Here is a 60,948-nt window from a genome sequence, read left to right on the forward strand (position 1 = left end):
CCTCCATGCCTCCTGCGCCTTTGCTACCTCTTTCTTTGCAGCCTTCTTGGCTGCCTTATAACTTTCATGCTCTGCTTTTTCTGCTCCCGTACCCTTCGCCTTCTGCCACTCCTTGAACTTCTTCCTCTTCTCATCAATCCTCTTTTCAACTTCATCATCCCACCACCATGTTTCCGAGTGCCTCGGTGGTCCTTTTGTCCATCCACATACCTCACCAACGGCTCCCAACAGACTATCTTTCATTGACATCCAACCACGTTCAAGCTCAACCACATCATCCTCCACCCTACTCAGCCTCTCTTTTAATGCCTCCCTTACTGTCACCTCTTTCAACCTCCACACCTTCATTCTCGGTTGGTACTTCCCCCGCCGAGCTCTCCTCACACCTTTCACCCTTATGTCACAGACAACCAAGTGGTGCTGTGAAACAGCCTCCTCCCCCGGGATCACCTTTGTGTCCCGGAGGTGCCCCCTATCTCGCCTAGGCACCATCAGGTAGTCAACGGTTGTCGTCGACACACCTGATGTGTATGTAACAAGTTTATTATCCCCTTTCTGGAACTGAGTATTACAAATCAACAAATCAGCTCCATCAGCAAACTCCAAAATCCTTTCACCTTCTCCATTTCTCACACCATATCCGTAACCCCCATGAACTCCCTCAAAACCATCCATACTCCTTCCCACATGTCCATTTAGGTAAAGGTGGGCGCGATTCGGAAAATTTTAAGGCCGCTTACCGCTTATCCGCTCTGCCAGCCCGTGTAGTCCGATTCACTTATCCGCTTCAGCGGCCGAAAATCTTAGTCCGCTTACCGGTTATCCGCTTATCCGCTTCGATTCGATTTTTTTTTAAAGCGCTTCGACGTTTTTAAAGCGATTTTTGACGTTTCTAAAGGGAATTTAATGCTTTTTAAGCCTAAATAGCCATTTCTAACTACTACAAAGACAAACAAAGCTTTTAAGATCAAAAATATACATTTTTATTTAAATAAAATTTATTCAAAATTTATTGAAATAAAGTTTTCCACTCGACTCTACTCTACTCTACAGTTAATTTAAATATAATTTTAATATATGCAAGTTACATTAAAGAAAAATCAATTTGCCCGTCCTTTCTTTGACAAGAGAGTCTACTAGTCAACAGACTAGCAGTCTGTTGACTAGTCCTCGTCTTCCTCCTCCACCTCGTGGGCCTGCCTCCTGGCGCCGGCCATGTCCTGGAAGGACTTGTGGCGGCCGCGTCTGCTGCCGCCGTCGAGGGCCGCCTTGAGGTCGTTGTGCTGGGAATCGTGGTACCTCTGGTAGTGCACCTTCAAGTTTGAACTTGATCCGGGCTGGGCTTTGAGTGTCTTTGAGCACTTGGTGCACGTGGCCTTGCTGTCCACGACCTTGAAGAAGGGGGCGATGTGCCTCCACTTCTGGCTGAGGCTGGAATTGTCTGTGTCCATTGTCACGTTGATCTCAGCCGACTCGATTGAGTCCAGCGACATCCTGCTCTCGCTGCGCGCGAGCTGAGGGGTCAGGGCGCAGATCTCCTGACTGTCCTCCACGTCCCCCATCATGTTGACCGCCGGGTTGTGGATGTCGCTGTGCTGGGACTGCTGGTTTGCGTCGCTCGTGTGCCTGTCCCTGGCACTGCCGCTGGGCTGGAGAGTCAGAAATCTCTCCATCTTGACGTTATTGCCGCTCTAGCGTCCAATAAAATATTCAGTTTTCACTTATTATTCACTTAAATAAATATTCACAATTCTAGAGTAACGGCTCAGGCTAACAGCTGATTTGGCGAATCACGATGCGCTTTAATTTTTCGGTCGTCCGCTTACGCTTATCCGCTTCAGTTTCCGGGGGTTGTTCCGATTCGCTTATCCGCTTCGAAAACGTTAGTCCGCTGCAGCGGATAAGCGGATAAGCGGACTTTCGAAGCGGACCGCCCACCTTTGCATTTAGGTCTCCTCCTACCACAACAACCTCCTCATCTTTCACGCTTTCCATCAGCTTCTCTATCGCACACCAGAACTTGTCCTTCTCTTCATTGCTCCGACCAACCTGCGGAGCATATCCCAAGATGACGTTCACCAAGAGCTTTCCAATCATCATTTTCACCATCATCAACCTATCACTCACTCTCGTCACACTCACCACACTGTCTACAAACTCCTCAGAAAACAGGACACCAACACCATTCACGCCCTCCGGGCACCCTTGCCACACAAACTTGTATTTCTGTCCCTGCCTACCCTTCACCATTCTCACACCACTTCCCTTCCATCTCGTCTCTTGCACACAACATATGTCCACTCTTCTTCTGATCAATACTTCCACCACTTCTCCTGATCTCGCTCTCATTGTCCCTACATTCCATGTCCCAAACCTCAGAAACAGATCTCCACTTCAGGCTGTACCCTGCCCATATGTAGTTGTAATTGTCATGGTTCTCTTTTTGAGGCAATGTTTTTATGGCCGGATGCCCTTCCTGATGCCAACCCTCTTAGTCGCCTCTTACGATACGCAGGGATACGGTGTACCTATTCTAACCAGGGTACACACCGTACACACCGGTCCAAGTCATTGTAATTCATGTAAAAGCACAAGGATGGCCGAGTCTCATGGGCCTATCTTAATCACAATCCATGCCCCCAGCCCTATCTGTGCCTGCTCTATCTCTAACCCCCCTCTTTAAATTGCCCCTTTGTCTGTCTCTTGGATTCCCCCTCAGTCGGTGCCAAATTCCTGATAAAATCTCTCTAACCCCCTCAGCAGGATCCCTTTGGAATAAAGGTGGATCTGTAGGAACCTCAGCGCAAGTTCGAGATACGTCTGCTGGTCCCACGACTTCCACCGACGGGCAAATCCAGCGGCCAGTGCTGATCCGAGGGGTGGATGGTGTGAAGTGGTATACACAAGATTCCTAACTACCCTATCCATTATCACATCAACAATTAAACTTCCCCAGGACTTACCAATGCGTTTCTTTAAACTATGTGGTTCTAACAACTGAATTCACCCATTGCTCCACACTTTGGCACTCACACTGGTTTGGGCCTCACCCTCCATTTTTCATCCATGCTTCCGACCATTTCCCGACTGGCAAGCGTGGCCCCATTTTCAGGTCCGCCCACCTGTGTTCACTCAAAAACGGCATCCCCAGAACGCCGAGGCAACCACCGAGCATACCTGCTCCATTTCTGAATTGCGTGGGGACCTCTCCCAGCTCCCTCCACCCATAAGCCTTCCCTAGCACCTGGCACACCATAAATTTGTTCCCTCTCTCTTGTACCCTCTCTTGGGTACCTGGGACCATAAATTTTGCATGCCCATCTGGGCTTATGGCCTACTCCTAGCCTGCGGGCGCACAGCACCCAGGGTGCCCTTCACACTATATTCACCTCTCCCCTGAGCTACACTTTAAGCCCATCAATTCACTTTGCACACCTGCAAAACAAACACTTTCCACACAGCGCATGAACCACAGAACAACATCCATTGTAAATTTGACTATGTCCCTCTAACTAACTTTTCAACTCGTCCCAGATTTCCTTGGGCAGGACTCACTCCACCCTCCGCCTCCCCCTTAATCACTCTTTTGCACCATTCACTCTTTTCTCCATTCACTCCTGGGCCGCAGTCCCACATTCACTCTGTTCATAACCATTCATTTCACGAATTCATTTCAGAATTCATTTCATTTCATTCATTCATTCATTTCAGAATACATTTCACGGATTTTTTCACCTTTGGCTGAAACCGAGACTTAAACCATTCTAGTTCTATGGAAAATGAAATCAGATATTCAATTAGAGTTGAGATTAAGCCTGAATGGACTTTACAGCCCTTAATTTACAGGCCTTAATTTACTTTACTTTACTTTACTTAATTTACTTTATTACAGGCCTTAATTTCATCTAAAATGCATTTTGTTCTATAAAGCGGTAACTTTCACCCAATTTTCTTCCCGTTTTTTCCAAACGAGTCTAAAACCATCTTAGCAACTTTGAAAATCGAATTAGAGTTTATATAAAACCGTGAGAGTCGGAAAGCGCGAGTCTAACAAAAAAGGCCTCAGAGCTATGCGGTTCAAACAAAATGGTGGAGATTTGTTTTTGAAGGCCCTCCCAGAACGGGTGTAGTTAGTCCCTCAACAGGGGAAGCCACACCCACAAACGGACAGACACACGAGTAGAGTAGTGTATTGTAGTGTCGCTAAGAAAGATGAAGAAGAACATGGAGAGGAAAATATCCTGGGGATGTATAGTTCTGATCACCACTCCTCGGTCCTCAGTGACTTTAAGTTGATGAGGATTTCTTCTACAGATCAAGTCCATGCTCTACAGATCTAAAGTGGTCTCCACTCATTCACATTTCCACTCATTCTAGAACCGTCTACCTGACTAATTCCCATGGACTCACTCTTGCTCACCCCATCAGCCCTTACACAATGCACCTTCCTTTCAACTCTTCGTCGCTAAGCTCGCTACGTCCCCACTACATGTCAGTCGTTTCTAACACTAGCACACTATTGCTCCCCTTAAGTTTGTGTTGCTTTGCCCCCATGGAGGCAACTATTTCTAGTGCCCCCATGTGGGCACAACCCCTAGTGCTCATGTGCTTTCACGTGGGGCAGTTTTCCTCATGCTTCCACGTGGTTTCCAAAACTTTCCTGCTCTGTCTTACCCAAATGAACCCACTGCTGTGCATCTGTGGGTGCTTGGCCTAGCCTCTGCCTCTAATGCCGGTGTGATCCATGAGGGTGTCTAGTCGCACCTGTAAGGTCATACATAGTCTGTCATCGTGTACGATCCGGGGAGAACCAAATTTTCATTCCCTGGAGAGTACCCACTCACTTGGCTCTGGTGGTCACTCGTACCTATGCTTATCTTCAAGCCCGCCAGATGGAGTTGGCGGCATGTGAAGGCATGGACCCATTCCATGGTTTCCTCCAAATGACATCCGCAATCCTCCCCGACGGTTTACCATGGTGCCTTGTCACTGGACCGCACAACAGATCGACGGGAGACCGTACATGAGTAGCAACGGGCTGCACGCTGTGGCTCCTTGCTAATTGGTCCGGTAGGCCATCAGCAAATACAGGCCATGTTCATCCCAGTAATCCTGAGGAGTGGTGGTAAATAAGGCCAATTGTTGGATCAAGGTCTTATTGAACATCCTTCCAGATTGTGGCCTAAAGGGCATCGTCCTGGATTTCGAAATTGACACCAGACTGCACACTTATTTTCGTAATTGTCTCGCAAAATGTCATCCCTGGTCTGTGTGCAGCTCTTCCGGAATCCAATGCCGACATACAAATCCTTCTACAAAAGCCTGTGCCACGACCCCGGCTTCCTGGTTGGAGAGCTCATAGCCCTCTGGCCATTTGGTAAAATAGACCATGACCACGAGGATGTACCTGTCACCTTGGCAGGTGTGGGGTAGCGGTCTTAGAATGAACATAGCCAACTGCTCAAGAGGGGCCCCACCTGGTGTAATTGAATTGGGGCCCTCTCTCCTCCGTGTTGGTCCCTTTTTAGCAGTGTAGGCATCGCATGCTCGACACCAGTCCTGTATATCGCACACCATATTAACATAATAAAACCTCCGTTCGAGCCGAGATGTTTTTTATTCTGCCCAAATGGCCACCGGGATGGGTTCCATGAACCTGATGTGAAATTTTGGTCTTAAATTGGGCTGGGTCTCACTTGTGACGACCTCTAGACCTTGGTGAAGTTTCAGGACGATCAGTTTAGGATTGTGACTTGTAGGCAAGTGACAGACAGACAGACAAACAGAATGAAAAATCACTCATAGAGCGACACTTGGCAAAAGAGAACAAAGTAGAATGGCACTCAGTAGAGCATGTTTTTGACTTCACAAATAATTGGTGGTTGAATTATGTGACCTGATATGCAAATCGTCTTCAAATTTTAAGTTAATCGGATGAAAATTGACAATTTTAGAAATTTGGCCTATGTTGACCTTTTTACCTATGTTGACATCAAAAATAGTTGGTGGTTGCCTTCAGTTCTCTGATATGAAAATCCTATTCAGATTTCAAGACAATCGGATGAAAATTGCGGATTTTAGAAATACGAGAAAAGTGGTTGACCTTAGGCCTTTGTTGACCTTTTGGCCTATGTTGACCTCAAAAATAGTTGGTGGTTGAATTCAGTTCTCTGATATAAAAATCCTATTCAGATTTCAAGTCAATCAGATGGAAATTGCGGATTTTAGAAATATGAGAAAAGTGGTTGAACTTATGCCTTTGATGAACTTTTGGCCTATGTTGATCTCAAAAATAGTTGGTGGTTGAATTCAGTTCTCTGATATAAAAATCCTATTCAGATTTCAAGTCAATCAGATGGAAATTGCGGATTTTAGAAATATGAGAAAAGTGGTTGACCTTAGGCCTTTGTTGACCTTTTGGCCTATGTTGACATCAAAAATAGCTAGTAGTTGAATTCAGTTCTCTGATATGAAAATCATATTCAGATTTCAAGTCAATCGGATGAAAAGTGAGGATTTTAGAAATTTGAGAATAGTGGTTGACCTTAGGCCTTTGTTGACCTTTTGGCCTATGTTGACCTCAAAAATAGTTGGTGGTTGAATTCAGTTCTCTGATATGAAAATCCTATTCAGATTTCAAGTCAATCGGGGGAAAATTGTGGATTTTAGAAATATGAGAAAAGTGGTTGACCTTAGGCCTTTGTTGACCTTTTGGCCTTTGTTGACCTCAAACATAGTTGGTGGTTGAATTCAGTTCTCTGATATGAAAATCCTATTCAGATTTCAAGTCAATCGGATGAAAATTGCGGATTTTATAAATATTAGAAAAGTGGTTGACCTTCGGCCTTTGTTGACCTTTTGGCCTATATTGACCTCAAAAATAGATGGTGGTTGAATTCAGTTCTCTGATATGAAAATCCTATTCAGATTTCAAGTCAATCGGATGAAAATTGAGGATTTTAGAAATTTGAGAATAGTGGTTGACCTTAGGCCTTTGTTGACCTTTTGGCCTATATTGACCTCAAAAATAGTTGGTGGTTGAATTCAGTTCTCTGATATGAAAATCCTATTCAGATTTCAAGTCAATCGGATGAAAATTGAGGATTTTAGAAATTTGAGAATTGTCGACCTTTGGCCTATGTTGAGATTGTGTTTTTTGCCAAGTAATAACAAATGCAACCGACCAATATACTTGAAAAATGTTCGAGTTTGCAAGTAACAAACAGACAGGGGTGGAAACATAACCTCCATTCACCTTCGGTGGTGGAGCTTATAATAAATCCTCATAGGGAACCCTACCAGAACTCCCCTCCCCCTCTCTCCTCTTCTTTCCCCGGCCCCACGTTGCGTCTGACCAGACATATTCAAAATGGCTGTTAGAATACATTTCACGGATTTTTTCACCTTTGGCTGAAACCGAGACTTAAACCATTCTAGTTCTATGGAAAATGAAATCAGATATTCAATTAGAGTTGAGATTAAGCCTGAATGGACTTTACAGCCCTTAATTTACAGGCCTTAATTTACTTTACTTTACTTTACTTAATTTACTTTATTACAGGCCTTAATTTCATCTAAAATGCATTTTGTTCTATAAAGCGGTAACTTTCACCCAATTTTCTTCCCGTTTTTTCCAAACGAGTCTAAAACCATCTTAGCAACTTTGAAAATCGAATTAGAGTTTATATAAAACCGTGAGAGTCGGAAAGCGCGAGTCTAACAAAAAAGGCCTCAGAGCTATGCGGTTCAAACAAAATGGTGGAGATTTGTTTTTGAAGGCCCTCCCAGAACGGGTGTAGTTAGTCCCTCAACAGGGGAAGCCACACCCACAAACGGACAGACACACGAGTAGAGTAGTGTATTGTAGTGTCGCTAAGAAAGATGAAGAAGAACATGGAGAGGAAAATATCCTGGGGATGTATAGTTCTGATCACCACTCCTCGGTCCTCAGTGACTTTAAGTTGATGAGGATTTCTTCTACAGATCAAGTCCATGCTCTACAGATCTAAAGTGGTCTACAGATCAAGTACACCCTCTACTTTGAGCTGTCTGGCCTTGGTTTGAATCCCAACCCAGCTATAAACTGTCAAGCCGTCATCCCGGTTTTTCGCATGCAGGGTGACTCATGGATGTGTGTGCCGCCCCTGGATGGACGTTGAGATGTCCCGTCTGTTTGGCATTAGTTGGTGGATGTCAAAGATCTTACGGTGTCTGTCACGAAAGAGTAGGCGAGCTATCACCGGCACCATGAACAAGTTCCTGAGCTAACTGTATTTGAATGTCAGGCCTGGCCAGCCGGTTCGTGAAGGACTTGGGCCCAGCCTCCTCCGGCCAACCCACAAGAACGTGGGAATAATTGTGCCCGTTAAAGAAGAAGAACTGATGGTTTGAATCTTACTATAATTCACCAAATGTCTGTCTGTCTGTCTGTCCATCTGTTTCCAGGTACCGCAAAAACGGCTGAACCGATCGCAACGAAATTTTGGGTGGGTAATCCTGGGACCCCTGGAGTAAAATAGGCTATATTATATATTTTTCCAATTTTTTTCCCAATTTCCCAATTTTTCCAATTTTCCAGTTTTTCCAAACACGATGGAATAATATTTAGCGATATGAACAGTGATGCGGCTTTTATTGAAATTCTACAAATAGTGTTTAGATTTTGATGATTTGCGTGTGATATGATTCAACGGATGTTTATATGAATCGTTTAAAATATAAAAAGTCTTCAATTTCTGATATTTTGCCTTTTCATTTGGGCCTCCAAATTGAAGCCCCGCCCGTAGGACGGGTACCGTTGCTAGATGATGTAACAAAGGCTTGATGAGGACAAATGGTCTCCTCCTGCATTAATCTTCTTTCTGTGTATCCTTATGAGTATGGCTTAGGGCTAGAGGAACGCACTACTCCCTCAAAGCTCAGTCCTCTCCCCTACACTCTTTAATCTGTTCATGCACGACATTCCACAACCACCTGCGAACATACAAATAGCCTCATATGCCGACGATATAACCATAACCTACCGTCATAGCAGCATCAACACCACCACAGCACAACTTCAACCCTTCCTCAGCACCCTACAAACCTGGCTCACCATCAACAGACTAAAAGTAGCCCCTTCAAAATCAACAGTCTCTCTTCTAACAAATTACACCAAGGAACATAGCACTGCACCACACATCACACTGAACCACATATACTTAGTGTAACTTTTAACACATCCATGTCATTCTCAGATCACATCATAAACACTAAGAAAACATGCACACCCAGGCTGAACACACTTGGGGCACTCACGGGCACCGACCTCTGACACCACAAATAAACAACATCACTAACATACAAACAGTACACGCGATCACAACTAAACAACATCACTAACATACAAACAGTACATTCGATCACAACTAAACAACATCACTAACATACAAACAGTACACGCGATCACAACTAAACAACATCACTAACATACAAACAGTACATGCGATCACAACTAAACAACATCACTAACATACAAACAGTAAATGCGATCACAACTAAACAACATCACTAACATACAAACAGTACATGCGATCACAACTTAACAACATCACTTACATACAAACAGTACACGCGATCACAACTAAACAGCATCACTTACATACAAACAGTACACGCGATCACAACTAAACAACATCACTAACATACAAACAGTACATGCGATCACAACTTAACAACATCACTAACATACAAACAGTACATGCGATCACAACTAAACAACATCACTAACATACAAACAGTACATGCGATCACAACTAAACAACATCACTAACATACAAACAGTACACGCGATCACAACTAAACAACATCACTTACATACAAACAGTACACGCGATCACAACTAAACAACATCACTAACATACAAACAGTACACGCGATCACAACTAAACAACATCACTAACATACAAACAGTACATGCGATCACAACTTAACAACATCACTTACATACAAACAGTACACGTGATCACAACTAAACAACATCACTTACATACAAACAGTACACGCGATCACAACTAAACAACATCACTAACATACAAACAGTACATGCGATCACAACTTAACAACATCACTAACATACAAACAGTACACGCGATCACAACTAAACAACATCACTAACATACAAACAGTACATGCTATGCCAGCATCAACTATGCCAGCTCATCTTGGGCCTACAACCCATCAAACACACATCTCAACACCCTGCAGATCATACAAAACAAAGCCCGTCACATAATCACAGGTTGAACATTAACAACACCCATTGAGCACCAACACACAGAAGGAAAATTGCTAAAAATCAAAGACCACTAAGACATGAGAGGTGCACAGTTCCTTGCAACAACAAATGCCAACCAGAATGACCCATGCCACTACATGTACAACCACACACAGGCCCTTAGACACATTAAAACTACACCACAAAGACACGACAGTGACATTCTTCGTAACATCCCCCCACCAAACAACGGAAACTACAAAAAATACATCCACACCCACATCACCAAAAATGCAATAAACAACCTGGGCCCAAACAGCATCTTGGGCACAAAACCCCCACCCAAGGATGACACAGTGAAAATACTCCCCAGGTCTGATCGTGTTCACCTTTCACACCTTCGCTGTGGACACCACCCACAACTTTTACACGACAAACATGGACTCGACGACAGCAATGGCGACATCTGCAACAGCTGCCAAGTCGCTCCACACACAATAAAACACATCATGGAAGACTGCGCGGTCCTGGCTTCACGAAGACAAGAGCACACACCATCTTGGATGTGAGGGATCTCTGGGTCGCTCCTGTGACATCGATCGGCTATCTCCGTTCTGCTGGTCTGTTCAACCAGGACTGACTAGGGCAACACAACTACCAATACTACCACCACCACCCCTACTACTACTACTACTACTACTACCACCACTACTACTGGTAGTACTACTACCACCACTACTACTGGCAGTACTACTACCACCACTACTACTGGCAGTACTACTACCACCACTTCTACTGGTACTACCACTACCACTACTACTACTACCACTACTACTAATACCACTACTACTAATACCACTACTACTACCACCACCATCCCTACTACTACCATTACTACCACAACTACTACTACTATTATTACTCCTACCACCACCACTACTACCACAACTACTACCATCACCACTACTACTACAAATACTAGTACTACTACCACAACTACTAGTACAACTACCACAACTACTACTACTACCACCACCACTACTGCCACCGCTACTACTACTACCACCACTACTACTGGTATTACTACTACCACCACCACCACTACTGGTACTACTACTACCACTACTACCACCACCACTACTACTGGTACTACTACTCCTACCACAACCACAACTACTACTACTCCTACCACCACAACTACTGCTACCACAACCACTACTACTCCTACAACCACCACTACTACTACCACAACTACTACCACCACCACTACTACTACCACAACTACTACTCATACCACCACAACTACTACTCATACCACCACAACTACTACTACCACAACCACCACTACCACAACTACTACTCCTACCACCACCACAACTACTACTACTACTTCCATCACCACTGCTACCACCACCACAACTACTACTACTACTACTCCTTCCACCACCACTACTACTACCACTACTACTACCACAACTACTATTACCACCACCACCACTACTACTACCACAACTACTACTACCACCACCTCCACTACCACTACCACCACTACTACTACTACCACAACTACCACCACCACAACTACTACTACCACCACCACTACCAGAAATCTACCACCACTACTACTACTACTACTACTACTACTACTACTACTACTACTACCCGTGTCTAAGCTGTCTCACCTGGGTTCGATTCCTGACCCATCTATAAACTGTCACCCTGGTGATTCATCAATGTGTGTGCCGTCCCTCCGATGGACGTTAAAGTGAGACTGAGAGTCCCGTCTGCAGCATTCCTTGGTGGACGTCAAATATCTCGCGGTGTCCTTCATGAACAGCAGGCGAGTTATCTCCGGCAACATGAACAAATTACAAATCCATATCCCAACTAGTCGAACGTCAGTCCTGGCCAGCCGATTCGTGAGGACTCGGGCCAAGCTTCCCCCGGCCGACCCCACAAAAAGGTGGGATGACAGTGGCCAGGTCAACAAGAAGAAGAAGAAGCGTGTATCCTTGTGAGCGTTTTCCTTGTCGCAATCAGAAATGTTGATTTACCGCGGCCGATTAATTTTAGAGCTAACTCACCTGCGGACATTGGCACGGAAATGCTTTTAATGACGTGGTTCCTTCTCCCGACAAAGGAGAAATTAGCATTAATTATTGTATTAAGAGAGGAAGCACCGACAACGTTGAAAACACAAACTTCTGGCTTACATACTCAGACAGAAGCTCATGCATGCCCCTAACTGCGCATGCGCGTTCCACACAGCTTACCTGCCGCGCTGTTGAGGTGAGGTGAGGTGGGTTGAGGTAAGTGGATCCTGTTTATCTTTTTATGGGGAAATTTACGAGAAAAATAACAGCGTGCCCATTCAATTTGTGTGTCGAAGTATCTTTGGTGAAATGTTTGTGATGTTTTACTTATCTCTGCTTATCGCCTCAAATCCTGTATCTCTTCCCGATGTCATTTCGGGAGTGAAATAATGGCAGTTTTGAGAGCCGTGTGCTCAGAGAACCAAACCGTAACTCCTCAATTCGAGGTAACCTGTGTACTCTGAATAATCATGTTGAGCACTCGTGACGTAACACCTCGGATTTATGACGTTATTCTTGTGTTTGACAGTCGCAGTCACGGTTCTTACCGCAGTTTTACTCTGTACACAACAATTATATAAAAATCTAATTATGAATAATTGTGTTTAATTATTTCCCCCCTGTAGATGGAATTTTCATTTGTAATTAACAATTATTTTCCCTCCATAATACTGTACATTTTCTCTTTGAGTTTATTCCTCAACAATAACAAAATGAACGAACTACCTGTATGAGGGTGATACAACATGCAATACACAGGAGCATTAGCCATAGGGGTAAGCACGAGTTTAGAAAGGGGCGATAACATCAAGCTTCGAGGGGATGGGATTCGTATTATTTTTATTTTTTTACATATTGGATACACAACTATCACACACAACTATCACACACAACTATCACACACACAACTATCACACACAACTATCACACACAACTATCACACACAACGATCACACACAACTATCACACACAACTATCACACACAACTATCACACACAACTATCACACACAACTATCACACACAACTATCACACACAACTATCACACACAACGATCACACACAACTATCACACACAACTATCACACACAACTATCACACACAACTATCACACACAACTATCACACACACAACTATCACACACACACACACACACACACACACACACACACACACACACACACACACACACACACACACACACACACACACACACAGAAATATCGCACACACACACAAATATCGCATACACACACAGAAATATCGCACACACACACAGAAATATCGCATACACACAGAAATATCGCACACACACACAGAAATATCATACCACTACACACACAAATATCCTATACCTACACACACAAATATCCTATACCTACACACACAAATATCACACATACACACAAATATCGCACACGAAGGTGGATACTTTGAGACCTGGGAGGGCTCCTTTCCACCTTCTCAAACCCACATATGGAGATAACAACCAACAAAATGCAAGGTTGTACAGTTTCCTCATTGGGTATTAAAGGAAATGATAATACTGGATAGATTCACTCTTCAGAGAGTTGTTAATGGTCTCCATGGGTAAGAAATGGGAGCAGAAACAGTAGTTGGGTTAAAATTTCAGTTTGGTAGGTGCCTTAGAATGATTGTGGATTAGAGGGATGTGGGACTGGTAGATACGTTGGATACAGATTGAACACCTGTACAGCCATGATTTGTGATGATTATGAGAGGGTCTCGTCAAAAGGTGAAAGTGCTGATTGGTGTTTCATTCTTCGGCCTACAACCCGCTTCACCTAGCGCCAAATAAAATGAACACCTTGGTGATGTGGCCTGGTACTTGCCCCTCTATACTCTGTGGAATTGTACCTTAGGGGCCTGGAGTATCTGAGTATGTCATTGTGGAGGTTCAAATGCTCTGTGGTTCTGGGATGATATTGTTGCGGTTTTGAGAACCCACACAGGTAACATCATTAAAGGTTAAAGGTTGCACCCCATAGTTAGGCCACCTGCAACACGTAGGTCACCTTAGAACGTTATTATTTCTTAGTATATGTGAGATAAGGCCATTTCCAATAGTTATCATCTGTGTTGTGTAAAACAAATAAGAGTAGGCCCCGTTCAGTTTGCAGCCTCCCTCCAATCGACTCCATTGAGCACTATCCAGTCTGCACCCCATTGCCCCTCGCGGTTTGTTACGCGTTGGGCCGGTAGTGTTCGCTGCCGTTGGACTTTCGCTCGAACCAGCCCAAATGCCATGAGGTAAGGCCCGAAAAGGGGGCGGAGCGCAAGGGTGGGAGTGTGGCCACGTCAGGCAGCCATCAAGGGCGCAGCCGGTAAGACCATCAACCAATCAGGGCTGGGGTGAGATCGCCTGACAGGGTGTGGCTAGAGATTCGAGAGGGTTCGCGAAGCGGCGCTATATAACCGCGAGCGCAAAGCCCTCTGAAGGACATGTTGGTTACAAGGACTTACGCAGCAGCGCTCATTACAGAAGGACTTAAGCGCATCAGAGGGCTTTTGTGGAAGGTGCCAGTATTGAAGGACTCGTGTGAATGGATTGTCATGTTTGGATTCGTGCAGAAGAGTTGGGAAAGGCGCTTTGGTGACATCATTGGGGAAGTGGCGCATTGTACATAGCAATACCGGGAGCGCGTATAAAGGCGCCGGTACAACTATTACATACGCAGTATAATCGCCAGCCTACCTTCCCCCGAGTATAACTGTCCGATCCGCGCCACCGACATGCAGTGATCTCGCCTGCCGTCTGTCGTCGACCATCACGAGCTGCTTCGTGGTACGAGTCGGGGACCGGAGCGAGCTGTGGACGCCATCGGTGGACCCTCAACCCGACCATCTACAAACCCCGTGTGAGTCTGAGTCTGAGTGCAAACGGGCCCGTGTCCAGGGATAAGTAAGACTGTATAAGGCTGCCCTGTGTATCTGCTTCTTCCTCTTCACTGTACATTCCTGCTTTTCTTCCTCTTCTTCTTAATTGTACAAAGTGTGAATAAATTCCCTGTTCCTGTTTTCCTCGTAATTCGATCGTCTTGGTGATTTCTCAATTGGGTAAGCGTGGCACGATTGACAACCGCTCGAATCGGGTTTAGTACCTGTTAACGGCCCGAATCGCGGCTTGCTAATCGCTCGGCGTGTCCACTAACGCCGTGGTTCGGGTGGGGTTATTTCCTTGCTTCACGGCCGGTGTTAGTACTTAGGTAATAAGACTAATTCGGCTTACAACCCGATTTAACACAGACCGGAAGGAACGTGATAGCCCCGGGATCGCGTCGGCTAGTAAAAAGACAAGGGGATTAATCCCCCCTTGATAAGGGGGAGGCCGACGTTGGAGATCCGCAACAATATATTTTAGTCTTATGGATGAGTCCCAAGTCATGTGTTTGAGTAGGTAAAGACAGGTGAGTATGACAAAACATGGTGTAATATCAGAGGAAATTTGTTATTTGCTTTATTTATGAGTTGTTTGCGCAGAATGAAAGGTAAATGAGCTGTTTACTCGAAATTTAAGAACATCTGAGTGACTATCAGGAGGGAGTGTGGTGCTTGAGGTTTTATCCAAATGGGCTTGGATGATTGCCTTGTTCTAAATATATTTTTGGTTTCCAACTTGGGCATTTTCCAGACATCTGATCAGAACTGTAATGCTGAAGAAACTGGCTCCCATGAACGTTTTCTTGATGAAGATGGCAGTACAGCTCTTTTTGCAATTGCCCCATGAGCGTGAAGTGAAAAGCGGGGTTAAGTAATTTGGTCATGTCCATCTGTCTGTCTTACCAGTTTATGATTGTCTGTTTATGATCGAGGAACAAATTATTCAAATTGAATGTTATAATTTGAACACAAATAGGAGTACAAGTCTGTCGTTTAACAGTACCTTGGGTCAGAATTCGTCTCGACTGCACATGTACAGAGAGGATTGAGATAATGTTTTTACTCTGTCAGTCAAACAAAATTGAAAATCATTCCCAACAGGAAACTTACCGTTTTTAAGGACGTCATAAAGAACACAAAAAACAGGCACAAATAACTAATGTAATGTGTTGGTTAAGGTGATGTAATAGACACTGGGTAAACGGCGGTAAAACCCCGAATGTATTTATTTTTATGCCTTTAAACCTTTATTTAAATTTATTTATGTGGCGGGCACAAGGGGCAATAATTCCGCGCACCAGTGGGTGGCGCGAGCGTCCAGGCGGGGGACGAAAGCACATGCCCCGCCTTTCGACCGATCGGCCACGCCCGGGGACTAGGCGTGGCCTCGGCACATATATGCGGGCTCTAAGCTCGAGCCCGCCCAGTGCTGAAGTACGAGCTTTGAATAAAGACTTTGTTATACCAACGCGTTGTGGCCTACCTCTCTGGCAATCGAGTCGTGTATGCGCAGCACCACACTGGTGACACCGATTGGTTCAGCCGTTGCTGACCACTGAACGCGCCATGGCCACCAACGCCATCGCAGTCAAACTCTCGGAGTTTTGGGAAGCGCAAGCCGACGTTTGGTTTGTGCAGGCCGAAGCTCAATTTCAGCTCCGAGGCATAACGGCGGACGAGACCCGGTACTACCACGTGGTCGCCGCCCTCGGGCCCGGCACTGCCGCCCGAGTCGTGTCCATCCTTCGGCGCCCGCCGGGCGACAACATGTACGAGGCACTCAAATGTCTCCTCATCGCCACGTTCGGGCTCACGGAGATCGAACGGGCCGACCGCCTCCTGGACCTTCCCGAACTCGGCGACACACGACCATCCGTGCGGATGGATTTTATGCTGTCGCTGCTTGGAGACCAGCCCCCGGGTTTCTTATTCCGGGCGCTTTGCCTATGCCAGCTACCTCTACAGGTACGCCTCGCGCTGGCCGGTTCCAAAATAAAGGAACCCCTGGCCGTAGAGGCCGACAAGTTTTTCGCGGCCTGCGACACGCGGTCGGGTTACGGTGCTGCCGTCGTGGATCCTGGGGCAGAGGCTACAGCGCCCCCAGCTTCTCTCATGGCCGCTGCTGCACCCCGCCCACCACCGCCGCCGCCACCACCATGGCCGCCGCGGCCGCCGCCGCCGCAAACCTGGTGCTACTACCACGCCAGGTTCGGCCGCAAGGCTAAAACGTGTCGCCCGCCGTGCTCTTTTGACAGGTCGGGAAACGACTGGGCCGGCGCTCATTAGCGGCCCTGAGCGTCGGCCATTCCGGCAGCCTCCTGTTCATCACGGACACCTTGTCCGGGCGCTGTTTTCTTTGCGACACAGGAGCGCAGGTAAGCGTCCTCCCCGCCTCCATGTCAGACAAGCAAACCGTGGGCCGGGGCCCCGCTTTCCTTGCCGCCAACGGTACACCCATCCGCACATTCGGGAAGCGTTGCCTCTCACTGCGGTTCGGAGGGCAGCGCTTTGAATGGTCGTTTGTGACCTCCAGCGTGCCAATGGCACTGCTCGGTGCGGACTTCCTATGTGCGAATGGGCTGTTGGTCGACGTGAAGCGCAGATGGCTCGTCCAGGCCGAAACCTTTAGCTCGCTCGCTTGTTCGCTGAGCGGCTCGTTGAGCGGCTCACTGAGTGGCTCACCGAGCGGCTTGCCAAGTGGCTTGCTGGAAGGTTCCGTCCCGGCGAGTTTAGTTTGCACGCTTCCGGCAGCGGACGACTTTACCCGCCTCCTCGCCAGTTTCCCGGCCCTCACGCGGCCCACCTTCTCAGCGGTGGCCGTTAAACACAGGGTGGAGCACCATATACCCACGGTTGGGCCGCCGGTCTATGCCCGGGCACGCCGACTCGAGCCCACGAAGCTCGCCGTGGCGAAAGTGGAGTTCTCCACGCTGGAGCGGCTGGGGATCGTACAGCGATTCAACAGCGCTTGGGCTTCTCTGCACATTGTGCCGAAGCCCGGCGGGGGATGGCGGCCGTGCGGGGACTACCCCCGGCTCAATGATGCCACCACCCCCGACCGCTACCAGTCCCACATATCCAGGACTTTTCCGCCCGGTTGGCAAACACGACCGTGTTTTCCAAGGTGGACCTCATCCGGGGCTACCACCAGGTCCCCGTCCAACCGGACGACATCCCGAAGACGGCCGTCATCACCCGTTTCGGCCTCTTCGAGTTCCTGAGAATGCCTTTCGGGTTGAAGAATGCGGCCCAGGCATTCCAGCAGCTTATGGACAGCGTCTTGCGTGACTTACCTTTCCTGTTTGTCTACCTGGACGACATCCTAGCCGCGAGCGCGTCCCGGGAGGAGCACCTGCTCCACCTACGCACGCTTTTCGAACGCCTGGGCCAGCATGGCCTAATCATCAACCCCGCCAAGTGCCGTTTCGGTGTCGCCACCATCCACTTATTGGGGCACCGCATCACCAGGCACGGGGCCATCCCTTTACCAGCCAAGGTGGAGGCGGTCAGGGATTTCCCGTGGCCCCGCACGATCAAGGGGTTCCAGGAGTTCCTGGGCATGGTAAATTTTTACCATCGCTTCGTGCCCCACTTCGCCCAGCTCCTCCGCCCCTTGCACGAGGCCCTCCGGGGTAAGCCGGGTAAAGGTGACATCACCTGGTCGGAGCCGATGGCCGCGGCATTTGCGGGCGCAAAGCTGGACCTGGCCGACGCCACCATTGGGCGCACCTGGCGCCCGATGCACCGATCGCCCTCACCACCGACGCGTCAGATTACGCGGTGGGCGCGGTGCACGAGCAATGGGTGCGTGGTGCTTGGCAACTGCTGGCGTTTTTTAGCCGGCAGCTTCGCCCACACGAACGCCACTATAGCACCTTCGACCGCGAGCTGCTCGGGCTCCACCTGGCGGTCCGACACTTCCGCCATCTGCTGGAAGGCCGCCCGTTCACGGCTTTCGTCGACCACAAGCCCCTTGTGTTCGCGATGGCCAAGGTCGCCGAACCATGGTCGGCATGGCAGCAGCGTCACCTCTCTGCCGTGTCCGAGTACACGACGGACATCCGTCACGTGGCGGGTAAAGACAACCCGGTGGCGGATTGCCTTTCCCGGTCCGTCGTGCACGCAGTCCACCTCGGGGTCGACTATGCCCGGATGGCGGAGGACCAGACCGCCGAGCCCGGCGTCCATGCCTTGCGGACCGCCGTCACGGGCCTCCGCGTCACCGAGGTGCCGTTCGACGCCGCGGGCGCGGCCCTCCTATGCGACGTCTTCCTCCGCCGGCCTCGCCCCATCGTGCCCACTGGCTGGCGCCACCCAGTTTTCGACGCCATCCACGGCCTGTCCCACCCGGGCACGAAGGCATACCAGAAGCTGGTCGCGGCGAAGTTCGTCTGGCATGGCCCCCGGAAGGACGTCCGCGACTGGGCCAGGACGTGCCTCGCGTGCCAGCGCGCAAAGGTCCACCGCCACACCCAGGCCCCGTTGGCCCCGTTTGCGGTGCCCGAGCGTCGGTTCGACCACGTGCACGTCGACTTGGTGGGACCTCTCCCCCCCCTCTCGGGGGTTCACCCACCTCACCATGGTGGACCGCACCACACGGTGGCCGGAGGCCGTCCCATTGGCGGCGACGTCTGCGGCTGATGTGGCGCAAGCCTTTATCGCCACTTGGGTTGCCCGGTTCGGTGCCCCTCGGACATCTCGTCCGACCGCGGCCCCCAGTTCACTTCGGAGCTCTGGGCCGCGGTGGCGCAAGAGCTCGGGGGGGAACTACACCGCACCATGGCCTAACACCCCCAGGCCAATGGCCTGTGCGAGCGCTTTCATCGCTCAATGAAGGCCACGCTCCGGGCCAGCCTCCGCGACGGCGGCTGGGTCGACAGACTCCCCTGGGTCCTGCTGGGCCTCAGTACGGCGCCCAAGGATGACCTGCGCGCGTCCTCGGCGGAGCTGGTCTTCGGGCAACCACTGCGGGTACCGGGTGAATTTATCCCCGACTCCACGGCTCCTTGGTCCGCGGCGCAACAGCGCTCCGCTCTTCAGGAGACCGCCCGGAGGTTCGCCCCGGTGCCGACAGCACACCACGGTTGCCCACCTTTCCACGTCGCCCCGGAGCTTCGCACGGCAAAGTACGTCTTCGTCCGGCACGACGCCAACCGGGCACCGCTATGGCCCCCGTACGACGGGCCCTTCCGCGTGCTGGAGACCGGGGAAAAATTTTTCACCATCGACATCGGCGGTGCCCCGGATCGCATCTCCGTGGATCGCCTCAAGCCGGCCCACCTCGATCTGGACCCCCCCCCCCCCCGCAAGCAGCTCTGCCTCCGCGTCGAGGCCGCCACCCGGCGGTCGGACCCCCGGCACCCCACAGCCCCGCCGTCCCTCTACCCCCCAGCCCTGCACCCATCGCCACGGGGCGTTTCGGCCGGGTCATCCGGCTTCCCCGCAAACTCACCCTTCAGGTGCGTGGGAATTCTGGGGGGGCACGTGTGGCGGGCACAAGGGGCAATAATTCCGCGCACCAGTGGGTGGCGCGAGCGTCCAGGCGGGGGACGAAGGCACATGCCCCGCCTTTCGACCGATCGGCCACGCCCGGGGACTAGGCGTGGCCTCGGCATATATATGCGGGCTCTAAGCTCGAGCCCGCCCAGTGCTGAAGTACGAGCTTTGAATAAAGACTCTTTGTTATACCAACGCGTTGTGGCCTACCTCTCTGGCAATCGAGTCATGTGTGCGCAGCACCACAATTACATATTTGAACACTGTACAACACAAATTGCCTTCATCATACTTCCAAGAACCTCCAGTTTTCCAATACTTTAATTCCAAAAAATAAATAAAGGTTCAATGGGGTGGCGTATAAGTGTGATTATCCGGAATGCTTCTGGACTACTTCAATAGCACTAAAGGTGTTTTTTTTTTTTTTTTTTGGTTGATGGGAATGACTCCAGCGGGAGATTGTCAGGACACACGGATCATGCACCCGTACTATTTGATCTTCGTCGTTGATCGTCATCCCCAATAATCCAACCTTGTGGCATTGGGTGGAGTTTTGAACGATTCTTGCCCAGGTCTTTCATGAGCCAGATGGCCACGGTTGATGCTTGACTATGGCAGGAATGTATAATTTGTTTTGGATGCTGGAAATTACGAGTACTTTCATGCTCTATGCAAAATGAAGAATCTCTAATGTCCACCAACGCCCCCAGTGCTATCGTATCGGTCCTCCGGCTTAATGTCCATCTAATGGATGACGGCACATGCATTGATGCATCGCCCTGCGTGAGAAGCACCATGACTTTCAATATCTGAGTCGAGCATCAAAACTAGGCGAGACTGAGCTCAGGTGAGTGTGCAACCCTCCAATATATCCTGCCAGCTCACCGACATCATTTGATAAAGTCTAGGAATTTCTTACGATATCATCATGGATTTCTATTTTCCAATTTCGCTTATCATTCGTACAAGACCATCTCTTTCTTTGCTGTTTCGAAACTACTCCAGCATATGACCCAATATATAAGTATTTAAATAAGCATAATTTATTTTCTCAATAAGGCTTCACTGAAGCTGAAACGGTTGTCCATCCATGCTGAAGGACCTGTTTTTTTTTTTTTTTTTTTTTTTTTTTTTAAGATCACATTGATGAGTTTTTCTTGTAGATGAATGTATTATTGAGGATCTCAAACACAAAATTTATCATTAAGAGCATTTTGTACCTATTGTCAATAAATTTGATGAAGCTTAACATAGGTTTCATGGACGTGCTGCAAGATCAGGATTGAAACTTTGATGTGACTTTTCCAGTGGTGTAGCTCTGTTGTTTTGAAGTTCTGCCGTTCACATTTGAATCAAATAATCACCATTTGAACTGGTTTGGTGGTGACACAAAAGAGGGGTGCATGGACATTGGCAGGTCTAGTAAGTATGGATGGGTGATTGTATATGTGACGTCTGTGAGAGGGTCTCGTCAAAAGGTGAACATGCTCTCTGTTTTTGTTCATTCATCACCCTACAACCCACTTCACCCCCACTCCTCCCGACAAAAACTCTGGTTAATGTCCCCTATGCCTGCTCCACTGTTCTTCTTCCCCTCCCCAGTAACTCCGATAGTGAAATTAAATTAACAAAATGGTAGATATAACAAATATGGTGTTGAGTGCAAGTCTCCTGTGTCCAATATCCTTGTATCATTGTACTAGTCGTGTGGACACAACATATGGGAATAGATTTCATGGATGTCGAGTTTGACTGATGAAAGTTCAGCATTTCTCTGCTGAGGCACGATGGATGGAGTAAAGAAATGCAATTTTCAAGTCTTGTGTGGCCATATTTAATTTCAAACGTATAGTTTAGGAAATTTAACCTCCTCTCTAGCTCTGCATGAGTGGTGACCACACATAGCAGTTTTTACCATGTATTATAACCGAATGACCACAAACCTTGCTTTTTTCCAATATAAAGACCCCATTCTGGTTGTTGCTGTGGTGTCTCATTGTGCGACATTTTTGAATTGATGTAGCGATTTCCTTGCAAAGTTGTACTATTTGGAAATTTGCAATACATGCATGTGCCTGAGCTCGATGTGGAAGCGTGATCAGATGCACGCCATTGTCATGTCTGCACATGACTTCATTAAGATTGAGAGCTTATATTTGGAAACGTTTATTCAAGACAGTGATGGAAAACCATAATTATCAACTGAGTTCTAGATTGGCTGAGAATAAAAGGAGGAATGGAATTATGGTTTGGCTTTTGATCTCTGATCTCAGTAAAAGGGTGTCACTTGAGTGTGATTGTGGGAAATGTTTGAGCTTGTTGGTAGTGTAACGAGAGATGTGTGATATTTTCGATCCATCGTATGTTTGTGGAGATGGACAAGTAAAACAACAAGTAAAACTAGTGTTATGGATTCGGCCCTTCCGTGGTTGTGGCTTTCATCCACTTGTAACATTGCTGGTTATGTATTATTATTCTTATCGGGGTTGGAAGGAAACGGCGATTATTGTTGTTTAAGGGAAATGGTTATTGTGGGTAAAAGGTTAAAAGCGCTCATGGTAAAAATGAGACAGGAAATCGGATCGTGACCCGGAAGAGGTAGAGCGAGGAAGAAGAGGTCGTGAGACAAAGGTCGGGGAAGACGTGTGGTGAAGCTCCGTACCTAGCGTGGTCGAGCGTATATCGCGAGTGAACTTTGAGTCCTTGAAAGGAATATCGTGCGATAGGTGTTAGCGCCGGAATATTGAGGAACCTGCATAGTCAGGTATCGGCATTGAGGTTCCGGAGAATCCTTGCCTAGAGGCTCCGGCTCGAGTGAGAGCCGTCCGCCATTCTGCCCCGCACCCTGCATCCACCGAAGAAGGTTTTGGTATGCGGCAACTTTTCTCATCCTCCGGCTGTCTGCCGGGGATGCGTGTGTGCGAAAGCGGCATTTGAAGGTTACACGGCGGTTCGCTGATTGAACGTGTACGTCGGCGCATCTTTGGGGATTTTCCATTCTACCGCGACTTTGCTGGGTGTTGGACCACGTGACTTCTGTGCCGTTTCGACCGCCTACGCCTCGATTGATCTTGATCGGACATTGTTCCCACGACGCTGGAGCGAATCAACTTCGCCTTGGAGAGTTATAGAGACATTGGGGAGTGCCGTGAGTTTGAGATAAGTAATAGATAAGATGGTACCATCTTAAGATTTTGATTGTCTGGATTTGTTATCGTTATTGGTGATGTCATTCCTGTGTGATTTTAAAAATATATTATTGGTTTGTTTATAACCATTGGTGTGGTTTCCTTATTGATCTCGACACGGAATAATATATATTTTTCTGCCGTGACTCCTCCCGGGGTTCGGAGGTATACCGAGACCAGAGGGTCGGGGAGGAGCACGTAACAGAAATTGGGGGCTCGTCCAATTGACGCGTGGGCTTGAAATTGGGTCTGTGTCCGGGATCTAAAATTCCCTCAATTTAGTCCTGGAAAGAATTCCCTAACATTCCCAGAATTCCCAAATTTGGAAGTTTTTCCAACATTCCCAATTTTTTTTCCAAAAAAAATAATATATATATATATATTTTTAATTTATTGTGTGAAGGTTAACAGGTGTTAACAATAGTCACCATGGAGTTTGACGCAGAGAAGTTTGCAGTGACCCCTAGTGAGGCACAGTTGAGAGCGTTATTAAAATCGGACCTCTTGGTATTGGCCAGACATTTTAGCTTGGAGGTTCGAACGAATATGAGGAAAGCAGAGATGCAGAGATTGGTGATAGAATCTCTGGTGGGACAAGGAACATGGGAAGAGGGAGCTTTGGATTGGTTACCCGAGGAACAAGAAAATGTGGAGCTCCGGAAACTGGAGATGCAATTGCAGAGCCAGGAAAGGGAAAAAGCAGAGGAAAGGAGAGCTGCAAGAGAACTCGAAGAAAGAAAAGCAGAGGAAAGGAGAGTTGAACGAGAACTCCAGGAAAGGTTAGAAGAGAAAAGAGCACAAGAAAGAGCAGGGGAAAGGAAAGCAGAAAAGGAAAGGGCAGCACAGGAATGAGAACTCCAGGAAAGGTTAAAAGCACAGGAAAGAGAACTCGAGGAAAGAAGAGCCATACAGGAAAGAGAACTCCAGGAAAGGTTAGAAGAGAAAAAAGCACAAGAAAGAGCCGAGGAAAGGAGTGTTGAAAGAGAACTCCAGGAAAGGTTAGAGGAGAGAAAAAGCAGAGGAGAGAAAAGCCGAAAGGGAGTTAAAGGACCGTGAAATGGTGCTTCAGCAGGAAATTAGACTCGAGGAGCTGGATGTAATGAAAGAACGGGGAGAGGTACCATCCATGCCGACTGGTTCGACACCTAGTCAGAACACCTGGGATGTTGGCAGACATGTGAGGCTGGTTCCACCCTTCAATGAAAAGGAGGTAGCCAAATTCTTTTCACACTTTGAGAAAGTGGCTCAACTGCTAAAATGGCCTGAGGAGTCCTGGACCATATTAGTGCAAAGTGTTCTGGTGGGTAAAGCTCAAGATATTTATTCGGCTTTACCGAGTGACCAATGAGCAGATTATGAGATAGTGAAGAAGAACATTCTCAAAGCCTATGAATTGGTCCCGGAAGCTTACCGGCAAAAAATCCGGAATGCCAGGAAGAGGGAGAGTGAGACCCATGTGGAGTTTGCCAGAATGAAAGAAACCATGTTTGACAGGTGGTGTGATTCCAAAGGGGTTGGGAAAGACTTCGAACTATTGCGACAATTGATCTTGGTGGAGGAATTCCAACAGTGTGTCCACGAGGACATTAAAGTTCATCTGGAGGAAAGGAAAGTACCAAAGCTGTATGAGGCAGCAGCCATGGCTGATGACTATGCCTTAACCCACAGGATGGGGTTCCACAAACCTAACTTCTCGCCTAGACCTAGCCAGGGGAGCTATGGTACATCAGGGGCGGAGAACGAAACTTCATGGGGGCGACCTCGAGATGACGATGTGGATCACTCTGATACCACGACTTCTAGAAATCTGAAGATACCAGTTCCAAGGCAGACTTATCCTCCGGGGGGCTCGAGACAAACCACGAGGTTCTCCTCTGGGCCTACTTGCGCTATTTGCCATAAACCTGGACACTTGATGTCCCACTGTTATGCTCCTGGAAAGGAAAATCAGGAGCGGAGTTCGACTAGTACAACTCCGAATGCAATGGCCAATGTGAGAAATCGCCCTCAAAAGGGTTACCAACCATTTATTTCAGAGGGGTTGGTGTCACTGGGTGGAGACCCGACTAACCGGAGACCTGTTAGGGTGTTGAGGGACACAGGAGCACATCAATCTTTAATGCTTGAAGGCATCTTGCCATTGTCAGAGGAGACGGGAACTGGTGATAGTGTTCGTTTACAGGGAATTGGTGGCTGTGTTAGAGCTCCACTTCATGCCATCCATTTTGAGTCCGATTTGGTGTCAGGTTTACAAGCCACTCTTCCTGTAGAGGGAGTATCTGTTGTTATCGGGAATGATTTGGCCGGTGGTCAAATTTATGGTAACCCGATGGTTGTTAAAAAGCCCAGGAGGGAAAATAACACCACACCAGTTAGGGATGGCGACAAATGTAGCAAGTTATTTGTAGGTGGACTGAACTTCAGAACAAAGGAAGAAGTTCTGACCTCTGTCTTCAGCAAATATGGACCGCTTTTGGAAGTGCGGTTGGTAAAAGACAGGGAAACATAAAAGTCAAGAGGGTTTGGCTTTGTCACGTTTGAAAGGACAAAGGACGCCAAAGAGGCAGAGAAGAATTGGAATGGTAAGGATTTGGAGGGTCGGACCATAGCCGTAGAGAAGGCAGGCTGTAGGTGGCGAGGGGGCTACCGAGGAGGACAACGGAGTAGTAGTTTTGGTGGTGGCCGCAATCGATATTATTATGGAGGCTCCCAGAGTACGGCAGCTCCCGAAGGAAGGATTATCAGGGTAGGGGCCAAGAAGGAGTGCGCTATTCCCGGGACTACAGTGACAAGCGGTCCAACCGTGATGATTACGAAAGTTAGAAAGAGTTGAAGCACTGAATGCTGTGGAGCAGCCGAGCAAATATTCCTACACGGATTAACCGTGAACCGTTCCTAAATTAACCGTTCCTGAAGGTTCCTAAAGGAACCGTTCCTAAACCATTAACCGTCCCTAAAGGCGTCCATGTAGTGAACTTTCCTACACGGATTAACAGTGAACTTCACGTTCCTAAAGGCGTCCATGTAGTGAACTTTCCTGCACGGACTAACCGTGAACTCCACGTTCCTAAAGGCGTCCATGTAGTGAATACTTCCAGGCCTCACCACCCAACCATCATGGAACCTGGCTTTCAGCTCGGCCTCCCGGGAAAAGTGCTCTAGATTTGCTTGACTTTGGGTTTTTGATGACTACCCCTTAAACTTCATTCAAAAGAAACAAAAAGTAAAATCAGAGGGTGATGAGATGGAGGTTGGCTTTGCAGGAGTCCAACTGGGAAATTGAACATGTAAAGGGCAGGGACAATGTCGTGGCTGATGCTTTGTCCAGTCAATTAACTTTGGAAATCTCTGTGGGTTGTTCGAAGTTTGTTGCTTTATTTTTGGGAAATATTGATTATTGTGGTTCACGGGACTTGATGATTTGGGTTGTGAGTTTACTTTGTTTGTTTACAGAGTTTGCCTACAAAGAAAGTTTTCGCTGTGTTCAAACTTTCTTTCTTGAGGGGGGGAAGTGTTACGGATTCGGCCCTTTCGTGGTTGTGGCTTTCATCCACTTGTAACGTTGCTGGTTATGTATTGTTATTCTTATCGGGGTTGGAAGGAAACGGCAATTATTGTTGTTTAAGGGAAATGGTTATTGTGGGTAAAAGGTTAAAAGCGCTCATGGTAAAAATGAGACAGGAAATCGGATCGTGACCCGGAAGAGGTCGAGCGAGGAAGAAGAGGTCGTGAGGCAAAGGTCGGGGAAGACGTGTGGCGAAGCTCCGTACCTAGCGTGGTCGAGCGTACATCGCGAGTGAACTTTGAGTCCTTGAAAGGAATATCGTGCGATAGGTGTTATCGCCGGAATATTGAGGAACCTGCATAGTCAGGTATCGGCATTGAGGTTCCGGAGAATCCTTGTCTAGAGGCTCCGGCTCGAGTGAGAGCCGTCCACCATTCTGCCCCGCACGCTGCGTCCACCGAAGAAGGTTTTGGTACGCGGCAACTTTTCTCATCCTCCGGCCGTCTGCCGGGGATGCGTGTGTGCGAAAGCGGCGTTTGAAGGTTACACGGCGGTTCGCTGATTGAACGGCGAACGTGTATGTCGGCGTGCGTCTTTCGGGATTTTCCATTCTACCGAGAGTTTGCTGGGTGTTGGACCACGTGACTTCTGTGCCGCTTCGACCACCTACGCCTCGATTGATCTTGATCGGACATTGTTCCCACGATCGCGGGAGTGAATCAACTTCGCCTTGGAGAGTTATAGAGACATTGGGGAGTGCCGTGAGTTTGAGATAAGTAATGGATAAGATGGTACCATCTTAAGATTTTGATTGTCTGGATTTGCTATCGTTATTGGTGATGTTATTCCTGTGTGATTTTTAATATATTATTGGTTTGTTTATAATCATTGGTGTGGTTTCCTTATTGATTTCGACACGGAATAATATATATTTTTCTGCCACGACTCCTCCCGGGGTTCGGAGGTATACCGAGACCAGAGGGTCGTGGAGGAGCACGTAACACAAGTGAATTTGATTACTTACTTCCCACATTGTTCTCCATGACAAAAACATGAAGATTAGACTACTTGACTCTTGCATGATACTTGAACACGAGTCGTTCATAGATGAGTGGCTCAGATTTGACCTGAACTCTTGTTTACAACGAAGGTTAACGTCGACATGTAATTTTCATGACCACCGTGCATTCAATCGGCTGTAAATTTAAACAGGCTTTACTTTTTTGTTCAACCGACTTTTCGTAATTGTTTGTTGTTACACACTGTCGGCTGATTAAACTGCATATTAAAAAAGCAGGAAACTCATGATTACATGTATTGATATATATATATATATAATATATATATATATATATATATATATATATATATATATATATATATATATATATATATATATATATATATATATATATATATATATATATATATATATATATATATATACACACACACACACAGACTTGGCATTTAATATGGAATTTTTTTTTTTCTTGACTTGGGTTTACTTTCTGAACTCAGTATATCAATCTGGTGAGTTTATTTTACCCTTCGGTGATGTCTTTGTTGAAAGAGCCATGTCACTGATTGTCTTTCGCAGCAAGAAGTCAATAACAGGATTATATCACAGGTGGCGTGACAAAATGTAAGGACAGGTACATTTGACGATTGGCTTCACAATCGAGTATATAAGGGTTGTTGCGTTCTGTATTAGTGGAAAACAACTGCTGCACATCTACAAAAGTTAATGCCGCTTCCTCTGGAGATGGTCCGTCAACTTGACAATGCTGTTTGTCATGGAGTGGTGGCTTTACGAAATTCTGTCATGAAACAGCATGCTATTGCTCGGCAGTATGGCATCACTCAAGGTCAGGTGTCAAAGATCCTGAAACGAAATGCTCAGAGGGGTGTCCCTACTCCAATACCGAGGCTAGGACCTCCCCGCAGAACCACAAGGAGGGATGATCGCCAGCTGCACCGGTTAGTCTGCAATGGCCATACCAAGTCAGCTAATCGGCTTAGGGCTGAGTGGCAGCAACTGACAAATGTGCCTGTATCCAGAAGGCTAGTCAACCAACGACTGGTTCAAGCAGGCTATCGTGCCAGGCGTCCCCTGAGAAAGCCACGCCTGACCAGACAACACAGCCAGCGCCGATTGCAGTGGGCCAGAGAGCACCGTCAATGGCAGCCAGGACACTGGAATCACGTGACCTTCAGTGACGAGTCTAGATTTCTGGTCTATCGTCAAGATGGCCGCGTCCGAGTGCGCAGACAAGTGCATGAAGCCCACAATGAAGATTGTATCGTGCCAAGAGTCCAAGCTGGAGGTGGTGGGGTGACCGTTTGGGCTGCTTTTCATGCAGGGGGAAAAACTGACCTGGTTGTTCTGAATGGAAACCTGAACCAGTTCAAGTACAGGGTCATTCTGGAAGAAACATTGCTTCCATTTGCTTGTGCAGCCTTTCGAGGAAACTTTGTCTTCCAAGATGACAATGCACGGCCTCATCGTGCTCGCATGATCCAACACTTTCTTGTTGACCGTGGTGTCGAGCATATGGAATGGCCTGCCATGTCCCCGGATATGAATCCAATAGAGAACTTGTGGGCAGAATTAACGCGTCAAATCGACAACTTGGACCAGCAGCCTGCCTCTGTGCGTGAATTGCAGCAGACTATTGTCACTGCATGGCAAGCGATTCCTGTCCAAACCTTGGCAAATCTCGTGAACAGCATGCCTCGATGTGTACGTGCTCTCCTGAATGCTCGTGGGGTTTACGCGAAGTACTGAACTGTAATTTTACTGTCCATAATCCCAGTCATAATTTAGCTTTTGTTTTTGTTGAAATTTTTTTTGGCTAACGTGCAAAACAAAGAGATACTTCTGGAAAACGTACAGAAGTTTAACAGTACTGTCCGTGGATTGAGTTCGATATCAGTTTACATCACTTTCAAGGATCAATTTATTTGCTTTGAAATGTCAAATGTGGTGTTTGTTTCTTTTAAAGGTCACATTAACAAAATCTAGAATAATTTCAACATAATTCCAATGAACTTTTGGTTCTAAGTCATCTTGAAAAGTAAGTTCACCCCCAAAAAAAAATATTCCATATTAAATGCCAAGTCTGTGTATATATACAGTGAAACCTTGACTTACGAGTGCACCAACTTACGAGTTTTCCGAGATACGAGCCGTCGCTCGGGCGGTTTTTTGCTTTGAGATGCGAGCCGAGATCTGAGTTACGAGCTTACGCCACCCGCCACTAGGTGGCCCAACGAGCGTTCCGGTCACGTGGTTATCTTGCCGTGCAAGCATCTCTGCCGTATATCGCTGCTGCTTTGTTTTCGCATGTTGGTTATTTTGGAAAATTTCTTAGTTTTAACCATGGGTCCTAAGAAATTGAGTGCCAAGGGCAGTACTGAGAAGAAGAAAAGGATGATGTGCTTGGATATAAAACACGCAATCGTCGAAAAACATGAGCGAGGTGTGCGTGTTGTCGACTTGGCGAGGCAGTACGATCGTAGCAGTACGATCGAAACATTTTGAAAGGGAGGAAGAAACAAACCTCGTTGGACAGGTTTTTATTGAAACGCCCTGCAAGTGAAAGCGAGGAAAGTGTGGCGAAAAAGGCAAAAGTCATCTCCTCCACCTCCGCCAGCATCTTCGTCTGATCTTCAAGGTAAATACACTTAATAAAACCAGTTTATTTCTTTGCATTGTGGCGGACACGGAAGCTCACTGGCGTGGTGACATCATTCCGCGCACCAAGTGGGCGGTGGCCACGCCGAGGGGTAGGCGTGGCCTCAGGATATACACTGGGCGCGCAGCCCGGAGTGCGCCAGCACCAGTGTTACAGTGAGCTCTTGAATAAAGACTCACAAATTACCGCGTTGTCTGCTTCCTCCTTGTTTACAAGCAGCGCGCATAACGCCGCTTATTATGTACAGTATATACGAGGTCGTGCTTGTTTATACATTATTTGTTATTTATAAAGTACATTTTTCTTATTTAAAAACACGTAACAAAAAAAATTGGTGTGGTTTTTTGGGGGCTGGAACGGATTAATAGCATTTCAATGCATTTTAATGGGGAAATTTAATTTGAGAAACGAGCAAATTGAGTTACGAGCTCGGTCACAGAACGAATTAAACTCGTAAGTCAAGGTTTCACTGTATGTATATATATATATATATATATATATATATATATATATATATATATATATAGTTGCGGTTTTGGAACCCACACTTTTGTAAATAATAATCGCTTGTAAATATGACGTTAAAAGTTAAAGGTAGCACCCCTAGTTAGTCCACAAGCAACACGTAGGCCACCATAGGAACTCAGTTATTTCCTTATTATGTGTTAGTTAAGGCTGTGTTTCCAATAGTTGAATCTTTGTTGCATCAATCAAATAAGGAGTAGGCCCTTTCGTCCATTTTGCCAACCTCTCTCTCCCAATTCTGTTACGCGCCTTGGTTCGCGTTCGGTCAGGCGCCGCCATTGACCATGCGGTCGGCTCGAGGAAGAAGGGGGCAGAGCGCCAAGGAAAAGGTGTGGCCACGTCAACTAGTCATCAAAGGTGTGGCCGGTAAGCCCCACCAGCCAACCAGGGCTGATGAAATATCTCTGGCGGGCGTGGCTTGATGAAGCGTGGAGTGATCTGGGAGCGTGTAATGTAAGCGCGAGCGCAAGCCTTTTCACCAGGTCCGATGAGAGAGACGAAACTGCGCAGAGCCCCTTTTATGGACTTCGAGGAGAGACGGCTTGTGGTACTGCTTCGGACTGCGCAGAGGCGGCTGATTGTAACGGTCTTGAGGACTGCGCAGGGGACCGTCGTTATTGAAGGACTTGAGGATATACGTGCTTTGCAAACGGACTCCTTTCGATAGAACTGCGCACAACGGACTCGTTGGGAGAGAGGGCTGATAACGAACTTGTGGGTATAGGTGCTTATTGAAAGGACATATCCAAGAGCGCACATTTGCGAAGGACTTCCCCCCCGCCATATGTAAGGTCCGGTCACACGCCAACGATACGCAGAGCTGCCTGCCGGGTTTCGCCTGCGGAACCGGAGCCTGGACGGGGGTCGACTGTAGCCTGGATCATCTACCTGGACCTTCCACCCTACCCACTACAATCCCATGTGAGTGTATATGTTTGTCCTGGGGTGTTAAGTTAAGACTATAGTTAAGCCTGCCCTGTGTCCTTCTTCTTCTTCTTCCTTGTATATTCCTTTCATTTCCTCTTCTTTTTTGGTTGTTAATAAATCACCTTGTTATTTCTTGGTTTTTCCCTAATCCGATCGCCTCCGTCCTTTCTTTCCATTGAGTACCTGTGGCACGATCGCACCGCTCAGAATCGGGTTAGTCATTTGTTAACGGCTCGGATCGCGGACTGCTAACCGCTCGGCATTTACCATCATGTCCGTGGTTTGAGCAGGAGTTATTTCCCTGCTCGCGGTCGGTGTTGGTAATTAGGTATTTGGGACCCAAATTGACCAATCACCCTATCCAAGACCGACCGGGAGGAGCGTTGTAGCTTGCAGGACTCGGGACGGCCAGCTTAAAAGGACAAGGGGATTAACCCCCCCTTGATAAGGGGAGAGCCGACCCCCGAATCCGTAACAATATATATATATATATACATACATACATAAAATACTCCAGATTCGGGGGCATAACGGTACGAGAGTCTGCTCGTCTGGGAGGTCGGTGGTTCAAACCCAGGCCGAGTTATACTAGTAAGCCTTTTAAAATGGTATGTGCTCCTTACTTTCTTCATGCTAAGCATTTAAAAGGATAGAGCATGGACAAACAATGCTGGGAAGGCAATGGCAAACCACCCAGTATAACACTTGACATCTAGAACGTCATTCGGTGGAGAGCATTCCTTCGCCAGGTGAACAGTTTGTTTTGAATCCCACTGATAGGTTGTATCTGGATCCAGATCTGAACCAAAATCTAATCGGCTTGTTCTTGTCACCCAACCAATTTATGCACCTCGTTTTGTCAGAAGTCGTCCACAAATTTATTTAAACGTGCTGCTATACAGTGCATTCAGAAAGTATTCAGACCCCTTCACTTTTTTCACATTTTGTTATGTTGCAGCCTTACGCTGAAATCGTTTAAATTCAGTTTTTCCCTCATCAATCTCCATTCAATACCCCATAATGACAAAGAGAAAACAGGATTTTAGAAAGTTTTGCAAATTTATTAAAAATAAAAAACTGAAATATCACATTGACATAGTTATTCAGACCCTTTGCTATGACACTTGAAATTTAGCTCAGGTGCCTCCCATTTCTCTTGATCATCTTTGAGATGTTTCTACACCTTGATTGGAGTCCACCTGTGGTAAATTCAATTGATTGGACATGATTTGGAAAGGCACACACCTGTCTATACAAGGTCTCACAGCTGACAATGCATATCAGAGCCAAAACCAAGCCATGAGGTCGAAGGAACTGCTTGCAGAGCTCAGAGACAGGATTGTGTCGAGGCACAGATCTGGAGAAGCCTACAAAAAAAATTCTGCTGCATTGAAGATTCCCAAGAGCACTGTGGCCTCCATAATTCTTAAATGGACGAAGTTTGGAACAACCTGGACTCTTCCTAGAGCTGGCCGCCCGGCCAAACTGAGCAATCGGGGGAGAAGGGTCTTGGTAAGAGAGGTGACCAAGAACCCGATGGTCACTCTGGCTGAGCTCCAGAGATCCTGTGTGGAGATGGGAGAAACTTCCAGAAGGACAACCATCACTACAACACTCCACCGATCTGTGCTCTATGGCAGAGTGGCCAGACGGAAGCCAAACAGTTCAATCGTGGTTTCATCAGACCACATAATTTTGTTGCTCACCGTCTGAGAGTACTTTATGTGCTTTTTTGCAAACTCCAAGCGGGCTTTCATGTGTCTTTCACTGAGGAGATGCTTCCTCCTGGCCACTCTGCCATAAAGCCCAGATCGGTGGAATGTTGCAGTGATGGTTGTCCTTCTGGAAGTTTCTCCCATCTCCACACAGGATCTCTGGAGCTCAGCCAGAGTGACCATCGGGTTCTTGGTCACCTCTCTCACCAAGGCCCTTCTCCCCCGATTGCTCAGTTTGGCCGGGCGGCCAACTCTAGGAAGAGTCCTGGTTGTTCCAAACTTCTTCCATTTAAGAATTATGGAGGCCACTGTGCTCTTGGGAACCTTCAATGCAGCAGAATTTTTTTGTAGACTTCCCTAGATCTGTGCCTCGACACAATCCTGTCTCTAAGCTCTGCAGGCAGTTCCTTCGACCTCATGGCTTGGTTTTTGCTCTGATATGCATTGTCAGCTGTGAGAACTTATATAGACAGGTGTGTGCCTTTCCAAGTCATGGCCAATCAATTGAATTTACCACAGGTGTACCCCGATCAAGATGTGGAAACATCTCAAAGATGATCAATATAAATGGGAGGCACCTGAGCTAAAGTTAAAGTGCCATAGCAAAGGGTGTGAATACTTATGTCAATGTGATATTTCAGTTTCTTCTTTTTAATAAATTTTTAAAATCCTGTTTTCTCTTTGTCATTATGGGGTATTGAGTGTAGATTGATGAGGGAAAAAATGAATTTAAACGATTTCAGCATAAGGCTGCAACATAACAAAATGTGAAAAAAGTGAAGGGGTCGGAATACTTTCTGAATGCACTGTATTGTATATCGTTTTTGGCCCTATTTCTCAATGGTAAATAATCACTTAAATTCTTCTATCTAAATCCAGATCTTCACCAAAATCGAATCGATTCGTCCTTGTCACATACCCAACCTGTCCAACAAGTGTCGCCCGAATCCATCCACAACTTTTTGAGATATCTTGTTCACAGACAGACAAGGGTGAAAACATAACCTCCATCCACCTTTGGTGTGAAGGTAATAAACTGCTTTTTCAGCACCAACGCTCTGTAAAGAAAAGAGTATGGTACATCAAATGTGTGTGTAGGTGTGTGCACAGTGTGTACACCCTTCAAAATAATTAGTTTAATTATCCTTCCCTTTACAAAAACAAAAGTCTTGGTCATATTTTAATCTTTAACAAATGTTTCACATACCACACATGTTCATCTTTCATTTTACTGGATTTTGTGTCCAACGAGAGGTAAATAGACAGCAGCTGGTAGTGTAGTCTTCTCTGCGACTCTGCTCTCTGTTGACCAACTTTTTATGGTGTCGTCTCCGCGATTCACATTTCCATTTTGCTTGTACTATTTTGGATTCCGTTTTCATTATTTGTTTTTCTTTACATTGATCTCAGGCTCATGGAGGAGCTTGTACGTGCATCGCCTGCAGGAGACAATAGAAAAACACATCTTGGATGTGAGATTTCAACCTGCGTCCCCCATAATATGAACTACAAGTTCAGATGAGAACCATAGCAGGCCAGCCAGCTCTTCAAATATACTTGATAACCTTGTTACTGTAACAAACTACAACCCCAACACAGTCAACACTGATGAAGTCCTATCATGGGACAACTGTGTAGCTGTCATGCTGGTATAACCTGTATATCTCCATTGTTTTGAGTAATGAAGTTTTGTTTTTTCTTTTTTTGCTGTTCAAACCAATCCTGTCCATTCTTTTAAATGAATAACTCGCTGAAGCAGGTCACTGTTTGTCTGTAAAGTGGAAAAGCAAATAGCAGCCTCACCAATCTTTCACAACTCGCCCTGTGACATCATTACTACTCCTATAACTCCCCTTCCCTTTTCTCTACTTCCCTCATACTAATATTTCTCTCTCCCCCTCAATCTCAACCTTCCTTCCCCTCTTTATAATCATAGTATCTCTTCTATTTTTCCTGTTCTCACCAATCTCTTTTGTTTCAACCTTTGCATTCCACCCTCTTTTTCCCTGTCTTCCCTTCTTTCCCAGTACTCTTTCTTGTTATCCTCCTATCCGTGCTCTCTATTTTATTTTCTATCTCTGTTTTTATGTACGGTATTTAATTTTTTTAAATTCTGTGATGCTTTTATTGCAGTGGCTGTGTGGTGTAATCTGCAGTATTTTTTTCTTTTATAATCATCTTCAACCCCCACCACTCTCCCCACAGGTTGCTATGGCAAGTAGGCCGGGTCGCTATGACAACGCTACTGCCAAGGTCGTTGCCAACATTCGATGGGCACTCGCTAAGTCCAGCTATTCACCTGGTCAGTTTCCTTCCCTATATTTCTCACATTGATGCAAGGTTAGCTCTCCCGAATCTTCATTCACAGTCTTCACATTCTCTTTCTATTATCAGACATTGTGTCTGATCTATGGGAGCCATGGGAGAATGAAACAGAAAGTGAAGGATGTGGAGAGGCTGGAACTGTTGATGAAGATGACTTTCATGGACAGCACCTCAAAACCGACATTGTCCAACTGTTAACGTCGGGCGAGCTGTACACCAGGATCTGTAGCCGGCTGGTGAGAATTGTGGAAACGCACCCTATTAGCAAAGCCTGATATTATATATTATTCATTACACATCAAACTGTGATGAATGATGATTCTTGAGAGCAAAATAGTAAAAAAAGAAAAAACCCCAAAAACACGATCTCAGCTCATCGGGCAAAGCTTTTTTTTTTTTTTTTTTTTAAATAAATAATGGCTTGCGGAAGAGCTAGTACACAGAACGGTACATGGGGTGGACAAGATGGATACGGAAGGAAAATGTAGTTATATGGAGAGAGGTGTGCTTGGGGGTGGGATGGTTGACGGGTATAAAAGATAATTGTTTTGGATGGGCGATGAGCTGATATGGTGGTGAACAGCTGTCTTGAATATTTGTAGGGAAGAATGAGATTGAAGAGGATGTGGAAGGTGTATTGGAGGTCAGGTGTGCCATGGAAGGACTTGGTACAACGCAGGATTTCCAGCTGGTGACTGGCTTTGGAGGCCAAATTTTGAAATGTGGTATGCCCAAGAAAGATCATAGCTGACAGGAAGACCTGCCAACTACCAGACTCATCAGCGCTGAGGCAGCTCTGTGTGAATAGCCAGAAAGATGTTGGCTTTCACAAACATATGATCTGATGATCCAATTGAAACGGAGGAAGAGCAGGAGACATTTGTGGGAAAATTGGTCATCATCAAGTCCAGAAGGGAGGATTTGCCATTGGTAGAAATGCAGGTTAGGAAGTTACACAGATTGCATCAATCCCATGGAGTCACAGAAATCCTTTGTTGGAGTGGCATGGCTGGTGAGAGTGGTACCAACCACTGCCAATTTTTATTGTGACAATTGAAACCACCACATATCAGGATGAGTGAAGTGGAATGAGTGGTTAAAAGTTTCTCCATGTTGTCTTTGGGGGAGATGTAGATGGAGTCATCACTGTTTGGAGGATGGTACAACACTTAGACAAACTAGAAGTGGGAGCAGAAGGGAAATCACACCGAGAGGTACTCCTTGGGGTTTGGGGGTGCAAGATCAGTACAAGGGCAGTAAGAAATGGAGTTATTGATGTAAAATGCAACTCTGGCGCTAGGGCAGGGTTCAGGCCTATCAAACCAGAGGAGGCAATCGTCAGGGAGAGACACTAGTGAGGAGTCAGTGATGTCTTGTGGGTGGGAGGAAGGATTCTGTTAAACGGATGATATCTGGTTCATCAACAGTAGCCTGGATTGAGATATCTGTCAGGTTGAAGGCTTGGATGTTTGAGGTCAGGCGAGGAGGCATTTGGAGTGTGCAGGACAGGGTGGGGGAGGTATTTCAGGGGCATGGTGAGAGGGGTGCAGATGCAGAGTGTCCTCAATGCTTGTAAGACATCAGTCTCATACTTTGTGTGATTATCCGCTCACTTCGTAAACGCTAACCAAGCCCTCCTGGCTGACTTCATCACTTTGTTTGGTGCGGTTGTGAACTAATAACCCTGAATATTTTCTTGGTGTCCAAATGCTTTTGGAAATGCAGTGTATCAACTTGTACTGAATGCTCATTCGATCAAACTTTGGCAAATACATTTAAAGGTTGGAAAATTGTGTTTTGCCCTTTTGTTTTGAAAACATAAGATTTTATATAATGTACTTAATTAAATATTCCTGATTTTTATTTTTTGAATGGTAGGAATTGAAATTCCTGAGAATAAGGACAAAAACCAGTTTTTCTTCTTCCTTCTTCCTCAGGGCTTGCCAAGTCCAACACAACACAGGGGAGCAGGTTCTGGAGGAACATTTAGGTGGGGCCGAATGGTGGGGAGTCCAGAAGGAATGGGGGAATCGAGCCGGGCTCACTGGGCGGTGATTTCTGCTCTTTCCCGTCGTCGATTCTACCCTTCTGAAGGACCAGATTATCCCATTACGGCTTCGGATCTCACACAGACACCAATTCGAACGGTACAGCAGGAGTTATGTGGAAAGAGTTGTGAAACATTTGGTAGAGAGAGAGGGAGGGTGGGACAGGGGGTTAGGGTTTCTCTGTTTGGCAGCCATTGCAAAGTTTTACTGTTCTCTGCTTGAACTAAAAATAGAGATTCATATCAATAGAAAAACATTACCAGAACCTCATCAAAGTCATGGTAAATTTAATATTGTTTCAATGGAGCATGTTACATTTTTGCATCGGTTACTGATCATTTGTTGTAAATCTTTCAAACAGCACCCCTTCCCCTCTCTTCCAAACAAAGAAATATCATTTTGGTGATTCTCATCTCATTAAGAAAATTGTACCTGGAGACATCTCATTACAGAAATTAAATTAAAGTTCAAAAAAGTATTTATACCTGGAGATCTCAGCATTATGAGTTACATGCTCGGATGGAAATAGCAAACAAGCCAACTCATGTGAACATTTATTTCTTTACATGCATCAAAACGACCTAATTTAGTCCATTGAAGGGTGTAAAATTATGGTTAAATACCCATGTTTCATTGTATGCATTTCCATGGTCTATAAAAATATATACTACTACGTAATGCCGGCCATTTATTTCCACCCTTCTTGTGGAGTTTGTCATGGGGAGGTTTGGCCTAAGGCTTAAAAAAACCGGTTCGTAAGGCCCCAACATTTGATTGGAGCCGGATTGGGCAGGAATTTGTCATTTGTTCAGGGTGCTGGCGGTAGCGCACCTACTTTTCACGAAGGACACCATGGGCTCTTTAACGTCTACCAACTAATGCAGGCAGATGGGACGCTCAATTTAACGTCCATTCGAGGGACGGCACACACATTGATGAAACACCGGGATGAGTTTATCGTTGGGTCGAGATTCGAACCCAAGCTAGACAGCTTACAGACGAGTCTGTGCACCTGTAGGCCATGGTGCCAGCCTATTATATGCAAAAAAAACTACAACTAGATCAACGATTATGTTTACTCCCTACAGATGCTGTGTCACCCACGTCGTCAATGAGATGATAATAGTTCAATAGTTATCTGAGATCACTCTGATCCAATATGATGGGTAATGTCCTGATAAAGATATTTTGGTAATGACATTGGTGTCCACAACTCTTTCGTTCAAGGTAAACGGTAAGATGGGGTCATAAAGGTGCTTTGCATATCTACCGAAAACGTGTGTAGCAAGTTTTCATGATGACATTCACTTGAGTTTCCTTTTGAACAACGCTTACTTATTGACACTGGATGCTTTTGTTGACGCCTTGTTTGGCTAATCCCATTGCAATGGTGTTGCCATTTTATGTCATTCGGTGATGTCTCTGTGGGGGACATTTGATTGTTGCAGTCGTGGAAATGAAAGGTAAAATGGAAACTATGCAAAATCACAGCGAGCAGAGGAAGGATTGTCAAAGCAAGGCTAAAGGTTTGTTCAACTCCACAGGTGGAGAACCTGACTGTCCAGCACTTTGTGTGCATGCTAAAATATTTACAGGATGGAGTGTTTGCTGAAGATGGTTAAATGTGGGAAGCCACAGGGCATCGGCTGTGGCTCTCCCCTTACCAGGACGGACACAGCAAGGTAGGAAAGAGGCACTGAGATGACAAATAAAAACAAGGGTGCTGGTAGTTAGCCGGATTCTGTACACCTGGAGCTGAACAACCTGCTTGACTCTTCAGGTTAAGTTGATGAATGTCAAATGCGTTCTTCTTTTCAAATCGAGAGCTAATTTCAATTTTGCTAATGTTTGTTCATCTGGAGCATTATTGTGAGATGTAATACTTACCTGTGTTTAGAAAATTATAACTTAGGTTTGCTTGTTTGCATGCTCGCCAAGCATGTGGCTATAATAAATGACTTTCCAAATCTAGCTCACTATTTACTGTGCCTACCAACATAACAATAAGGTGTTTTGGTTTCCTCGGCGACCATCAATTTGAGGGACAGTAGATGGAGGAAGGGACGGGAGAATCTATGAGGAAAGTGTTATGGAATGTTGTGGGTAGTCGTAAAACTTTTGTCCACTTAATTTGTTAATTTTCTTTAAAATCGTGTTGCATAAAAGGTGGTGCTTTGGGGGTAAAACGAAGTTAAATTGTGATTCTGACCATTTAGAGTTTTAGACCAATAATTCCTATTTTCTGAAATTGATGCAAAAACTACTCGCATCACATTTTTTTTCTCGACGAATCTTTTCTTGACATTTCTCATGGAATACAATTCATTTCCGTGTTTAGTAATGCTGTAGTACATTATTAGTCCCTTACCAGTGTACACCGGAGGGGACTATAGGTTTGCAGTCTGTCAGTCCGTCACGCAAAACAGTTTTCCGGACTTTTTTTTCTAAACTCTTAATGCTAATGATTTCAAACTTGGTACATGGTTTCCTCATGATAAGTTACAGATCAAGTTCGAACTTCACGACGTTTCGATCATTTTTGACAAAGTTATGGCACTTTGAACTTTGGTAATTTCCCCAACAGTTTTCCGGACGACAGACTGCCGGTAGGGGACATGTATTGCAGCGCAATACTCAGAATGCTTGTTATTTCTCCTCTCTGCTTGTCGTCCTGTCCCTATCCTCAGTGGTCACACATGGCTCTTCTGGACACACTAATGGAGTTTAATTGCCAATCCCTGTGTCCCACACGCATGTCCATATCTGCGGCCTCTCATCTCTCACCTACGCCTCATGCTCCCATGCCACCTCATAACCCGAGTTGGGAGGCTGCCCTGCTTCACTGGGTTAACATGGTAAGAGAAAAGGGACCAGGAATTACGTTGGTGGAATAAGATAACACACAGGTGGAGTATTCTTCTTGTATTAAAATTACCTTTATTTCATAAAAAAACAAATCCAAAATAATAAGAGGTTCAATAAATATGGCTTGTTTAAATGTGACCTGCACTTTTTAATTTATAACTAAGCTTGTATGTAGCATTAACGTGCAATCATCATCATACTGTACAGGCCATGGTAATTCTCCTGAAACAATCTGTTTCCTGAAGTTTTGAATCAAATTCCTCTGTTGCTGCCCTCAGCCAGCCTTGAATCCACAACCTTTGGGAAATGTTCCAGTGTCTGTACTTGCTAATATTTATCCAATTAGTAGTTGCAGCCAGTAATTGGAGCTTTGCTGTAACATTGACAAACTTTTTTTTTTCATAATGCAGTTAGTCTTGGGTCTAGGCTAGCTTAACCGGTGCTGATATCCGTTTACTCTTCATGTCATGTTCACCTGCTGGTTGGACACTAGAATTGAATCCAAACTGTAATTCAATATCCACAGATTTTCTGAGTGCTCCTGTGTTAGTTAGTTCCAGTTTTTTTTTGCACTTTTTTGTTTGATGATGTTTTGGTAATCTGTAATTACCCTCGACAGAGGAGAGGGTGTTGCATTTGGATCTGTTTGTTTGTCTGTTTGGCTGTCTGCACAGAACATGAGTATGCCTTTCTCTGCAACCGTTGGTCCAATTGATACAAAAATTTCAACATAGGAGTGTCTCCTCCTGTATCATTTTTTAATGATTATGATGTCGTAGGTCACATGGTATGGGCACCATCTTGGAAAAAAACAAAAAAACTTTGCACCTCGATCTCAAAAACCGCTCTATAGAGAAAATTGAAACATGGCTCTGTCAAGTACTCCCCATGGGGAACAACATATATTCATGATGATGTCATCCGTGACGTCGTAATTGGACAAGTAGATTGCTTGATCCGATCAGTTTGAAAGTTCTTGAGCGTGGTCTACACAACAATTGTATGGAAGAATTAAATTGACTAGCAACAGTACCCGCCCTATGGGTGGGGCTTCAATTGGGACGCCCAAATGAAAAGGCAAAATATCAGAAATTGAAGCCTTTTTTTATTTTAAACAATTTATATAAACATCCGTTAAATCATATCACATGCAAATCATCAAAATCTAAACAGTATTTGTAGAATTTCAACAAAAGCCACATCACTGTTCATATCGGTAAATATTATTCCATTGTGTTTGGAAAAATTGGAAATTGGAAAAACAATATAGCCTATTTTACTCCAGGGGGTCCCAGGATTACCCACCCAAAATTTCGTTGCGATCAGTTCAGCCGTTTTTGCAGTACCTGGGAACAGACGGACAGACATTTGGTGAATCGTAGTAAGATGATGTCATCGGCCAAGTAGTTTGGCCGCCATATTGAATTTAAGGGAGATATTCAGAAAATTGCACTGAAAGCATTTGCCCTATCGATATGAAATTTTTGAAATATGTCACACCATTGCTGCATATAGTGTGAAAATTGTGACGTCGTAGGTCACGTGATTTGGCAGCCATCTTGGATAGAAAAACGAACCTTATCTGATCAGCACGAAACTTCACGGACGTGATCCTCTACCCAACCACAACCATAAGCGGAGTGTGAATTTTTGATGTCGTAGGTCACGTGGTTGGAAGGTTGGAATGAAAATTGAAGGTTTGCATGATGTTCAGCATTTAAAATGATACAGCATGAACAAAACAATGCTGGGAAGGCAATGGCAAACCTATATTTTTGCTATAATCCTTTCTATATTTTTCCTGTTACCATCTTTTATCCCCACCAGAACATCCTAGTGAACAAAAAAAAAAAACCTATCCCATACTGTAGTGGGGGAGAGAGGTATGAGGGGAGAGGTGCATGGTCAGCATATCCAGCCTATGGATGAAATTAGGCTGAATCATTTCTCCATCTGTGGTAGTTGAGGCTGATTCATTTCTCCATCTTTCAGGTGGTATGCAAGGCATACAAGGATCGAGATGCGGAGGTAAGTTTTTTAATCGTTTTTAAGGTGGACAATGTTCATCACATGTATGGTTAGACACTTTCTGTAAATCTGTATTGGTAATCTACATATAAAAGGAGCCTGGTTTCTCTGTTTGTAACACTTTATTCGAAGAGTTTCTGCTGTCATGTAATAATACGTACAAATGGTACTGTTGGAAAGGTAATAATCCATTTACTTGGTTGGAAAGCTAATAATCTATGTACTTGGAACAAAAATTTGTCTTTGTTTAATCCCAAAGGCTCCTTGTTTTAAAAGCCAGCGTTTCTGGGATTGAGTAAGAAGAAGTGGGACCTCGAGCTTTAATGTAGTGATTCCAACAGTAACATCTATTATTCTTTGACAGCAGGAATCCTTTACAAGGACATGGAAGAGCACACAAACTACAACAACAACAACAACAACCCCAGCCATGACAACAACAACTACATAATCAATACACAATTTGGATTTTTGTCATAATCCATCCACAACGTTTTGAAATGTCATGCTGTATATAGCTTTTAGCCCTATCTCCTAATGATGAAGAATCATTAACAATAACATCAGATCTGGATCTGAATCTGCACCAAAATTGAATAGATTCATCCTTGGCAGACACCCAACCTGTCCACCTTAGTAGGTTTGTCCGAAGCCGTCCATAATTTTTTGAGATATCATGCTGTGCAGGGTGTCCCCACTTAACGACGTCGTGGTTAATGTTGCTTCGTTATAACGTCGTACCGATGCTTCACAGAATGTCATGATTATTTACCCATAACACACTATTGTGTCGTCTGTTATAGAAATGTCATGGAAAGTCTTCAGTGGTACTATTAAATTTATAAAGAAAAGAAGCGGCAGAGCTGCAAGCAGTCAACCATTGATGCTTTTTTGGGAGGGAGGAAAATGGTCATCTCAACAATCGGCAGAAGCCTTCACTATGTCCCGTGGTTAGAATGATCTCCCTTGTGTCCCATGGGGAGAATGATTTCCCTCGTGTCACATGGTTAGAATGATATGTGAAATAGTGGAAGAGTGCTGGAGCCAAGCCCGTGTTAATGAGTTTGATTGGGTAATTAACTCGAGGTCCAATTTTCTGCATTTAGTGCAGTATCTCTCCACACTCGATTGAACTCTCAAACCTGTCTCCTTCCTCCAAATCCTGGTGGCATCTGGTCAAATGCGTTTCTGGTGTTTGTTCCCCCTCCATCCCCTCCCTTACCTCAAATGGCTACACAGTTGACACCGCACGTGACAAAGCCGAATACCTCAACTCTGTGTTTGCCTCAAAATCTTGTGTCCCAAACCCATCTCTCTCTGTTCCCACCTTTCCCAGTCGAACACAACTGCTCCTGGACTCTGTGTCCTTCTCTCCTGACAAGGTGGAGGAGTTTTTGTCAAACCTCGACTCTGATTCTGCAACTGGACCAGACGGCATCAGCCCATGGGTCCTAAAATCCTGCTCTGCCACTCTATCTCACCCTCTCTCTGTTCTTTTCACCCTCTCTTTTGCTCAAGGTCATCTGCCAGCATCTTGGAAATCAGCAAACATTACCGCTTTACACAAAAAAGGTGCAAAAGCAGATCCTTGCAACTACAGACCAATCAGCCTGCTTCCAATTATCAGCAAAGTCATGGAATCCATCATTGCTTCGGATATCAAATCCTTCCTCTTCTCCATTGGCTTGATCTCCGATCATCAATTTGGATTTAGACCAGGTCATTCTACTCTGGACATGTTGCTTCTGCTGTCTCAACAATGGATGGAGGTCCTCAATGCCAAACAGGAAATCAGAGCTGTCTCACTTGACATATCACGTGCCTCCGATATGGTCTGGCACCCAGCTCTGCTCACCAAACTCTCCTCCTATGGTATCCATGGAAATCTCCACTCATGGCTTGCGGACTTCCTCTCTGGTCGAAGGCAACGTGTGGCTCTGAATGGATTTTTCTCATCTCCCCTGCCTGTTCTGGCTGGAGTTCCCCAAGGTAGTGTTCTGGGCCCTGTGCTATTTCTGGTCTTCATCAATGATCTCTCCGGCTCACTGGAAAATCCTCTCTATCTCTTTGCTGATGACTCCACTATCTGCCGCTCCATTCCTCATCCCTCAGATCGGCAGTCTGCAGCCTCCTCACTCTCTGCAGACCTGGAAAAAATCAGACGGGTCAAACAAGTGGAACATGTCTTTCAATCTTGACAAATCGCACACTCTTACAATGTCTCTCCGAAAGGACCGACTGGAAAACCCTCCCATCTACTTTCTCAACAATCCTCTCCAAGAAGTTCTGTCGCTCAAGCTTTTGGGTCTCACTATCTGCCATGATCTTTCTTGGGAAAACCACATTTCCAAGCTGGCCTCCAAAGCCAGTCGCCGACTGGGCATCCTCCGTCGTGCGAAGTCCTTCCTGGGCACACCTGAGCTCCTCACCACATACAAGGCTTTCATCCGCAGCTCAATGGAAACTGTTCCCCCCTCTGGGCTGGTGGCCTTGCCTCACACCTATCTCGGCTTCACGCTGTTGAAACCAAAGCTTTCAGAATCATTGGAATCTCCTGCGATGAAGTTAACTCCGAGGGCCTTTCACTCACTCACCGCAGGCAGGTTGGTGGTCTTTCTGTCTTCTACCGACTCCTCTCCGGCCTTGCTCCCCCAGCTATCTCTGTGCTCTGTCCTCCCCTGTATTCCTTCAGTTCGCACAAGATCTGCGTGCAACCCTCTTATGGTTAAATGCCAAAATCTAGGCTCTCTGCTCACCTTCACTCTTTCATTCCCCTTTTCTCCCGCCTCTGGAACAAACTCTCCCACTCCCTTCAATCCCACTTCCCCCTCCAGGTCTTTAAAACAGCTGTTCACCACCATGTCTTATCTTCCCCCATCCAAAACCTTGATCTTTTCTACCCCTGATAATTCACCCCAGATACTTTTTTTTTTTTTTTTTTTTTTGGAAATTCCAACTTTTTTCCTGGAAGTCCTTGCAGTGTTCATATGTTTTATACATCTCCCACCTCCCCCAAAGCCCTCCCCCTCCCACATTTCTCCTGTTGTCCCTGCTCTCAAATGTTGTTTGTGTCCTTCCCTCTCTCTCCCCATCTTGTCTGCCACTCCCTTTATTTTTTGTGTTTCGTGTGTCGGTTTTACTTTTTGTGTGATTAATGTTAGCTCTTTCACGTGCCTCGATCTTGTATACAAAAAAAAAAAAAAAAAAAAAAAAACAACAAAAACAAACAAACACACAAGAACAAGTATCTTCAAAAAAGCTATTTGTGTGAACAGATTGAATTTTGGTAAGATGAAACATGTACAATGTTATAAAACATAAAGTACAATGTTAGTATGATCGTATGTTTGTAAACCAGGAACTCCCTGTACTGTATTATCATGTACAATACAGAATATAATATATAAACAATTAAAAGTGTGTGAATTTACTTACATGCGATGCATTTAATGTGGATGAAGAAACTTCACCCCCCCATATTTACATGAATTCTTATTGTATAAATTGATCCATTCAAGTGTCGTTTCACAGAACGACATGTTTTCAAGAATGCAACCATGACGTTAAGTGGGGACCAAGTGTATATCGTCTTTGGCCCAATCATTCATTGGTGAAGAATCGCTTAAAAGATTCTCGCATCCGGATCGTCACCAAAGTCTAATCATTTCGTCCTTGTCACACACCCAACCTGTCCACCAAATTTAGTTTGAATCATTCTAGAACCTATTGAGATATCCTGCTCACAGACAGACAGACAAACAACCGGACAGCGGTGAAACAATAGCCTCCATCCACTTTCGGTGGCGGAGGTAATTACCTGTTATAAAATACCCTTTTGTCGTGTTTTTCACTTAATTTTACATTCTCACAGATAGACATGCAATATGTCTGTGAAGTAGAACATGCTGTATTTTGATTAAACCCGCGAGCGAAGCGACGGGAGGCACACCTCGTGTTTATTAAACCATGTGATTTCAATTGCAATGTACATGCGTAATTGAAATTAATACCCCCACCCCTCCTCCCTTTCCAACACCTCATTCTTCCTTGTAACATCCACAGCCTCCTTTGGTGCAGAGTATTGAAGATCTCTCTGATGGACATTCCTTGTTGGCAGTGATGGAGCACTACACCAAACCGCTCGGTACCCTTTATTACATATCCCTGATCTTAGATTGTATTTTTGTTTAAGATCTGAGGGCATTTCATTCATTTTCATGATGAGGTCCCCTTCCCATCATTCCAGTCATTCTACAACGTCTTTCACGAATGCCTGATGCTTTCACTCCCCCCCCCCCCCCCCCCCACCTTATGTAGAATCGAGGCTCATGAAGGATTAAGAGGTAACATCTTGATAGTGAGGCAATGGGGGAACAGGTTGATCCAGGATATACGAATGAACAAGTGAGCAACCAACTTGCAAGTTGGAGTTGTGGTTAGCAGGTTGCGTGGGTCAGCAGTGGCACAAAGGAAGGGTCTGACCTTTCAAAGTGGTTCTGCATAATTTCCAGGCAGGAACATTTCCATCATGCAGACAAAACAAATAGATGGTAAGGGAGGTGGGGTGGAGTAATTTTTTTTATCATCTGATGTTTATAATGTGGAAGGATAGGCAACACTAACAGTGGGGCCACAGTTGGACACGACCAAGGAAATGAGGAGGGGAGGTAAATACAGTAACCTGCAAGGAAGTGGGTTTAGTTAGGGAGTAATTGGCATCGAAAAGATCACAGGTAGGGATGGGAAATGACATGAAATGGTAGTGCACCACTTGCTTTGAAGACCTGAACGGAATAGGGGGACTGAACTGTGTCAGCCTGGCAGTTTCACAAATGGGGGGGAGAAAGACAAATTTAGGAGTGGTGTTGTGTGGAAAGCCTGCATTTTGGGAGCTCAACCAGGAAGAAGATTCCATATGGGACATGTCTGTAATGTTGGGATCTTGAGTGCCAATAAAAAGACACCAGGAATATGCACTCCCCTCCCCCAAACCTTGGAAAGTATCGATATATAAATAATAAAAAAACCCAACATTTTATGAGATCCCTCATACTTTAAAATAGCTGTGCTGTAGTGGGCTTATGAAACAAACATAAATTACTTTATTTAAATATGCATCTTTCCTCAGACAGACACTGTGGATCATCTGTGTCTGAATGCCTTTGTCTCCTGGAGGACACAGCACAATCTCTTATTGGTCGGACATGGCACCTGACACGTGCTGATTGGCTGCTTTCTTCATCTCGGCTAAAGGCATGTATGTGGGTTACTACTTATGGTGTCCATCTTTTCTTTCTTCTCCAGTTGTAAACTTTTATACTTTGTATTTCATTAATTTGTTGCATCAACCAGTGAGATGTTTTGATTTTGGGTGGTGGGACTTATTCTTCTCCTTCCTCTTGAAACCTCATTTATTTCCTCCTCTGTTCTCAGTGTAGCTTCATCCCTTCTCTTTTTTGTGTTGTCGAGCCTTTTCCTCCTTCACGTACCCACTCCTGACTTTTCCACTTCATACCTCTTCTTTTTTTTCTCCTTGCCCCTCCCCTTCCTTGTTCAATGAAATTATTTGCTTCACCTCTCCTCCCTACACCATGTATTTTTTAGGTTAACATGCTCACTTGTGTGGCTGAAATATTTCATGCTTTGGATGGTGAAAAGGAGGAACAAGAAAAGGAAAAAGAAAGTGACAGTTCTCCTCGCACTGACTCTTCATCTCCCCTAAGTTATCATGACGATGTGACAACATTTTTCTCAGACAAGTCTTTGGAATCAGAGAATGAAGTTGTCAGGATGGCAAAGTACAATGGACAGGAAGATATTTCATCGCAGTTCTCAGGGTCATCGGGAATGATGGGAAGCGGTGGGAAAGTCACAGCAGGAAATCGCATAATTTATGATAACCCAGTTGTGTCTCCAGAAATGGTGTGCAAAACTGGAAATGGTGTCGCAGAAGTAACAAATGGCCTGCATGATGATGAGTTTTCTGAAGTAGTAACAAGCCTAAACACAGAGGTATTGAAGCGCCAAAAGGAGCTTGATGAGCTAGTCATCACAGCAACAGAGCTGGGGCAGAAAAATAGCGTGAACTTGAGCCAGAGTCTTGAAATGCTGAACAGTCGAGCAAGCGAAGTAGGCACTGAGGTGACAAGGTTGCTGCAGAAACAAAAAGAAGTGATGGAAATGTGGGGTACAGGTTCGGAACAAAGTCGAGGTCGCGGTCGTCAGGGTCGTGTGCCAGCACGCCTCCGCCGACGGATGGGTCGTGGACGAGAACCACAGAACCTCAAAGCAACTCAGGATCGTAAAGTGGCACTCTCAGCCTCCACCCCCGACCTACGAGCTGGTGCCGGCGAATCGTTGATGAAACATACAGTTAGTTCTCTTCAGAGATCAAGGCTTCGACCTGCAAAATCCAGTGGCAACCTTCTTCTACCTGAGCTTCGGATGCCAGCGAAAAGCTCTTCACAGTCAAGATTGCATCTGGGAAGGAGCAGCAAATCACCAGACACTCGTTCTCGAACGTCCAACTCTCCAGCTAACACTATCCCTCGACGGGGAAGACGAGGAGATGGAGCAGAGAGAAGGTGGGGATAAATTTCAAAGTGATCACAATTGAATGAAAAACGTTTCATGATATTTCCTGTGACACTTGACATTTTCTGGTCACATAGAGGCATTTTTCTGTCTCAATATAATAACTTGTAGGAAATGTGCATCACTGCTGTTTGTGAGAAAGGTGAGTGAGTGAGCCCTCAGGGGAGTATGCTTACATTTTATGACTGAGTAAATATGCTGATGCAACCTGTCATGAACGTTAGACTGCTGAGACACTTTGAGAGGCAGTGTTAAGTGTGCTGCTATTCCTTGGCTTTGAGATGGGAGTTTTGGAATACTGTGTGTTTTGGTGTACAAGTCAATACTTTCTCCTCAGAAGTCCGGTCCTCGGCTTGTACACAGTCTCGACTTATCTATGGTTTAAGATATTGAATTGAATGAATGATTTTTTTTTTTTTTTTTTTGCAAAGTACAATAGTTTTCTGAAATAAATTGTGTAATTGTTAATTTAGAGCATTGTAGAAATTATTGCCTGGATCATTTGCCGATTGGGTGAGCAATGAAATATTAATCAGCTCACTGATGCATGCGAATTTATCCAATCAATAACTAGAGTTCAAACAACACAATACGCCACACAGTGTTAAAGTACATATAGGAGGGTCTTGCCGTTCGCACAGGTTACATTCTTGAAAATCCCCGTGAACCGCAGATCCATGATGCGCAAACTTAGGGGGGTAATGGGGAAAATAAGGTTAGGGCCCTCAACTTAAAAAATTGTCCAAACTGTACCCTTAATTAACATGTTTAGGCATTGTTTTTGTGCTATTTATTTTCATGAATAAAAGTGTTATGAAGAACATAAAATAAAGTAGTATTTTCCTGTATTAAGAAGATTAAAAAAAAAAAACGCCCTCATGCTATATATCGATATATATATATATATATATATATATATATATATATATACACAGTGTATTCAGACCCCTTAACTTTTTTCACATTTTGCTATGTTGCAGCCGTATGCTGAAATCGTTCAAATTCATTTTTTCCCTCATCAATCTTCACTTAATACCCCATAATGACAAAGAGAAAACAGGATTTTAGAAAGTTTTTGCAAATTTATTAAAAAGAAAAAACTGAAATATCACATTGACATAAGTATTCATACCCTTTGCTATGACACTTGAAATTTAGCTGAGGTGCCTCCCATTTCTCTTGATCATCTTTGAGATGTTTCTACACCTTGATTGGAGATACCTGTGGTAAATTTAATTGATTGGACATGATTTAGAAAGGCACACACCTGTCTATATAAGGTCTCACAGCTGACAATGCATATCAGAGCAAAAACCAAGCCATGAGATCGAAGGAACTGCCTGCAGAGGTCAGAGACAGGATTGTGTCGAGGCACAGATCTGGGGAAGCCTACAAAAAAATTTCTGCTGCATTGAAGGTTCTGAAGAGCACAGTGGCCTCCATAATTCTTAAATGGAAGAAGTTTGGAACAACCAGGACTCTTCCTAGAGCTGGCCGACTGGTCAAACTGAGCAATCGGGGGAGAAGAGCCTTGGTAAGAGAGGTGACCAAGACCCGATGGTCACTCTGGCTGAGCTCCAGAGATCCTGTGTGGAGATGGGAGAAACTTCCAGAAGGACAACCATCACTACAACACCCCACCGATCTGGGCTTTATGGCAGGATGGCCAGACGGAAGCCAAACAGTTCAATCTTGGTTTCACCAGACCACAGAATCTTGTTTCTCACTGTCTGAGAGTCCTTTAGGTGCTTTTTTGCAAACTCCAAGCGGGCTTTCATGTGTCTTTCACTGAGGAGAGGCTTCCGTCTGGCCACTCTGCCATAAAGCCCAGATCGGTGGAGTGTTGCAGTGATGGTTGGCCTTCTGGAAGTTTCTCCCATCTCCACACAGGATCTCTGGAGCTCAGCCAGAGTGACCGTCGGGTTCTTGGTCACCTCTTATCATGGCCCTTCTCCCCCGATTGCTCAGTTTGGCCGGGCGGCCAGCTCTAGGAAGAGTCCTGGTTATTCCAAACTTCTTCCATTTAAGAATTATGGAGGCCACTGTGCTCTTGGGAACCTTCAATGCAGCAGAATTTTTTTTGTAGGCTTCCCCAGATCTGTGCCTCGACACAATCCTGTCTCTGAGCTCTGCAGGCAGTTCCTTCGACCTCATGGCTTGGTTTTTGCTCTGATATGCATTGTCAGCTGTGAGACCTCATATGGACAGGTGTGTGCCTTTCCAAATCATGTCCAATCAATTGAATTTACCACAGGTGGCCTCCAACCAAGGTGTCGAAACATGTCAGATGATCAAGAGAAATGGGAGGCACCTGAGCTAAATTTCAAGTGTCATCGCAAAGGGTCTGAATACTTATGTCAATGTGATATTTCAGTTTTTCTTTTCAATAAATTTGCAAAACTTTCTAAAATCGTGTTTTCTCTTTGTCATTATGGGGTATTGAGTGAAGATTGATGAGGGAAAAAATGAATTTGAACGATTTCAGCATAAGGCTGCAACATAACAAAATGTGAAAAAAGTGAAGGGGTCTGAATACTTTCTGAATGCACTGTATTGTGCACTGGAAATTGTGTCGGTGAGAAATGTGCTTGCGACTGGCATAAAGTGAAGGATACCTTGCAGACCATCAAGAAAACCAAGAAGTCTAATTGCTGGTGCAAAGTGAGGTGGGCAAACACTGAGTGCTTGTATTACAATGTGCCAGGTGTTTTCAGCCCCTGTTGGACTTAGTCCAAAACAGGGGCTTATGGATTGGGTCTCGTCCATACGTGTGTATGTGCATGCGTCCGTGTGTCATTCCACGAAACCGGTACGATTTGGATTTTTTTTTTTTTTTTAAATGACCCAAATGTTTCACTTTTCTGAATACCCCACAACATTAAGGACATATTTAACTTGCAGAAAAAAATATTTTCCCATCTCAGGCATTAAATCCTTATTATTATTGGTCATTATTTTATGATACGGCACTATATTTTCTCAACCCCGTTATGGACACTCTGGAAGCTGTTTGAATATGATTATGAACTGTATTTGTAATTAAACAAACATTTTCCTATTCATCAAATGTCCCTCACACGAATTAAATAATTGGAAATATAAAAAGTACATCAATTCTCCCACTTTTGTTATACTAAAGCTTCAAATGTGCCACATTTTTGATTCTTTGATTCTGTTTTTTATCATAAATCTACTTTAGCATCTGACTTTTAACTAAAAAAGGTATTGTTATGATTGCTCTGAACATTTCTGACAGAGTTCAACAAACATTACATACATTTTCATAAAATCTAAATAAATAAATCACAAAAAATATAGGCGTGACAGGGTTGAGACTAGGATAACAGGGTTGAAGGTGTTAAACGGGGTTGAAGAGACAAATACAGCTTAACATAAATAGTTGTTTTTAATCTCAAATTCAATGTAATATTTTCTATAAACATTGTATTTCATTATGCAACCATTTAAGAAGAACAATAGACATACATTTTAATTTAACTGAATTCTATTAACACTGATGATAACAACAATATACTGTACAGTAAAATGTAAACGTGAGACTGAATAGGTCATCAAAATAAAACAACGTGTGTGTGTGTGTGTGTGTGTGTGTGTGTGTGTGTGTGTGTGTGTGTGTGTGTGTGTGTGTGTGTGTGTGTGTGTGTGTGTGTGTGTGTGTGTGTGTGTGTGTGTGTGTGTGTGTGTGTGTGCGCACGCAGGTTGGTTTTGCACTGCACATGTACAGTCTCAGGCATAAGAACCAAGCCTCTGGTCAAACAAGATTTGCAAGGCCTCAGGATAACTTAACTAAATACCTGTTTTAGTGCAAAACACACTTTGTGCTTGATACATGTACATAAACTTTTATTAATTGACGGAACATGTATAAGTAGTATAAGAATAGCATGTATGCATATGCATGTAGTATAAGAATGTTGATGAAATATAATAATTAATTGAAATAATATGATAACTTCACAACCAAAGTGTTAAAAACACAACCCCGTCACAATCGCACAACCCTGTTATGATGAAACTAATAACGGGGTTGAGTGTAACGGGGTTGTGATTTTTTTACTCAAGATGGCCACTACTCTACCTGTGTTGATTAAGGGGAGACCACACGGCATGCATGATAGTAAGAAATCCAATATATTGTTGAAATAACAAAGATAATTTTCCCAAATAATTGTTTTCTATCTTTATTACATGTAACAGAGTTGAGCTGTTAAGCTTTACGACCACACTGAAAGTTTAAATTACTATAAAACATTGGACAAAAAGGTGGGAAGTTACCTCTCTGCAGCATCTTGTTCAGAACACTTGTAGAATGCCACATCCTGTTGGTGATGTCACTTAAAGGGCCAGTCCATTATTTTTATGGAGGGGGGAATGACTTGTGTAACGGGGTTGAGTGCGACTGGGGGACAGAACTATATAATGCTATTTTAATGATTAATCATCTATTTATTAAAAAACTAAACATGACCAGCAATAAAGCACAGATACAATTGTATGTCAATGGCAAAATTTATGATTTTTAAAACATTTTTAGTCGTCATATCTCAAGTCCACTTCCATCGAAGGCCAAGGGGGACATGAAAAAATGGACAAAATAGGTGGTGTCTACTGAAAAAAGCAAGATAATTTATGATATAAAGATAAAATGTATGTAATTTGTTTACAAAATATTAAAGGGAACATTTCAATTGATGATAAAAAGCTTTTAAAATTTGATTTTGGTGACCCGATGGATAAAATACACTTAAAAAGGTCAGAGGGACCGCAAATGAGTTATTTGTCCATCTTTGTGTCCTTCCCCCTCTCTCCCCATCTTGTCTACCGCTCCCGATGTTATTTGTTTTATGTGTCGGTTTGTCGGTTTGTCTTTCTGTGTGATAAATGTTCGCTCTTTCACGAGCCTCGATCTTGTATACAAAAAAAAAAAAAAAAAAAAAAATCGTACCGGTTTCGTGGAATGACCCCCGTATGGACTGATTTTGGTCATACTTGGCACAAAGACAGTACATGATGGTATACATATGCACATCATTTTGTTTCACAATGCGATGAAAGATGGCCGACTGGTGGCCATTTTAGTTGTAGAAAGTAAAACGACACTCTTCGACGTCACGACGTCGACTGATATGCCTCCACCCACATTATTACATCATTATAATACTTGTACCAAGTTTGATTTAAATCCATTCAGCTGTTCTCAAGTTATCACATTTGTACCTGACATGACCGCTGACCTTTGACCTCTTGACTCCAAAATTTTGTCAGTTCATGTTTACAACATCATACATATCTGTACCAAGTTTGAATTAGATCCCTTTAGCCGTTCTCAAGTTATATACCTACTAGCAGGAGCATTTGCCCTTCAATTTTCTCATGGCATTTGCCCCTCTCTGCCCTGGTCAAATCCAAATTTAAAATGCGGCCCTTGAGAAGGCCTTTGTTTGCAACATATTTTATACATCGGCATGCTGTAGAATAAATAATTGTTAACCACAGTTTGTGAATGTACTTGCTTTCAGTGTAGACTTGAGAGAACGTGCAGAGGAAGATGGCAACTCCATGGAGCAACACAACAATGGACTCGACTTCACACCAGGTACAAAAAATGGATGGGTTGGATGAGCGGAATTCGGGTCCTTGAAATTAGAGCATAAAACTCCATCGTTTATTTTCATTGTGCAGCTCCTCGTAGACTTGGGACTTCAAAAGGTTTGAATCGCCAGCTGATCGCCAATGCACTCACCCACTGCTGTTTGTCTTGCCCTTCTGATGCAAACCTCCGCAACCAGAGTTTGCAGGTAATCTCAGCTCTTTGTAAGCATGCTTGCTCACTTCCAACACAAGTTGTCATGCCTTTCGCTCTGCAGGCCTTTGTTAAAATGAACTATCCCCGAGTGGGCTTCCGGTCATCTCTTGAAGTTGTAGTTTATACCACTGATTTTGGAGACCCATTCGGAGCCCAGCCCCCCCCCCCCCTGAGCCCCAGGGAGGCCTAATATGAAATCGAAAAATCTAAAACATGGTAATCCTTTGGACCATCAATTAGAAGAGCTCTTTCATGTTTCAGAGCAATCGGTTGGTAAATAAGGAATGAGTAGGGACAGGGGCGTCTTGGGGGCGGAGGAGAAATCGTGTTCAACAGTCGAGGGTGCGAATTGATTGAATCGGTCCTAATGTCCCGCTACTTCTTTTCTATTGTGCGGCTAAATAAAAGTGACAATTTGGTTTTTTTTCGGTAAAATATTCAGGTAAATTACACGGATAAATAATAATTTTTCCTTGTGTGCATTTAATTATACTAGGGCATGCCCGTACTATATATATATCTAAAATTATATCCCCCCCCTCTATTTACATGAAATGGTTTGGTCCATTCGCAAAGCCAAAGCGAACGGCTTGCGAGTACGGTGACAATCCCCCCCCCTCTATTTACATGAAATGGTTTGGTCCAAAGCGAACGGCTTGCGAGTACGGTGACAATCCCCCCCCCTCTATTTACATGAAATGGTTTGGTCCAAAGCGAACGGCTTGCGAGTACGGTGACAATCCCCCCCCTCTATTTACATGAAATGGTTTGGTCCAAAGCGAACGGCTTGCGGAGTTTGGTAAAGAAATCGCCATAGCTCGGTAACTACTTGTCCGATTAATATGAAACCTTGAAAAGGCACATCCTCGGGTCCCCAGCAATATACCTGGCAAGTTTCAAGTATATCGGACCCGTGGTTGTCGAGAAACAGCGGTCACAGACAAACACACAAACACACAGACACACAGACATACAGAGATTACTGGAATTATAGATAGACTAGGACGTGCCCGTACGTGGGTGCCCGTACGTGCGTGCAAAAAAACATGCGTGCAAACAACAACAACAAAAAAAAAACTTTAAAAACCACGTGGCAGTAACGACCACAGAACCCCCCCCTCTATTTACATGAAATGGTTTGGTCCATTCGCAACGACCACAGAACCCCCCCCCCCCCTCTATTTACATGAAATGGTTTGGTCCATTCGCAAAGCCAAAGCGAACGGCGAACGGCAAAATCGCCATCGCTCGGTAACTACTTGTCCGATTAATATGAAACCTTGAAAAGGCACATCCTCGGGTCCCCAGCAATATACCTGGCAAGTTTCAAGTATATCGGACCCGTGGTTGTCGAGAAACAGCGGTCACAGACACACAGACATACACACAGACATACAGAGATTACTGGAATTATAGATAGATACTGTTTCAGGCCGTTTGTCTGGAGCATTCCATGACGCTTTGGACAATTGGACTGTACTGTATGTTCCATACTCTGCAATACGTACGACGTGCACCAATTTCAACTTGTATAATAGATTTATTAATTATTTATTTAATTTTCAACACTTGTACTGTGAGGTAAAAAGGCTGCTGCTGTGATTTTGCTAGAATTATCAGCTCGTTGCTACTCTAATTTAGGATCTTCATTAAAGAAAGTTCCTTAAAAAGTTATAAAAGAGTGAGGGTGAGGGCCCCGAGGTTTTTGCCTCGGGGCCCGTGATGGCTCTCGACGCACCTGAGTAGGGATCCAAAGTTTTGGGGCTAACCCCGCTTTGAAGCCCCCACGATCCGAAATCGAAGCTCGGGCAATTGTGTGGGCTACTGTCTTGTATTCATGTGTGAAGTTTCAGAAAAATCAGCCTGGTTATAAGGGAGGAGTAGTAAAAAAGAGCAAAAGGTTAACGGATGCCGGACAAACAGACATCCGGATATCACGACCCATTTTATAAGTTAATCTCTTCGAGAATTGAGATGAGATGACATAATAACATTCCAAGCTCATGCAGCGATACTCTATAATAGTGTCAGTTTCGTGGTATGGAGGACCTTCCCTCCTTCTGCCTTTGCAGGCTCTGGCAGTGAGCGATGCTCCTCACTTTTTGCTCCTGCTGCGTGCACCATCTTGTCGCTTCCGTGCACTCTATGCCATGTGGCCTCTTACCCCTGGCCCTGCGTTGCGATTGGTGGGGAACGGGCCAGTCACCGTCTGGACCGAGGTAATTGGCTTGAGAAAATGCTGCTCACATGTGCCAAACTTTTGCCAATTAGCAGAATCGTGCTCTGTTTTGTTTTCTTTCCTTAAAGTTGGTGTACATAAAGTTGAACAATATAGGCTTCTTTCTGCCCCTCCCACTAATGTCATGCTCATAGTGGCCAGGGCTAGTTATAGTTTATTGATGTCTAATATTATATATTGATCATGTGCTTGTGCCTACTTGTAGAATTAATCGTCTATTTAATTCCTTAATATCCAAGGACACCTCTGACTGGATATTTTACTTCTTGAATTGGTGTACTGTTGGACACAGCCTTACATTCGTTGTCTGTGATTCCCTGACCACAGATGGATTACCAAACTTACAAATACAGTTCTGCACAGAAAACCTTCCATCCTGCACTGGCACGCTCCTTGTCTCAAGCCATAGACGCCTTCTCCTTGTAGCTTTCGCAGAGCGGAAGTTCTTCCAAACTCCTGTTATTGCAGTGAACTCAAACATTTTTGATTTCCCACAGTATCCCCTCCACACACCTCATCATTCAAACCTTCGACTGTCCAGCTTTTGGTAGAAGACGCACAACCTGCACAATAGATTTTCCCCTCCCCCATGGTCATATCATAGGTACAATGTAATGTACAGCACTGCACAATGAGTTTGAGTGTGTACAAATTATTCTTTACTATACCGGTTTGAATGATCGATTGTGTGTGTGTTTGTAATGAGTGATTAATTCCTCTTTCCTCGTTTTTTTTTGCATCTCGTCATGCTTGGTGTATTAAAAAAAACAATTTATTTGTGAGACAGGAAGATGAACCAGTGACCAAGAGCTCTATTCTGAAATCATTATGGATTTTTGCATCTGATGTACATACAGCAATGGTTTTCTTATTCAGCAAACTGCCTTGTTCTTTGCTCTTAAATGAATTACAGCGGTGAGAGTTAACAACAGGTGCCAAAAACCATTTTTGAAGGTTTGTTGTCACGTTGAAAAATAAATTCCCTATTTTGCACTTTGTAGCTCATTTCAGAAATGTAACAAAATGTAAAAATACTTTGGGTATGAATTTTTGTACCAAACCATTTCTTCCTGCAATGATTGACTGCTTTGTCTGGATGATTACATCCTTGGAGCATGGACTATTTTTTTATTATAGACGATAATAATAACTATGACTACTTATGCGTATGTCTCAAATGTCGATCTTCCTCGTCTATTGATGTCAAGTACTTTTGGTGGCCGGAGGTTATGTTTTCACGTCTGTCTATGTTTGTTTGTCTGTGAGCAGGATATCTCAAAGTTATGAATGGATTCGGACGAAATTTGGTGGAGAGGTTGGCAGTGTCACAAGGACAAATGATTACATTTTGGTGAAGATCGGAATCCGGAAACGAGAATTTTAAAAAGTGATTCTTCAAAATTGAGAGATGGGATCAAAAATGATATATATCATGATAGCTCAAAAAGCTGTGGATGGATTATGACATGAGTTGATTAGATTTTATTAGAATTAGTCTTTTAGATTAGATTAGCAAGAATAAGCCAATCGATTTTGGGTCAGGTCAGCAGATCTGGCCTATGGGTGAGAAAACGTAAACTGTTCAGCCTAACGGAGGTATGCACTACAGAGGGTCTACCGAATACCGCTATAGTTTGTTTTGCAAAGAAATAAATGCATTTTTTAAATATACATATATTTTTGTATACAAGATTGAGACTCGTGGAAGAGCTAACATTAATCACAAACATATTGTTGTGGATTTGAGAATGGTGTTGTGTTTTTTATTATCGTTGTAAGTGTAATGAAGCTTGTTGTAAATATCACCCTCCAGTTTGTGTATAAAGGTCAAAGGTCGTCCCCTTAGTTATTCCATATACACTCACGTAGCAAATCATAGATTTCCTTTTTGTAGTAGTTATCTCCTTATTCTGTGTATTAGGTTAAGGTTCTGTCTTCCATTAGTTGACACTGCATTGCATCAAATTGGAACAAGGTAGAATCCCTTTTCAAATTCCCGAAAGCCTCCATTTCCAACCGCATTCCCCTTTTGTCAGCTATTGCCAACTGCATTCACCGTCCATTACGCACTAGGTCATCTCGGAGCAGAAGGTGGGAGGAGTCAGCCCAGCACCAGGAACAAGGCCTTGCCTTGCCAACGCCTCCTCTAGGGGCGGGATCGGTGAGCCCTCGCGACCAATCAAGGCCGAGGCGAGCTCACCGATGGGCGTGTCCTGGAGGCCGGTGGCTTGATCGCCCCAGGGCAATAAAAGCACGCGCGCAAGCCTTTTAGAGAGTCGGCAGATGCGTGAGAGAGACGGCAGATACGTGAGAGAGTTGGCAGTGCACCCGAGTCCAGTCCAGTTGAGGAGGAGCGGAGAGTCCAGTGGAGCGGCTGACCAAGGAAGCCCCCACAGCAGATGAGTGAGGAGTCCACCGCCGCTGAATCCACCGCAGCTGGGTGGGGTTGAGGTTCTAACGGCAGTTCGACCCGCGGCCGCAAAGCAATTCCGCTGGACGAACGAGAGTGTGGAGAGTCGGCGGCTGCTCCCTCCCGGCCCGATCGTCCTCTGGTCGGAGCTGAACCTTCCCTCCTTTCCAGCCACTCGTGCCTGCCTTCATTGCCCATTCGTGTGAGTCTGTCTTTGTTTGTTCTGTCCTGGGTTTGTAAGTAAGACTGCCATAGGTAAGCTAGCGTTGCACTGTGTCCTTCTGGTCCGTCCCTCTTTCTGTAATTATTTT

The 60,948-nt window shown here is 44.9% G+C and overlaps 1 protein-coding gene across 8 annotated transcripts; it reads left to right on the forward strand.

Annotated features, from left to right (window-relative positions):
• Positions 1-12,463: 12,463 nt before the first annotated feature.
• Positions 12,464-59,220, forward strand: LOC137429916 (uncharacterized). 8 transcript variants are annotated; one of them, XM_068120290.2, is made up of 14 exons: positions 12,486-12,564; positions 15,107-15,225; positions 36,507-36,603; positions 36,696-36,862; positions 38,564-38,773; positions 41,362-41,529; positions 43,532-43,567; positions 47,630-47,711; positions 48,696-48,820; positions 49,172-50,151; positions 55,702-55,778; positions 55,865-55,980; positions 58,061-58,207; positions 58,555-59,220. In XM_068120290.2, the coding sequence occupies exons 3-14, from the start codon at positions 36,513-36,515 to the stop codon at positions 58,651-58,653; spliced, it is 2,298 nt and encodes a 765-aa protein (XP_067976391.2). In that variant the 5' UTR covers positions 12,486-12,564; positions 15,107-15,225; positions 36,507-36,512; the 3' UTR covers positions 58,654-59,220. The 8 variants fall into 8 exon arrangements, 7 of the variants coding, with proteins under 7 accessions (XP_067976390.2, XP_067976396.2, XP_067976389.2 ...); XM_068120289.2 differs by lacking the exon at positions 15,107-15,225 and having other exon boundaries at positions 12,464-12,564; XM_068120288.2 differs by lacking the exon at positions 15,107-15,225 and having other exon boundaries at positions 12,476-12,544.
• Positions 59,221-60,948: the final 1,728 nt, after the last annotated feature.

This window comes from Myxine glutinosa, chromosome 6, assembly GCF_964187855.1.
Source record: "Myxine glutinosa chromosome 6, kmMyxGlut1.1, whole genome shotgun sequence".
NCBI lineage: Eukaryota > Metazoa > Chordata > Myxini > Myxiniformes > Myxinidae > Myxine > Myxine glutinosa.

What these genes read in the sequence shown, in the direction of transcription:
- LOC137429916 (XM_068120287.2), top strand. Translation starts at nt 35,621, where the DNA reads ATGGTGTCGTCTCCGCGATTCACATTTCCATTTTGCTTGTACTATTTT. An exon ending in GCACTACACCAAACCGCTCG is followed by an intron (nt 47,712 to 48,695) that starts GTACCCTTTATT and finishes ATCTTTCCTCAG; the next exon opens with ACAGACACTGTGGATCATCT. An exon ending in GGAGATGGAGCAGAGAGAAG is followed by an intron (nt 50,152 to 55,701) that starts GTGGGGATAAAT and finishes ACTTGCTTTCAG; the next exon opens with TGTAGACTTGAGAGAACGTG.